The sequence below is a fragment of the Gymnoscopelus microlampas genome (genome assembly GCF_963454915.1).
Source record: "Gymnoscopelus microlampas genome assembly, chromosome: 24".
Lineage (NCBI taxonomy): Eukaryota > Metazoa > Chordata > Actinopteri > Myctophiformes > Myctophidae > Gymnoscopelus > Gymnoscopelus microlampas.
The window spans coordinates 4,424,426-4,488,371 of NC_139961.1; the positions used below are offsets into that span (position 1 = coordinate 4,424,426).

At 41.5% G+C, this 63,946-nt stretch overlaps 2 protein-coding genes across 3 annotated transcripts; both read right to left on the bottom strand.

The window, feature by feature from the left end:
• Window positions 1–21,906: 21,906 nt before the first annotated feature.
• Window positions 21,907–36,528, bottom strand: chst10 (carbohydrate sulfotransferase 10). Of its 2 annotated transcripts, none has more exons than XM_084051314.1 (6): window positions 36,368–36,528; window positions 32,578–32,704; window positions 31,645–31,763; window positions 29,067–29,304; window positions 26,036–26,141; window positions 21,907–22,517 (listed from the first exon to the last, which is right to left on the bottom strand). In XM_084051314.1, the coding sequence occupies exons 2-6, from the start codon at window positions 32,681–32,683 to the stop codon at window positions 21,917–21,919; spliced, it is 1,170 nt and encodes a 389-aa protein (XP_083907440.1). In that variant the 5' UTR covers window positions 32,684–32,704; window positions 36,368–36,528; the 3' UTR covers window positions 21,907–21,916. The 2 variants fall into 2 exon arrangements, with proteins under 2 accessions (XP_083907440.1, XP_083907439.1); XM_084051313.1 differs by having other exon boundaries at window positions 31,648–31,763; window positions 36,368–36,488.
• Window positions 36,529–38,987: 2,459 nt separating this feature from the next.
• rpl31 (ribosomal protein L31) lies at window positions 38,988–45,148 on the bottom strand. Its single transcript, XM_084051315.1, has 5 exons — window positions 45,097–45,148; window positions 43,115–43,218; window positions 41,322–41,447; window positions 40,230–40,342; window positions 38,988–39,173 (listed from the first exon to the last, which is right to left on the bottom strand). Exons 2-5 carry the CDS (start codon window positions 43,216–43,218, stop codon window positions 39,142–39,144), a joined length of 375 nt encoding a protein of 124 aa, XP_083907441.1. The 5' UTR covers window positions 45,097–45,148; the 3' UTR covers window positions 38,988–39,141.
• Between the last annotated feature and the right edge of the window lie 18,798 nt (window positions 45,149–63,946).

Sequence of the window (63,946 nt, forward strand, 5' to 3'; positions counted from 1 at the left end):
GTTATTTGGAGGGGTGCCCTGAGCCAAAGAGGTTTGAGAACTCTGTGGACAATATTATAACACTAAAACCCCTTCCCTCAACTGCTAAGTGTCCTATGTGTTTATTGTGACAAGTTCAAACAAAGGCTGTTTGTTAAACAAATGTCCAAGACCACAGTTATGATGACATTTGATGATCAGGATGGACCGGTTAGACCAGTTGAGAGAAGCTACCCTGCCCTCTATAGCACACACACGCACGCACGCACGCACGCACACACACACACACACACACACACACACACACACACACACACACACACACACACACAGCCGAAACATAGCAGCTCTACAAGCTCACAAAGTGTCACACTGCTTTGTGAGCTTGTAGATGGGCTATTTTCCTGTGTGTGACATCGCAGCATGACTAAGTTTCAAATAGCGAAAACTCTAACCCTAACCCCGATCTGTAGTCAGTAAGAATACTTTGAGGGTTCTAACCGGGGCCCTCATCCTAGGTTACTTCGACTATGCATGCACCTCATGGTACCACAACACTATAGCCTGGCATTGGCCAGACTGATAACGTGGATTCACTCTCACGTTCCTCCCCGGTATCAGTCTAGAGACCAGTGGTTCTCAAACTTTTTCATGTCAAGGACCCCCAAATTGACACTTATTAGCCCGCGGACCCCCATTTGAAAAGATATGCCAGGGACCCCCATAAGAGAAGATTTTGTACCGCTCTAGCAGTGATTCTCAACCATTTTAATTTCACAGGACCCCCATTTTGACATGCATTAGGGCTACAGACCCCCATTTAATGGCATTTCTATCACTTGGACCGCAATTTATATTGTAAAATCTATGTCAATTTAACTCTGAGAGTGTACAAATGGAACCAAATGGACCCGTTAGGGTCCATTTGGTTCCATTTGTACACTCTCAGAGTTCCATGTGTACACTCTCAGAGTTACTCTGAGAGTGTACACTCTCAGAACCAAATGGACCCGTTAGGGTCCATTTGGTTCCATTTGTACACTCTCAGAGTTCCATTTGTACACTCTCAGAGTTACAGACCCATAAGGGTCCATTTGGTGCCTAATCTATCATTTAGCTGGGGACCCCCTGGAACTCCCTCAAGGACCCCTGGGGGTCCCCGGACCCCACTTTGAGAACCAATGGTCTAGACTTCAGCACATAGCGAGTATGAGAAATCAGAAAATGATCGGGCCAATCAGTGACTGCGTTTCAACTTCTGTCCGTACAAACAGTGAAAACCATCAAAATCATTTTCTGATTTCTCATACTCGCTCCCTATGGGCCGAAGTCCAGACTGATACCGGGGGAGGACCGTGAGAGTGAATCCACATTATCAGTCTGGCCAATGCCAGGCTACCACAACACCACTAAGGCCTTAAAAACAAGGCACCAGACGTCCCCAAAACAAACTGGTACGGCTACTTCTTGGCCTTACCACTCATCTAACCCTTGCTCACTTTGCTTGGGTGGGATGGCTCAGGGTTGAGGACAGAGCACAGCAACTTGATATGGGCCTGGTCTACAAGATACACCACAACGTTAAGATACCCATGTACCTGTCAAACTACTTCAACAACATAAATGAAGTCCACGATCACAACACCAGAGGCAGCTCCACTGATCACGTCCAACCCAGACACAGGCACGCACACACACACACACACACACACACACACACACACACACACACACACACACACACACACCAGGGACGTGCTGGCCACTGGGAAATGTGGGACAATTCCAGAAAAGCTTCTCCATTCCAGGCCGACCAGGCCGGCCGTTTAAAAACAAACGGCCGAAATTAAGTAAAAAACGGCCGAAATTAAGTAAAAAATGCCCTTACAGGCCTCTCTATCTGAGATTCCCAGGCTGAATTAGGGGCCCAGCACGTCCCTGACACACACACACACACACACACACACACACACACACACACACACACACACACACACACACACACACACACACACACACACACACACACACACACACACACACACACACACACACAATCTAATCTGATTTAGAACACTTAACTAATACTTAAGACACTTATCTGAAGCTTAAACCCCAATAAAAGTCTTAAAACGCCACCTAACCGTAGGCTATCCGGCGAAAATAGCTGATCTACAAGCTCTACTATAGCTCGGCTATATGTCGGCGAAGGGATTTGGTGTAGATGGGGAAAAAGGAGTGGGCCAAGACTGGAGCCCTGGGCGTCACCAGTCAACTGAGTACATAGGGTTTATTAAGTGCACTCCACAATAAATGGAGGCTTCACAGTTGATGCTGTTCAGTTGAATCCTGTTCCACCCAACCCTGGAGATGTTTGTCATCAGCTTATGGAGATCAGTGGTGGAAAAAGGTACTCAGTACAATGTTTTACTTAAGTAAAAGTATCACTTCTGCAATGTAGATCCAGGGCCCTATCTTGCTCGCCACCTTACCCCTTATCCCTAAACCTATGAGCCATATTTAAACTGTTTTTAAAAACATGTTTAAATAGTTTAGCAGGCCGCGATCTACATCAAAACGTTGTGAGCTTGTAGATCGGCTATTTGAACTATTTTAAAATGTTTTTCAAAATAGTAAAAAAATGGGATATACGTAGAAGTCCTGTATTCAAAACTTACTTGAGTAAAAGTACAAAAGTATTGGTATCAAAATTTACTTAAAGTACCAAAAGTAGAAAGTGCTCATTATGCAGCAGGTCCCATTTCACAAGTTTTCAAATGTATAAAAATCTTTTGAAAATAGCCGATCTACAAACTCACAAATATATATATATGGCTGAAGTGGTTAATGTATGTTTTGTAATAATAATCAAAATCTACAAAGTAACTAGTTACTAAAGTTTTCAAATAATTGTAGTGGAGTAAAAGTATAATATTTGCCTCTGAGATGTAGTGGAGTAGAAAATGTTGTACTGAAAAATGGAAATAGTCCAGGAAAGTAAAAATGCCAAAAACATATACTGAAGTACAGTACTTGTACTTAGTTACTTTACACCACTGATGGAGATTGAGAGTAGGATGTACTTTTAACCTGCTGTTTTCGATGCTCTACTGCCCCCCAGTGGAAATACTGTATAATATACACATTTCTATCCATCCATCTTCAACTGCTTAGAACCAGGTCGAGGAGTTAACAGACTTCCCTTTCCAGATTCCAACATTAGCAACTTCCTCCTGGGGGGTCCCGAGGAGGTTCCAAGGCCAGTGTGGAGATGTAACCCCCCATCATCTGGTCCTTGGTCTGCCCCGGGGTCTCTTCCCAGTGGGACGTGCAGCAAGACTCGGGGGGCATCCGTACTTAGATGACCAAACCACCTAAGCTTTCCATGACAAGGAGCAGCGGTTCTACTCTGAAACGTTGTGAGCTTGTAGATCGGCTATTTGAACTATTTTAAAATGTTTTTCAAAATAGTAAAACATGGCCAATGTTAGCAGAGGTAAAAGTGCAACGTCTCTGCATGAGAACTCAGATACACAACAGACAACACAATAATAACACTGAACTGTGGGGGGGAATAAATAAGTAAATTCGGAGACACGACACAGCTGAGCTTACTTCATACATCAGTAGAATACACGCCCAACACAGGTGCCATCGTTCAATCAATCAGTCAATAATCAAATCAAATCATACAGGATAAAGAAAATTGGTCAACATTAAGTTTGCCTCTTAATTAAACATAAATTACAATATGAGCGCATCACTCAACAGCCAAAATAAATGTTTAGGCATAAGAGGTAAGGAGCACAAGATAGGGCCCACCCTCTGTTACACATAAAGTCCTGTATGCAAAATTGACTTGAGTAAAAGTACAAAAGTATTGGTATCAAAATGTACTTAAAGTACCAAAAGTAGAAAGTGCTCATTATGCAGCAGGTCCCCTTTCACAAGTTTTCAAATGTGTACAAATCTTTTGAAAATAGCCGATCTACAAGCTCACAAATGTATATATGGGTTGAAGTGGTTAATGTATGTTTTGTAATAATAATCAACATCTACAAAGTAACTAGTTACTAAAGTTTTCAAATAATTGTAGTGGAGTAAAAGTATAATATTTGCCTCTTGAGATGTAGTGGAGTAGAAAATGTTGTAGTAAAAGTACTGAAAAATGGAAATACTCCAGGAAAGTCTCTCACAGATGACTGAACCTCTCCCCCCATCTCTAAAGGAGAGGCTGGCCACCCGTCTGAGAAAACTCACATACATACAAATGTATCGTCCCCCAAAATATCCATGTTCTCTCAACTCACACCACACACATCACACACACACACACACACACACACACACACACACACACACACACACACACACACACACACACACACACACACACACACACACACACACACACACACACACACACACACACACACACACACACACACACACACACACACACGCGCGCACACACAAAGCATTATGTTTGGGTGAAATCTCTCTAATCAAAAGTGAAATCTATTATCCTGTCATATGAACAAACTATCTAAGAACGCATCACATATGATATCACATTATGCATTATTTATGTTCTCCAAAACACTGGAGGAACTGTGTTTTGGATGGTCCTGCAACAGTCAAATTAAACTAGAATTAAAGCGGCAATCAGTAACTTTTATTTCCTTTTTAATAAAATGTTATCTTAACTAACCTGTATAGAGTATGAAAGGACACCTACTAGTTGACGAAGAGGTATTGCAAGAAATTCAAAGGGCCTTTCTAAACAAGATCTTCGTTATACGTGCTTTCTGTGCCTAAGGCTAAAATTAAACTTGGGGAAGCAGCATTTAGTTTCTATGAGCCACATATCTGTAACAAACGGCAGGTCCACTGCCACTCTTATTTCTTTTAAAACACAAATAAAGACCTCTCTGTGTGCTGCTGCCTTATTCACACTGTAATTTTGTACTTGTGTATAGTGACTAACTTTTTTTTTTGACGCGTTTAATAATCAAATGTCCAAACTTCAACTGCTGTCGGGTGAAGTTCCCATTTATTAAGATAACAATTAATCACAGCATCATTTGTCGATGCATATAAAATGTGAGGGTAAAAACCCGTACAATCTCCCCAGCGTGCCCATACCATGCCATTCACTACCTGGCCTGTTGCACCTGTGTCCCTTACTGCATTGGTTCTCAAAGTGGGGTCCGGGGACCCCCAGGGGTACTTGAGGGGGCTCCAGGGGGTAACCAGCAAAATGTGTTAATATAGCATCACACTAATTATGACCTATTATACTTTGGCTATTCAAAAATAGCAGATATACAAGCTGTGAGCTTGTAGATCTGCTATTTCTGAAAAATCGTGAAAATTTGTGCAAACCCTTGAATATATATATATATTTTTGTTAAGATACTTTCTGGGGGCTTTTTCTGCCTTTGATGATAGGATAGTAGGCTGACAAGAAATGGGGAGAGAGATGGGGGGGATGACATACAGCAAAGGTCGCCGGGATCAGGAGTCGAACCCACAACACGCTATCAAGCTGGATTACCAGCATATATGGTTTGTGCCTGGACCGCTAGGCCAGCGGACGCCCGAATATATATATATTTTAAGCGAACATTTGTTGCTCAAATCTTTGCTTCTGGGGGTCCCTGGAACAAAATATTTTGAGATGGGGGTCCGTGGCCAGATACATATCATTTTGGCGGTCCTTGACACGTGGCACACACACCACCAACCATGGTGAACCCGCCCATAACTAACATAGGCACACAGGCACACAGGTAGAATTGTCTCCTTCACAGAAAATATGGCCCCTCATGCTCTGTGTATGAGCCGCAGCCCAGGGGCCTCATCATACTAAGGTTCACCAGATCCCTATAAGTCCGCCCCTGCTGGACGAAGTGGTCTTCGGGTTCTACCTGAAAACCAGGTGAATACGTTAGTTTATTGCATGGGCAATGAAACCAAGGTGTGGGTGGCAGTGGCTCAGGGGTAGAGTGGCCGGATGTGGAACCGTGAGGTTCCCAGGTCGATTCCCGGGCTCCCCCAGAGTTAGTGTGGAAGTGTCCATGAGCAAGACCTGAACCACTAATTACTCCTGATGAGCAGGTTGGTGCCTTGCATGGTTTCCTCCTCCATCGGTGTATGAATGTGTGTGTGAATGTGTGAATGTAATGCACAACCTATGTAAAGCGCTTTGGATAAAAGCGCTATATAAATGCACCATTTACCATGTGCTTAGAGGGCCAATTCACCTAGTTGTCATCCAACATGGTTTTAAAGATGAACTTTGTCTAAACATTTGTACACTCTCAGAGTAAAACTAACACTCAGGATGTAACTGTGTACTAATGTCTACTATCTGTGCATGTGCCTCAGATCTATTTTGTCCTTCCGACCTGAGAAAAACACTGCTGAGCCCGGAGAAAGCGCCGGTGGACATCTCTCCCACGTGGCTGTCTCTTCATCGTATCGCTCGATGCCACTGAGAAACATACATGAAGAGAGACCAGGGGCGTCCACTGGCCTAGCGGTCCAGGCGTATATCACATACGCTGGTAATCCGGCTTGACAGCGTGTCGCGGGTTCGACTCCGATCCAGATGACCTTTGCTGTGTGTCACACCCCCCATCTCTCTCCCCGTTTCCTGTCAAGCATACTGTCCTGTTAAATAAAGGCATAAAAGCCCCAAAAATATATCTTTAAAAAAGATTATGAAGAGAGACCAATAGCCATGAGATAAATGTCTGGTGTGAGCAAGCAACAGATTTTTTCCAGGCTTTTATAATATTTGCTTTAGATCAGGGGTCTTCAACGTTTTCAGGCCAAGGACCCCTTAGCTGAGAGAGAGATGAAGTAGGGACCCCCACTACATTAAAAATGTGCTGCAGATTAAAATTCCTCATAGATTTCATAGCTAGTATATGAAGCTCATAGCTTCATATACTTGTATTTTCAGACATTTAACCACTTAAACCGTCAATACTTAGCAAACTTGACCTTCGGCTCTATACTTGCTCTGCTCTTTTCCCCCCTCTACACCAAACCTCTTGGCCGAGAATAGCCGATCTACAAGCTCAGAACGCCTCGCAGTGCGAGGCGTTGTGAGCTTGTAGATCTGCTATTTTCGGTGAATGTTCCCCTCAGAACCGGGATTCTGGGGTTCAAGTTGTTCATGTAAAAAAGAAGCTCCTATCACACAGAGATTTGGCGGACCCCCTGTAGTAACTCTGAGGACCCCCTAGGGGTCCCGGACCCCCTGTTGAAGACCCCTGCTTTGGATATTCGTTTAAAAATACAGGAAAAAGACAAGTAGTCTAGGACCTGGCTAAGATATGTATTCACTTAATTTAGGAGAGAATGTCTCAACTGTTCTAGGCTAATACGACCCCAGAGAACAACTTAGGAACTGTGACTAATCCTCTATCCGGGACGAAATACCCCAAAATGACCACGCCCTTTTTAAAAAGACCATAACCGGTGCACTACTTCCAACATGATGGCTCTATCTGCTAAACCGTTGGAGCTACAGATTTACTGAGGTGCTCAAAATGTTCAGTATACCTATGCTTATAGGGAAACATAGAAGAGCGTAATACTTCTAATTGTGTTGTATAACAGTATTACTTAACACCACTGCTCCACACGCGGATTTTGAATTGAATGGGATTTGACAGCAATCTAAACAGGTCCTCAGACACATGATCAGTTCCTGTGCACCTTGGGATGAGATTGGTTAAATGTTCAGATTTCTAATATAAAGTGCTTACCCCATGATTTTTTTCTTTTTTCTTTTTATTTAACAATACGGAAGATACGGGTACTTCTGAGGGCCCGTACATAATTGTAACATCTGTGGCCATGAGGTAAGCACTTAATATTAGAAATCTGAACGTTTATGTAGGTGTACGAACCAAAGAGGGAGAAAGTGCAAACACCAGGTTGAATGGATTTTGTTATACATTGGTTATACAGACATTTGTTATAATTAAGAATACATTAAGAATAATACTATAAGAATATATAACCTATTTTATCGGACATTAATGTGTTTTATGTAGCTATTTATCTAATATTTCTTATGATGGAAACACATGATATACAGAGTATTTCTATATTGCAGTATTGATACTTTTACTTAAGTAAAGAATTTGAGTACTTTTTCCACCACTGCACCAATGCAAAGCCCTATTGAAATGTATGTTTATTCTTGGTAGGCACAAATGAATCGTGTTTTTGAGGGCCTAAACATACTCAAAAAGTTGCGCAACTTTGCACACACATCACACCTGGCAAAAAAATATGTATTTTAATGGTCTCAAAAGGGGGCGTGGCCTAATGGTTCAATAGCGCCCCCTACAAAATGTCAACGTTGAAGCCCCACAATACGGTTTCACCTACATGTTTGAAAATGTGTACACACCTGTATCATGTCCCCACCTACAAAAAAAGTCTCCTGGCGCCATGACCTAAACCAAACAGTAAGTCAGCCATTTTGAATTTATTGTGGCGTTTTAGCACACTTCATGCCATTTTCACGGGATGTACTTTAACAAACCACCGGCTTCGAATGCTATCAATGCATTGAATGGGAGATTATCACGTTTTATCAGACCATTGAATGGGCGAGTAGGTGAGGAGTAGGCGATACACGGACCTACCCGCGATTTGTCAGACCATTCATTGGGCGTAATCAGGAGCTACTGACCTACTTTGGAGGCGGAGCAGTCCCCACAACAATATTTACGATTCTGTGCCTATCGGTACATAACTCCAACGGCGCTGAGTAGGCTCAGGCGAGCGTCGCACCGCTCAGGACGGCAACTCGGTCGCTTTAGCTCCCTCGGTGGTCCTTCGCGGGGCTCTAGCTCGCCTGAGACTGCACGCCTCCGTCATGGTCCGAAACCAAAACAACCAAAACCAAAACCGAAACTGAACTATTTAAGTCATCTCCGTTGGTAGGTCAGTATGTCTTGATAACACCCAATGAATGGTCTGATAAATCGCGGGTAGGTAAGTAGGTCGCCTACTTCGCCCATTCAATGGTCTAATAAAAGGTGATAATGTCCCATTCAATGCATTGATAGCATCCGAATCAGGTGCACCGAACAAACTGGATGGTCAGAATCACCTCAAACTCGCTCAGCCTACACAAGAGACCTTAACGATGAAAAGTTATCAAAAGTGTGAGTTGTCATAAAACGGCGTGACCGTGGCGAAGTGTCAGACTTCCTTGTTTCACCGCCAAACAGTAAGTGAAAATAGCTGATCTACAAGGTCAAGTCTTTCCTTTTTCCTATGTCATTTTGGAGCAGATCGTCATATGGACATGAGGGTGGTGTCATTGGAATCTGATCAGAGTCCTTGTCTTTCATTCGTTTAACTTGGCTCCACCCCCTTTTCTGATAGGTCGATATATATAAACACCTATATTTTGCCATAACTTTTGACCTGCTTGTTGTAGCCACTTGTGAGTCACCTCATTGGATTTGGTTTAAAGTCCTTGTCCTTCAGTGGAGTTACTTAGCGCCGCCCCCTCTTCTGATTGGTCGATATTTCATTGTTTCTAACTTTTGCCATAACTTTTGAACAGTTTCTCGTAAAGACTTGTGAGTCACGTCACTTGATTCGGTTGAGTCCTTGTCCTTCATTAGTTACTTAGCCACACCCCCTATTCTGATTGGTCGATATTTCATTGTTTCTATCTTTTGCCATAACTTTTGAACAGTTTCTCGTACAGAGTCATGAGTCACCTCACTGGATTCGGTTGAAAATACTTGTCCTTCATTAGAGTTGCTTAACTGTGCTCCGTGTTCCAATTGGTTGATATTTTCCCCTAATGTGGACAGAGGTGCGAGGGCCCGGTCATCGCTGCTTGCAGCTTTAATTTACAATTGCAATACAAACTAGAAACACAATTTCTAAGACATTTTAAAAGTGCCTGCCTGCCTTTTCACAAGGTGTTTTAACTCCCTTTGAACTTGTACTCAAATACAGTACATTAAAGTACAAAACTGCATCTGAAGCAGCAACAGAATAAATATAAAATATTTTTACTCAATGTATTTTAGAACTTGTAGCATTTAAAAGTGAGTTGTGAGCCCCCCTGTTTTTCATTATTCTATTTTTTCACATTTGACTCAGCACCCAAAAAACTGAGGATGTGCGTTATTTCTTCTTTGAACATTTCTCTCCAGTGTGGACAAGCCTGTGTTTTCCCAGGCCAGCTAGCTGACTGAAGCTCCTGTCACAGTCAGTACAACGGAAAGGTTTTTCTCCAGTGTGGATGCGCTGGTGTGCCTTCAGGTGGCCTAGCTGACTGAAGCTCTTGTTACACTGTTTACAGTGGAAGGGTTTCTCCCCGTTGTGGACACGCTGGTGTCTCTTCAGGTAGCCCAGCTCACTGAAACTCTTGTTGCAATGTGTACAATGGAAAGGTTTCTCCCCAGTGTGGAGGCGCTGGTGTCTGCTCAGGCCACCTAGCTGACTGAAGCTCTTGTCGCAGTGTGTGCAATGGAAAGGTTTTTCCCCGTCATGGACACGCTGGTGTGCCTTCAGGTGGCTCATCTCGCTGAAACTCTTGACGCACTGTGTGCATTGGAAAGGTTTCTCCCCGGTGTGAATACGCTGGTGTCTTTTCAGGTCACTTAGCCGGCCGAAATGTTTGTCACATTGTTTGCAGTGGAAAGGTTTTTCTCTGTCGTGGACAGGCTGGCATGTCTTCGGGTGCTCTAAACGACTGAAATGCTTGTCGCGCTGTTTAGAGGTTTGGGTTTTCTTTCCTGCGAAAGTCAGATGATACGTCTTTTGTTCTCGTTGAGATAACGTCTCATCCTTAGCATCGATGCGGTCATAGTTGTTTCTCTTCATGGAGTAATCTCTCTCTACAGCTTCCTTTCTCCCACCAGGAAGCTCGTAGTCTTCACGGTAAAACACTCCTGGTCTTGCATCGGGAACAACCGACTGACTCGTCTCAAATGTGGGAGGAAGGGTGTTGCTGTTGGCCCTGTGACTCTCTTCTCCAGCTACATGACTGTCAGCCATGAACGCAGGAGGTTCGTGCTCCTCACACTCCTCTAAATAGAACTGATTACACAGATCACAGACGCTGTGGTCGCCCTCTGGAGCTTCCCGTTCCGTGTGCGTCGGAAAGGGCGCTTTCCTCGTTGCGCCGTCGTCACCTCTCGCCATAAACTCCGGAGGCACGGACCTCAGACCTATGGAGAGCTTGGATAAATGGTTTCCCATGATCTCACGACACATCTCTCTGTCACTGTCGGCCAACTGGTTCCACTCCGCGATAGAGAAATAAGTCCTCAGGTCTTCGAAGACGCCCGTTTCGCCGGAATAACTCATTTTAACTGGTTTGCACACCACGTCTTGTCCTCTCAACCCCTTCATTAATTTGGTTTGGTGCCAGAGAAGAGCTCTCTATTCTGTGTCTCTGTCACTTGATCCCGATCTACCTCTGACAGCTCTGATGGACCGCGGGGGGGAATAGACGCCTCCAACGGGCCTCTTCAACACCTTGTATAGACTGAGCAGAGCTCTAGTCTGACATAACACACAACACAAACCATTGCCATGCATGCCTAACAACGCCGATTTGCAGTGGTGGAAAAGGTACTCAAGTTCTTTACTTAAGTAAAAGTACCAATACTGCAGTATAGAAATACTCTGCTACAAGTAAAAGTCGAGAAATAAAAAAAATACTTGAGTAAAAGTACAAAAGTATTGGCATCAAAATGTACTTAAAGTACCAAAAGTAAAAGCACTAAAATGTTTGAAAATAGCAGATCTACAAGCTCACAACGCGTCGCGATGCGACGCGTTGTGAGCTTGTAGATCTGCTATTTTCAAATAGCCTAGGTATAAAATAGGGCTAAAGTGGTTAATGTATGTTTTATAATAATGTAATAATTTATATCTGAAAATAAACTAGTAACTAAAGTTTTCAAATAATTGTAGTGGAGTAAAAGTACAATATTTGCCTCTGAGATGTAGTGGAGTAGAAGTAAAAGTATTGGAAATTGACTTAAGTACGGTACTTAAGTAAATGTAGTTAGTTACTTTCCACCACTGCCGATTTGTGCAGCCCCACCCGTGCTGTTCGTGTAATGCAGTGATGCTCAACCTGTGGGCAGGGGCTCACTGGTGGGCCGTGAGGATATTGCAAGCGGGCCCCCAAATAATTGGCAAAATACTAGGATTTCATAAACATTGATATAAAACAAATCTATATACAATTGAGAAAAGTCATCACTTCCTGTCCCCCGCCGAAGCCACCCCTATCTATATGTACAAACCCCCCTGGACAGGAAGTGAGGTCAGACAACACACTCCATATTTGGGCATAGCTCCATTGGGAACATCTCCTATTATGGCTTTATATATAGAGACCAACAAACACAAAGCACCGCGCAGCGAAATGTCAGTATTTCTGGACGGTGTAGCCGCCCCTATATGTGAGGTTGGGACATTGACATTTGCTGCACTGTGATTGGCCACCCATTGTGCCCCCCTAACCCTGCACTGTGATTGGCCACCCATTATACTTTTCTTTAAGTGAGCTTCCATCACTGTGATGACCACTAGCTGCACTGTGATTGGCTGACTCTATTCAGCACTGTGATTGGCTAGTGCATAGTCCTATAAATAGGACTATGCACTTAAAAAAAACACATTTATATATTTTTTTGGGGCGGTGTAGCCGCCCCCTATAAGTGAGTTTTGGACACCGACCAAAACATTTGTGTACCCCCTAACCCTTCCATTGTTAATGCAAATCGATGCTTTTTTCATATCAGCCAATCACATTACAGCTAGTGTCATCACCACTAACTGTAATGTGATTGGCTGACTTTGCAAATTCAGGACTGTGATTGGCTAGCGAAACACATGACACATGTGCAGCCCTATGAATAGCAGTATGGACAAAAAAAAAAGTAATTTATCCTTTTTTTAAGTGAGTCATGTTGTGATGACCACACACCGCCCACTTCACACTGGGTGTGATTTTTTTCTTTAAAACCTTGAAAAATGTATTGTGATACCGATGAATAGGAACAGTATACTATGTTAGTTCCATTGATACAAGCCAAAACACAATCGATCGCAAAAAATACGGAGAAAATGGCCTCAGATCGTATTAAAATGCTTTTAATGCAGAATGGAGCAACAGTAAGTTGCTCTAATGATCTGCTAACTAACTTTTAGTGTGGAATGGAGCAACAGTGTGCCTGTGGCCCCCCCAGCCTGTTGCTCCATTTCGCACCAAACTTGCCACAAACACTGTTCAGGGGGTCTGCCATGACGATAGTCACACCAGGGGCCACGTCAGGGACCAGTTGCACCACCTCACACCAGGGACCTATAAGTCTAAATTGCACACATATGGGGCGTTACAGCAGTGTTGCAGCAGTGTTTAACATTTCAAATGGCCATATCTCAGTGACCATTGCATTGATCAGTACAACATAGGACTGGATGTGAAGGCCACGTGGCGACCTTGAAAGCTACAGTACAAATAAAAATTGCCTATATAGCTCTGGGTTTAAATCCTGGGGAGGTTCATGAAAGTTACGGATGGCAGTTCTAAGCCAAACTAACAGGAAAAAAAAAGCAACACGTCACATGCACGCTGTCCATCAACACCTCTTGATGTGAATAAAGAACGGTAGAAAAAAAAGCAATTGTTTTACACAGTCCTTTATTATCTCCTGCTCTGTCCTTGTATGACGAGGAGCGACCTGGAGGGAGCAGTGTGTTCTTATAGTAAACATGGTGAGTGACGTTATGAACCTTTACAAAATAGATCCCTGATCATGAGGATAAAAACAGGACCTTTTCAGTGCTCGGTTCGTCTGGTGAAGCCATTAGACTCATTTATACTTTGTCGGCCGCAGCAGAGTGTCTTAAAAAGGTCCTTACACACCAGGCGTGTGTTTGAATAGATTTCAATATTTATTTTTATACTGTGGCGTACGTGTGCCATGAGTACATCCACCCACAACGCAAATATTAGGATACAAGAGTGGGCACTGAGGAAGAGTGGGCACCTAGATTCTTTTTGTGCTATTTTGTCCAACAATAAAAAAAGAAATATTAGAAAAATGGTGACTGATATTGTCCTTCTAATACGTGAGGAGACCGTGTTTTTTCAATTACTTTTTTCATTTATTTTTTATATTTTATTTTTGGAAAATTAAAAAAAATAAATTAAAAAAAAAAAAGTAATCGAAAAAACACGGCCCCCTCACGTGTTAGGAGGGCAAGATGAGTCATCAGAACCAAGGACGGCTGTTGAATCTAACATGTTAAAAATGGAGTTTGAAGTTACAATGGGTTTGTATAGGAAGGGGTCGTGTCTGATAAAATGAATATCAAATATCTAAATACTGAATCAAGCAACTTAAAAACTGTCTGGGGGGGGGGGGGGGGGGCTAGGCTCACAAAAGCCTGAGTAGACAATGAAATGACCCAACATTTTTTTTAAAGTGAAATATCCCATTAAGACCTGGAACGCATCTGTCACTTAAGATTTCTTTGGCTATTCAAAAATCGTGAATTTTTTTTTTTTATATTTTTTTCCAAAAAACTGTTGCGGCCTCAGGTCCTAATGGGTTAAGTAATGTAAAGAATGCATGATTTGAACACGCACAACACATCATTATCAGACTTAAATGTATACCCTGACTTGGCACCTGGCTGTCAGCGGGGAGTGTTGGGCGGGGGGAGTAGGATGAAGGCTCTATGTCTTCCCGGTGGGGGCTCCTCACTGGTCGGTGAGACAGTAGGATACAACAGCAGTGACAACAGGGTACAAATTATATTACATTTTTTAAAATTTTGGACCAAATAGCCAGTGGCGTGCACAGACATTTTGAGGGGCAGGTGCTCAAGTAAATTATAATTTTTTTTTGTTTAATTGGTCTGCTCTTTTTTCCCTCTACACCTATACCTCTTTGCCAAAAATAGCCGATCTACAAGCCCACAACACCTGCTAGATCTGCTATTTTTGGCTAAAGTTCTCCTCAGAAAAGGGATGCTAGGTTTCGAGTGGTTATGGTAAAAAGAAAAATCATATCACATGAAGATGTGGTGGACCCCCTGTAGTAACTCTGAGGACCCCCTAGGGGTCCCGGACCCCCTGTTGAAGACCACTGCTGTAAACTGAAAAAAGGGCAGGTGCTCTAGCGCCACCTAGAGTCTATCTGTGCACGTCCCTGCAAATAGCCAATTCTGCATGGAGGTGCCCACCCGTCCTGTTAGAAAATACTATGAGGTGATGAAGTGACACAGTTTGTGTTTGGAACGAGGCCATTTCTCACGCCGTATGAAAGCCTCAGCCGGTATGAGAACTAATGGGTTCTTCATTGCGCCGTCGGTGTGGAAAGACCTTTAATTACTACGCAGCATGAATTAGGCTTTAACACCATTAAGGCCCGGGAACGCATCTTGTGTCATTTTAAGATTTCTTTGGCTATTCAAAAATAGCAGATCTACAAGCTCATTAACCTGACGCTACCAGATCCAAACAGCTTGCTCCACACATTGTTTCACAGCTTATTTGTCTTGAGGAACCTGGTTACTCAATACCGCCACCTCTGGCAGGGTCAGGTTACAAGCTCATAGCGCGGCACTCGAGCTTGAAGATCAGCTCTCTTTGAAAAATCGTGAAAATCTTGGAATATATATATATATATATATATATATATATATATATTAAAGTGAACATTTTTTACTTTAATTTGCTTCTGGGGGAGGGGGGTCCCTGGCTGGAACAAAATATTTTGGCGGTCAAATACGTTGATTTTGGGGGTCCTTGACATGAAAAAGGTTTGAGAACCACTGATATATATAGCAAAATACGTTTTTTTCAAAAAACTGTTAGGATTTAGAAGACATTTGTAGAATCCCCCAGAAGCAAACATTTGAGTTAAAAAGGTTCGCTTTAAAAAACATATACATTCAAAGATTTGCACAAATGTCCGCGATGAAAAATAAATAAATAGCAGATCTACAAGCTCATAGCGCGGCACTCGGTGCCGCGCTATGAGCTTGTATATCTGCTATTTTTGAATAGCCAAATAGATCTAAAAATGACACACAGATGCTTTCCCCGCTCTTAATGGGTTAAAGATCAGGACTGCCCCAAACTTGGACCTGCGGCCAAATCTTTTCCCTTTCCCAAATCACGTTGGGGATTTCAAAAACGTCCCCCGAGTATTGTATATGGCGGCATTTCATGCAAATTGTCATATTCTCATAGTTATTATTATTACGAGATCTAATTTACTTATTAAACACATTATAAAAAATGGCAACGTTGAGATCCAATAAGATGCGGTCTTACTCGTTACATCAGAGGCGAATGATGGCTAGGTGTCATTGTTTTCTTTCAACATGTTAGCTAAGTGCAGTGGTTCTCAAAGTGGGGTCTGGCAAACAGATAAATGAGTTAATACAGCATCAAAATCAGTTTAACCACTTCAACCCCATGTACAGCTATTTGAAAAAAAGAAGATCTACAAGATCACAAAGTGTGTCACGATGTAATGAGCTTGTAGATAGCTCGGATATTTTCAAAATGTCTCGGCAATAATGTGAAAAATGGGGAATTTTCTTTGAAACATTCTAACCACATAAATCTTGTCTTGGGGGGGAGGGGGGGGGGGGGGGGCACAACATATTTTCTGATGGGGGGGGTCTGCGGTCAAATACACTTATGGGGGTCCCTGACATGAAACAGTTTGAGAACCACTAGCTAACAGTAAGCTAACTGTTAGCTGCCTAACGGTTAGTTAATGTCATCATGTTTGGTCCGTCATCATGGTGATGTGTTTGATTGGCCGTCAGAGTCAGCTGGTCTGGGTCACCGTGATGCTGAGGAGCAGTGATGGACAAACAGGGCAGAAACCTCTCATCTCCATATATGTAACTCTTTGTAAATAGCATCAAAAGAAGAAGCAGAGCGGTTTCCATCCGAACAAGAGGCGATTATACTCAAGTATTCAGAAGTACAATTTACCAAGCACATGTTGTTGTATTGCAATCCAAAATGATTGAGGGGAAAAACAATTATAATAGTGAAAATAGCAGATCTATAATAGCTCACAATAGCTCTGCTTTTGAACACTTGCGCATTCAAAACGTACAATCTACCAAGGACATTTTGTATCGACATTTTGAACATTAAAAAAAAAAAATATATAGTGATAAATGAAATAAATATAATAGTGAAAATAGCCGCTCTACAAGCTTGTAGATAGGCTATTTTAGCTGTATTTGAAATAGGCGTATATATACTGTATTTTTGTAGGTTTGGGTCTCAAGGGTCCCTTCCTAGAAATGTAGTGGAGTGGGTCTGAAGTACAATATTTCTATTTGAAATGTAGTGAGCTTTCATGAGCTTGAAAACAAAAAATGAAAGAAAAAAAAACTCCAAAAATGTACTTAAAGCGGCACTATTATAACTTTGTTTAAATGAATAAAATGTAAATCTGTCCAATCTGTATGGTAGAGTATGTTAATACATTATAACTTATACAATTGAGGGTGGTTGACTTTCTGTCTCCCCGCTCTTCTATTGAGACATTTAGATCGTGTCAAAGGTCATGTCTCACCCAGACACATGGATCTGACGTGGGATTCAATTTATCCCCCCTGAGCAAGCAGGCAGGCTCTATCAGCTCCATGGTAAAACATTTCAGCACTCGAGCAGGAAAACAAGGTTCAAATCCGGGGTTAGGAGAAGGAAAGTTACGTAGTGCAGCTTTAAGTACTAGTACTCGAGTACACGTGCTTAGTTACTGTCCACCACTGCAGCTGAGGGTCTTCTAATGACCTCTATATAGTCTTGACTGCTAGAGGCACAGATGAGACAACACACGCACAGCCACACAAACGTCCTGTTGATCCTTCCGGACAGTAGCCTGGCATCGGGCCAGACTGATAACGTGGATTCACTCTCGCGTCCCTCCCCCCCGGTATCAGTCTGGACTTGGGCCCATAGGGAGCGAGTATGAGAAATCAGAAAATAGGGATGGGCAATATTATCAATTTTGCGATATATCTCGATATTTTATTTAGCGATACTGTATCGATACTCCAGGCCGTCATATCGCAATTAAAAAATAAAAATAAAGTTTTTTTTTGCCTTTTCAGATACAGGCTTTATGAAAAAACATTCGAAAAACCTGTCACTGATCTGCAGCTACTCAATATGTAGTGTATATATATATACAATATGTAGTTGTGATATATGTATATATCGCAATATATCTTGATATCGCAATATATCGCAATAATATCGTAATATATGGCAATATGTATCGTAACGCAATATATCGTGTATCGTGACCCAAGTATCGTGATACGTATCGTATCGTGAGATTCTTGCCAATACCCATCCCTATCAGAAAATGATGGGGTCAATCAGTGACAAATCAGTGAAAAGCATCAAAATCATTTTCTGATTTCTCATACTCGCTCCCTATGGCGTTGGTTCTCAAAGTGGGGTCCGGGGACCCCCAGGGGTACTTGAGGGGGTTCCAGGGGGTACCCAGCTAAATGATGGACAGGAACCAAATGGACCCTTATGGGTCTGTAACTCTGAGAGTGTACAAATGGAACCAAATGGACCCTAACGGGTCCATTTGGTTCCATTTGTACACTCTCAGAGTTAGATTAACATTGATTTTACAATATGAATTGGGGTCCCAGAGATAGAAATGCCATTAAATGGGGGTCAGTAGCCCTAATGCATGTCAAACTGGGGGTCCTTGAAATTAAAATGGTTGAGAATCACTGCTATAGAGCCGTAAAAATCTTCTCTTATGAGGGTCCCTGGCATATCTATTCAAATGGGGGTCCGCGGGCTAATAAGTGTCAATATGGGGGTCCTTGACATGAAAAAGTTGGAGAACCACTGCCCTATAGGGCCAAGTCCAGACTGATACCGGGGGGAAGAACGTGAGAGTGAATCCACGTTATCAGTCTGGCCCGATGCCAGGCTATCCGGACAGTGCAATACAGCTGCTACATAACAACTACAGTACAGGGTTAACAATAATGCATCCGTATTCGTTTAATTACCGACAGTACCTCTCTTCTTCCATCCCTGCTGAAAAAAAAACAGCTTAGACCAGCATTTACAAGCAACTATACAGAAAAATATAATAACATTGGGTATGGTACACACTCACTCTCGCAACTGCCATCTAGTGGATGAATAACTGTATTACGCTTGTACACTTTAAAATAAATAAAATAATCCCTAAATAATGTGAGCGACCATGCATGTGTCCGTAAAGAACGGACGGAATCCATCACCCCCTGACGCACGTTTCAGACCCATCTAGGGACTTTGAACGGGCCTTAAGCTGGTTTTCGCTGGGTTTATTTTCAGCAGGGATACTGGGATAATTCAAGAATCATGAACCAATATTACAAGCACGTTTTATCCTCCATTTAAATGGGGTGTACGTGATTTTCTTAGTGTTAAATAGTGTTAAATAAGGGTTAACTTAAATAAGTGTTAAATAGCTCTACATTGAGACAGTGTAGCTCATTGCTATATATAGAGTGTTTGTTCGGTAACAGGATTCTCCATGTCTCCCCCAGCTCTTCAGTAAACGGAAAATCATTTTGTAAAAAAAGGTCGGGATATCAGTTTTATCCAATGAGGAGAGAGAACTCATACTGGATAAACACGTGGAATTGGAAGTGATGAGGCAAAAACAACAACAAAAAAAAACGCATCACTTACATCCTCTTTTAACTGACACGATCTCATTACAGCTTAACCCAGTCAGACCAGGAACGCATCTGTGTAACCACTTTAACCATTATTTGTAAACTTTGGCTATTCAAAAATAGCAGATATACAAGCTCGTAGCGCGGCACTCGTAGATCTGCTATTTTTGAATAGCCCAAATAAATATAAAATGACACAGATGCGTTCCCGGTCTTAAAGGGTTAAAAGAATTACAGCAGTGGGTCCCAACTTTTTTCTTTAGACCCCCGCCCCCACCCCCACACACAAACACGCGTGCACAAACACGCAAACACACTCTTTAAGCAGGCATGCAAACAGCCCCGAGGTGAAAAAGGTGACATGTTGTTTTCTTTTGGGTCAGGTGTCACACAATTGACCTATTTGGGTTCAAAAAGGTGACTGTAGCTGAAAAGTGACACTTTTGCATGTCTGTTTAAGTCTTTCACACATATTCGACCGCTTAAGGCTTATCATAGGCTTCTTCCCGTACGATGAACAGCGAAAACAGCCGATCTACAAACAGATCGGCTGTTTTCGCTAGGTTTTGAAACTTGTTGGACAATGTAATGTAGACTACTTTAGACAATGTAATGTAGCCTACTTTAGACAATGTAATGTAGACTACTTTAGACAATGTAATGTAGCCTACTTTAGACAATGTAATGTAGCCTACTTTAGACAATGTAATGTAGACTACTTTAGACAATGTAATGTAGACTACTTTAGACAATGTAATGTAGACTACTTTAGACAATGTAATGTAGCCTACTTTAGACAATGTAATGACCCCAAAAACACATGTTATAATTGTGTGCAACACGTTTAAAATGTTGTACTACCTCACAAAACAGACATAGTAGTGATCTCTGGTGCTCGCAGCCGGAAAAGTTTGGGAACCCTTGAAATAATGTAGAAAGAAACCATCCCTTGCTCTGTAGGTGTCCAGGCACAGCAGAAAGACTTACTTCCTGTTAAATACATGTACAAAAAAAAAATACTGTAATAATGAAATGTTAAATAACCCTATTGTGCAACACTCCATCCATCATCATATACAGTACCAACCAATCACGTGCTTCCAACACCCAGAGGCTGAACACAATAACACAATAAACCGCTTGGTGCAGGGGGGGGGGGGGGGTTCACTGGGTGAGAGCACACACACACACACACACACCACATAAATAAGGCTCTATAGTATCCACCCCCCCCCCCCCCCAACAACCGACCGGCCCCGGGTTCAAACCCGACCCGAGGCGCTTCATGTCATCCCCCCTCTCTCTCTCTCTCTCTCTCTCTCTCTCTCTCTCTCTCTCAGAGGAGTGTATAAATCAGGCTTTTAGTCGACTAATACTGCACTGCTTCATCTGAGTGAACGGAACACTGACTGATGTAAGAGGTATGTTAAACGCACTGGACTTGAGATGGGAGTGTTTGACTGTAGGTGGCTGTAGTTTACATTATTATTATTATTATTATTCACTCCTTCCTTAGGGTTAGGGTTGGCATCCTTTAGGATTTTAACCATTCCGGTTCCTTCAACGATTCACTCTCTTAAAAAGGGATAGTTCACCCCCAAAATGACTTTTTTTCTCTATGGATTAGTCACCCCATGGAGAACCGCTGCCTACCGGTCCACTGGTCATCAAATCATTGTTTTAGGATTGAGACAAAAACAGAAAAATATCCATGAATTCAAGTCTCCATGGGGTGACTAATCCATAGAAAAAAAAATGTTTTTTTTTTGGGTGAACTATCCCTTTAACGGCCCCATTCCAAAAACGGTTTCCATTAACAATTCCTGTAGGGGGGGGGGGGTTTCCAAATGGACCCTTAGAGGTCTGTAACTCTGAGAGTGTAACAAATGGAACCAAACGGACCCGTACGGGTCCGTTTGGTTCCATTTGTTACACTCTCAGAGTTAATGGAGGTACAAAGTTTGAGAACCACTCAACCAGCTCTGACGGTGTGCAGATAGAACCCGGTTCCGGAAAAACGCGGTTTCAAAACGTGACGGAACCGATTCCTTGGTTTCCTCAATGTTGGAATCCGGGTTTTCCTCCTTCCGGTTCCTCCGGATCCCCAACCCCCCCCTACCCCCCTACCCCCCCCCCCCCCCCCCTATAATCCTCGGGGTCAGTCAGTCAGTCAGTCCAGCAGGAAGTCGGGGCTCGGGTAGCCGAACAGGTTAAAGTCGCCCCGGTAGCGGGCGTAGAGGCGCCGCGCGTCCCGCCGGCTCACGCCGGCGAAGTAGCGCTCCACCTTGGTCCGGTTGTAGCGCGTGATGCCCGGCGGGATGGCCGGGTAGGACACCAGGCCCTCGATGCCCGCCGCCGCCAGGATGTAGGGCGCGTCGCGCTCCAGCGTCTCGTGGTGGCCCACCACGCTGTAGCGGATCTCGCAGGGCGCGCACAGCTCGGCGTACGTCACCCAGTGGATGACGTGCTCGCCGAACTGCCGGTCCATGCGCTGCCGGCCCTCGGCCGCGTCGCCCAGGTAGCGCACGAAGTCCTCGAACCGCAGGCCGGGGCCGGGGCCCGGGCCGTCCCCGCCGTCGTGATTGGAGGAGGAGGAGGCGGCGGCGAGGTCGCGGTGCTTGGCCTTGCGGTACTTGCGGATGATGGACGGGGCGATGTCGTGCTTGTACCACGGCTCGAAGCGCGGGTTCTTCACGAACTTGTCCTTGAAGGCGGAGATGAGGCGCTCGAAGGGGTCCCGCACGATGAAGAACTTGAAGTAGGTGTGCAGTCTGTAAGGGCGAGGCGGGGGGGGGGGGGGGGGGGGGGGGCACACAGAGAGGGGGTTGTGAGACTCAGTTAATGCATGGGGGGGGAGGTAAAGCTCAATCAGCCCGTAGCACTAGACCTAGCCTTGACGACCTTGACTAAGGCTAAAATGTAACTTAGATAGCATGTTATATAGACAGACAGATGGTCATTGTTGACCTGGCATCCTATAGTGTGTATAGAGCGTCGCAGTTCCCGCCCACTTCCTGGTGCCGGAAGTAAATACTCAATGCATTTTTCCCATTGACTTTTACAAAGATATTTATATAAATTAATTTAAGCCTAGAATCAAGCTATCCAGGATCCTGGTGAATCATGACCATAAAACGTTTGATTCTGTGAAAAAACGTTTTTGAAAACGGCAAAACAAAGGGTATTTATTAAATAGTATATCATATCATTAAATATAAAATAAAAAAAAATCACAGAAAAAAAGGTTTTATGGTCATGATTCACCAGGATCCTGGATGGCTTGATTCTAGGCTTAAATTGATTGATATAAATATTTTTGTAAAAGTCAATGGGAAAAATGCATCGAGTATTTACTTCCGGCACCAGGAAGTGGGCGGGAACTGCGACGCTCTATAGTTTCAATGTACAGGCTGATGATTGGTTCTTGGTTTACGTATGTATTACTTTATTATCAGATTACTATTTCTATGCATTTGATGTATTATGATGTATTATCTTGTGTCCTTGCTTACTGTAAGTCGCTCTGGATTAAGAGCGTCTGCTAAATGCCTAAACTGTAAACTGTAATCAGTAAGTAGATTAATTAGTAGTAATTAGTGCTTTATAGCAGTGGTTCTCAACCTGTGACGCAGGTGACAGTAAAGTGACCATTTAATGACCCAAAGAAAGAAGAAGAAATTAAATGAAAAAAAGGCCATTACTGCATCGAAAGTAATCAACAAACTATACTATAAAACTTGGTCAAACATTGGCCAAATTGTCAAATAATAATCGTGAAAATAGCAGATCTACAAGCTCACAACGGCTCGCAGCGCGAGGCGTTGTGAGCTTGTAGATCTGCTATTTTCACAATATTTATCTGTGGAACTGGAGTCAAACTAAATGTAATGCCTCAACTCGAACAATTCCAAGTGCTTATCAGGGTGGGGGGGTCCCCAGTTCAAATATGATTATTTTGGGGGGGTCGCGGCCAGAAAAGGTTGAGAAACAATGCTTTGCAGTAACTCTGACAATAAGATTAAGAATCATCATCATCAGGATTTTTAAATGGCTTTTTCAGGTAATAAGATTAATAGGATTATTAAAGGAGCATTTCACCAATCTTCAACCTATCCATCTTCATATAACTGGTACCATTTCATTTCGGTCTACTTGGTCTGTGTCTCAGATTAATAGTATAGTAGTGTATAGTTCAGAAACCTGCCAGTGACATTATCTATATTTTGTCACTTCAAACCAGATTTAAAACATGACTTTTTATCAATGCAAGAGCAATGGCTTCCAATTACATGAAGATAAGGTTGAAAGTGGATGAAGTGTTCCTTTAAGAAGAAGAATCATCATCAGGATTTATAAGGTAATAAAATGAATCATCATCAGGATTTATAAGGTAATAAAATGAATAAGATGTTTTTAGTATAATCATCATCTTCATCAGTATTTATAAAGGTAATAAAATTGAGAATAATCATCATCTTCATTAGGATGTTGAAGAGGTTTTCAGGTTAACGTACTGTACTGTACTGTACAACAAGCACATGGAAGACGTTCCATTCCACAGCCCAGAAGCCATCCATCCTAAAATACACTGAACAGTTTATCAACTAGATGAGTCAATGTAAAATACACTGAACAGTTTATCAACTAGATGAGTCAATGTAAAATACACTGAACAGTTCATCAACTAGATGAGTCAATGTAAAATACACTGATCGGTTTATCAACTAGATGAGTCAATGTAAAATACACTGAACAGTTCATCAACTAGATGAGTCAATGTAAAATACACTGAACAGTTTATCAACTAGATGAGTCAATGTAAAATACACTGAACAGTTTATCAACTAGATGAGTCAATGTAAAATACACTGAACAGTTTATCAACTAGATGAGTCAATGTAAAATACACTGAACAGTTCATCAACTAGATGAGTCAATGTAAAATGCACTGAACAGTTCATCAACTAGATGAGTCAAGACAGGGTTAAGCAAATATCACTGGGATCGGTATTTAACCCATTAAGACCGGGAACGCATCTGTGTCACTTTAAGATTCCTTTGGCTATACAAAAATAGCAGATCTACAAGCTCTTTGCAAAGATCTTTGAATATAAATGGTCCGCGGACAAACACATATCATTTTGGGGGTCCTTGACATAAAAAAAGTTTGAGAACCACTGATATAATAGCATCATAAGTTTAAAAAAAAACTGACATTTGTAGAATCCCCCAGAAGCAAAGATTTGAGTTACAAATGTTTGCTTTATAAAATATACATATTCAAAGATGTGCACCGATTTTCACGATTTTTTCAAAAACAACAGATCTACCCATGAGCTTGTATATCTGCTATTTTTTTTATAGGCAAAGAAATCTAAAATGACACAGATGCGTTCCCGGTGTTAATGGGTTAAGATAGTCAAAGAGACGGTGCCCTCAATACCCTCATACCTGACTAACTACTTCTGTAAAGTGAGTGACACTCACAGCCACACCAGTAGAGGGAGCATGATCTGTTAACACCCATCTATAGAACAAACATGGGAACGTTCTCATTCTACTACTCTGACACCAACATGTTGAATGTCTTGACATCATCCATTAAAGCATTGGTTCTCAAAGTGGGGTCCGGGGACCCCCAGGGGTCCGTGGGGGCGTTCCAGGGGGTCCCCAGCAAAATGTGTTAATATAGCATCACAATAATTTTAACCACTTTAACCTTTTATACTTTGGGCTATTCAAAAATAGCAGATATACAAGCTCATGGCGCGGCACCGAGTGCCGCGCCATGAGCTTGTAGATCCGCTATCTTTGAAAAAATCATGAAGACGTGTGCAAATCTTTGAATATATATATTTTTTAAAGCGAACATTTGAAACTCAAATCTTTGCTTCTGGGGGACCTTGGAACGAAATATTTGAGATGGGGGTCCACGGCCAAATACATGTCATTTTGGGGGTCCTTGACATGAGAAAGTTTGAGAACCGGTGCATTAAAGGATGTGTAACACTGGTTTCTTTCACAATTGGCCTGAAAAATAATCTACCAGGAGACCATAAGGGGAGGTATATGTAATTTCCCCCCATCTCTTCTGTACATCTCTTCTGTTTATCTCTTCTGTACAAAATAGTGTTTTGTATTTGTATGTATTTGTGTGTAAAGGTGTTATGTTACTGAATTGAATACATAGGACCACAATGGAAAGAAGTATCCATGACTTTTTTGTGTTTCCTTTTAGCCTTAATGTTAATGGGGTGGGGTGGGGTGGGGTGGGGTCTCAGAACCAGACCTTTCAGTGATGTCCTGGGGGCTGAAGGACGAGAGGCGAGGCAGGCCGTTCTTGTCGTGGTCGTGGACCAGGTTCTCTGGGATCTCCTCCACCGTGGAGTACTCTCCTGGTGGCACAGTGGTCAACAGTGATCAGGTTATTATAATAACTCTCCTGGTGGCACAGTGGTCAACAGTGATCAGGTTATTATTATAATAACTCTCCTGGTGGCACAGTGGTCAACAGTTATTAGGCTATTGTCATTTATTTCTATCTTCTCCGCAAAAAAAAAAAGGTTTGGCACCTAACTACTACTAATGCTTTAACGTTTGAACAAAAACATTTAGTTTAAATCAAGTAATCACTTATAGCACGTTTAAGTCAAATCACTGATATTACTGGATCAAGGCAGTGAATAGACGCCTTTATGTGAGAACCTGTTTGAGCAGGTATGTGTGGTCTGTTTGCCATTGCTCAGGGCTGTTTGCAACCCTTTCCTCAATAAACACACATTTGTCTTTAAACACATAATATGTGTGTAAAGAAAAATGTGTGTTTATTGAGGAAAGGGTGTTTGTGTGTGTGTGTACATAATATGTACACACATGATAAAAACAAATAAAACCACTCTGGGCTGTCACCATTAGAATAAATACATAAAGCCATCAAACTACACAAATGACCCTGTATTTTTCTGTATTTTGCTGGATGATGTAATTACCTCAACAACATACTCTAGATTCAAACCTGTTAGGTACCATGGCTGTTTTTTGGGGATCTTCTGTTTGACATAGATCTTTATCTCACAATCTTCAAATGTCCAAATTAAGTAACACACTGAAGCTACTAAGACTGCACACCCATCTCATTTTCAAGTTTGCACCATACACCATCGCACCATTCATACACTATATCAGGGGTCTTCAACAGGGGGTCCGGGACCCCTAGGGGGTCCTCAGAGTTACTTCAGGGGGTCCGCATAATCTTTGTGATAGGATATATATTCTTTACATTAACCACTTGAACCCTAGCATCTCTATTCTGATGAACATTAGCCGAAAATAGCAGATCTACAAGCTCACAACACCTCGCGCTGCGAGGCGTTGTGAGCTTGTAGATCGGCTATTTTCGGCAAAGAGGTTTGGTGTCGAGGGCAACGGAAGCAAATCAAGTACCAAGTATTTAATGTTTAAGTGGTTAAATGTCTGAAATGAACAAAATATATTCATTTACACAGCACTGATGATAGTCAATGAAGCTATCTATGAAATCTATGAAAAAGTTGAATCTGCAACACAATTGTATGCAATGTATGGGGGTCCCTGCTTCGTCTCTCTCTCAGCTAGGGGGTCCTTGGGCTGAGAACGTTGAAGACCCCTGCACTACATCAACCAAACCAGTCAATCAGTCGGTCTGACTTTTAACTGACTGTTGGTACAGTTCCTTGTGCAGTTAACAAAGTCTCACAATATTTAAAAAAGAAACCTATATAATTCAAGTAATAGCAAAAGGAAAGTTAAAGGTAGGGTAATAATTTGCGTTGGTTAAAATAAGTGTTAAATAGCTCTATATTGTGATAGTACTCATTGCTATAGAGTGTTTGTTCAGTAAAAGGAGTCTCCTTGTCTCTCCAGTTCTTTATTAAACAGAAAATGCATTTTCGTTTCAGTTTCAGTTTCATTTCCAATTGTATCCAACCAGGACAGAGAACTCAATCAGGATATAGATTAAACAAGTGAAATTGGAAGTGATGACACTAAGAAATGAGCAGACAAAGCTTAAAAATGGGTACTTTCTCCTGATTGGCTGAGATTTTGACACCTACCGAAAAATGTATTTTCTGTTTATTAAAGATCTGGAGAGACGGGGAGACATCTGTTACTGAACAAACACTCTATAGCAATGATTACAATCAGAATATAGCATTTTAACAAAATACTTTTTGTTTTAACCAAAAAATATCACTTACCCTACCTTTAAATAAATATAAAGTTAAATGCTACTGTATTTAACCACTTATAACCTGGCAGCCCTATTTTGCTCATGTCAATGTATAGGTCAACATTTTCAAAAGAGTTTCCAAAACGTTCCCAAAAGTAGCTACATTAGCCGATATATATATCATCACATACATCATATCATACTTTAAAGAATGGTATAGTATACTACATGCACGTTAAGAGCGGAAACATGACGTGAACACATTTTGAAACATGTGCTGTAGTTTAATATCGTCCAACAACATAATGGTCATGTTTGTGTAAGGCTGTATTGTATGTATTTATTCTAATGCTCATGTGACAGCCCGAATGGTTTTATTTGCACCTGTTAATGTATGTATTTCTGTTTCAAGACATAATGTGTTTATGTAGGCCAGGGGAAAGGGTTGCAAATAGACATTTATGTTCAGGCATTCCGGGCTATTTGACTCTCTAACTAACAGAGTATTTCTACATTGCAGTATCGATACTTTTACTTAAAGATGGAGTGCCATGATATTTTTCAACCCTAAAACCTGATCATAAGGTATTATTATTATGTAAGGATTTTTTTCAAAAAAAAAAAGTGTACAGAAATTGTTAAAAAAAAATGTTTTTATGTGGACACGCCTCCAGTTCATTAAGTATGCCTGGTTCTCACCTTAGCACCTCCTCCACCACCTTAGCACCACCCACCTGTCCTAGTCCCTCCTCCTCCTCATGCCCACACCTGTTGTGCTGATAATGAGGGGGAGGGTATGTTTTTTGGCGGCTCTGTGATGTCACTATGCCCCTGTTTTTGGATTGGCACGTTTGACTCTCAAGGTTTCAGCCTCCAGGAAAAAACTCCAAATAGTCAGAGAAGACATGAAACACCATAAAACCACCAGCGGGGGCCTTAATGAAGTTCTATCAACCTCATAGACACAAGAAAAACAGAAAAAGTGCAAAAACATGGCACCACCTCTTTAAGTAAAAAAAAAAGTGAGTAGTACTTTTTCCACCACTCTCACTATAGTGTGGTGGCCCGTGTGAAACGCAGCGCTGAGGTCTGTAGTGACGGGGACACTCACCGTTGAGCACGATGAGGACCTTCTTCCACTGGGTGTTCCCCACCTTGGGCGTCTGGCAGAAGAGGATCTTGTGTTTGTCGGACACAAAGATGCGGTCCAGGACGAACCGGCTGATGGAGACGTGCGTGAGGTTCCTGAGCGTGGCGTTCTCCTGGCACACGGCCGCGAGCAGCTCCATCCGCCGCTCCGTCACCCACTGCCAGTCTGAGGGCGTCGGTGCCGCCGCCGCGGGCGGAAGCTAAGCACGCACACGCACGCACACACAGACACACACACACACACACACACACACACACACACACACACACACACACACACACACACACACACACACACACACACACACACACACACGCACACAGACACACACAGACACACACACAGTAAATGTGACATGTGTGACTTTTAAAGATGCTCTAGAACAGTGGTTCTCAAACCTTTCAGGCCTTGAACCCCCAAAATAATCGTATTTGAACCGAGGACCGCCTTTAACTCATCTAGTGCCACAATCCGTCAAATCCGTCACGTGGCCTGACGCCCCGTGCGCCACAATCCGTCAAATCCGTCATTAAAAAAAAATATTTTAAGTCAATTTTTTTTTGAAAAACATGTTCAGAACCCAAGATATGATGATTTGAAGATTTGCTGCTCCATCCACTCCTTGTTTAACCTATAACTTAAAAAGGCTGTATCTCGCTTCCTAAGCACTTTTTTTTTTACAATGAATTTTGGCTGTGGCACTCAGAGCCAAAATTCCATAAATAAGCTTGGCACTGAATGAGTTAATAGTATAGCTTGTTGATTACTTTTGACTCTTTTTTTTTTCGTTTTAAAAAGGTCTTAAAAGTCCATAAATTGTCACTTTATAAATGCACAGATACCCTGTATACACTTATACTGTATGTTGGTTTGTTTACTGTTGAGTGAGAAAACAATGTTGCACATTAAGCTAATCATCTGGGGACCCCCAAACTCATTTGTGGACCCGCCTGGGGGGTCAAGACCCAAAGTTTGGACCCCCACTTTACTATGCATTAGGCCACAGACCCCCACAACTCTGAGAGTGTACAAATGGACACTCCATCTGAACCAATTGGACCCGTAAAAAAGGGCGTATTTTGGTTCCATTCGTTCACCCTCAGAGTTAGCAGTAATTTAGCCGAGGACCCCCTGGAACGCTCCTCAAGGACCCCCTTTTAAAAGCTGGATGTATTATTTTGATTCTTCATCTACTGTACATATAAATGTTATCACAGAATGTAATAGTTTATTTTCTCTCTTGATTGATTGTATCAACCAAACTAATCCTGGTCTCCCTATTCTAATGCGTGTCATTAAATGTCTCAATGTAAATGAATGAATGTATGAATAGAAATTGTGATAATAGCAGATCTACACGCTAACGCTGTGACGTGTTACAGCAGCTTGTAGATCGGCTATTTTGTCTCTTTGGTGTACGGTGAAGTATACTATATACTATGTGTAACCTCGGTCCCAGCCTCACTTATCTGCGAAAAGAAGAGCCTGGTCACGACCTAAGGCAGCGAGTGTCTAGGAAGTCCTGAGTGGACAAGTTTCCGTTTCCCCCGGAAACAATATTTTTTGACCAATCACAACACTCGTTTCATTCACGGAGAATGTTAACAGATTTGTAAAGCATTAACGTCATTTCCTTGGGCGGTACTTCCGCCAAATCCAACCATTTCCGGTTGTCAACTTCCTAGACAACCAACAGCCCAGGTCTTGCCCAGGGTGTACTATGTGTGGTTTTAGCCCATTAAGACCTGAGGCCGATTCTACAATGCTTTCTAATTCAGTAGTTCTCAAACGTTTTTGTGCCAAGGACCCCCAAAATGATACGGATTTGGCCGCGGCGCCGACCCCCCTATTTGAAAAGGTTTTGTGCCAGGGAAGATTTGTTCAAACTTCGTTTAAAAATTCCAAAATTATTCCCAAAAAACAATCTAGATTTCAATACACTTTAAAAAATAGCAGATGTACGCAGCGCATATATATGTATATTGCTATACATATATATATATCCTAATATACAATAGAGAGTCGCGCGCATGCGTGGCTGTTTGTGCGTCTGCCTCTCCAAGCTATTTGTCTGTCTATCGGGGTCTCCAACAAGTTAGGTTGGGAACCCGAGTGGAGCCGACCGAAACGGGACGGCCGCCATTGAAATTCTGTCCGCTGTTTTCGTCTCTCTTTTAAAACTTCAAAACGCTCTCAAACTTATTTTTTGAGGCACATCATTTACTTTTAAGATATCGATCGGATATAATTTAGTTGTTTAACTTCATATATGTGGTCAATTAATCATGACAGAGCCTATTTAAAAATAAAAATTCAGAGAACCGGCAGGGGCGGGCAGTGACACGCATTGTATCAGAATAAAGCAACCTATTTTCGGCATGGCCCTTTCAAAAGTCCCCTTGCGTCACATTGCTCTGACACGGAGGGACCAACAAACACAAAGCCCCCGCGCAGCGGATAGAACGGCCCTGAACCTCTAGTATAGCTACAATCTAAAATGACACAGATGCTTTCCCAGTTTGAATGGGTTCATTCATACCACACGTGAAGGCTTGGGGTCCGGCCTGTCCGGCCGGGCCGGCTCGTCCACAGCCTCAGACCGGGCTCCCTGAGCGCCTGGCTCTGTCCAGCTGTGGGCGTCCGTCTTCTCTCCATAGTCTGGAAGGAAAACAACACGTTTTAGGAGCGAGCGGTCATCTTTACCCCGGCAGATGTCAAAGGGTCACGTTTAGGGGTGCAACAGTTACAACAAGGAGAGATCCAGTCATATTAGGTGTTTTCTTTGATGTGTCGCCAATCACTCACCAACATACCAGGGGCAGTTGACTTTTTTCAAAGAAGCCCCGGTTGTCCATTGTGGAGACCCCTTCCACTGGCATACTGGAGTACTGTGTAACGACGAAAATCGCCTATTTTAGCAGCTCCAAAGTTCGTTTTATTATGCAGTGTCAGGACACTGCATAATGTGAATTAGTGGGGGAAAAAAAGAACTTTGCTAAAATAGGCGATTTTCGTTAGTACTCCATTATGCCAGTGGAAGGGGTCTCCAGAAAATCATTCATCATTAAAAGAAAATCATTCATTTTTATAAAACAGGTGATTTTTAAAAACAGCCCATCTACAAGCTCACAAAGTGTCATGCTTTGGCTATTGTCACCGTTCTACAACTTAGTATAAAATGGGGATCAAGCTGTCAAACTAATAAATTCAGTCGATTATAACCGACTACCGTAGATCAATGTCAATACGTTCATGTAAAAAATATAAATACATTATTTCTCGATCTTAATTATTTGTTTAAGTGAAAAAGTCATCCATAGAACAATCTTTAAGAAGAGAGATGCAGGAGGTCAGCTAACTTACTATCTGCTGCTCTGAAGTTGATGAACTTGACTTACTATCTGCTGCTCTGAAGTTGATGAACGAACGTGACTTACTATCTGCTGCTCTGAAGTTGATGAACGTGACTTACTATCTGCTGCTCTGAAGTTGATGAACTTGCTGGCGAACATGAGGATGAGCAGCACCCATCCACAAGCCCCCAACAGCAGCCAGTGGTGCCGCATGGTACTGCACATCAGCCTGCTGCCATGGAAACCCTGCAACATAAACATAAACAAACATAAACACAAACATAGTGGTGCACATCAGCCTGATGCCATGGAAACCCTGCAACATAAACATAAACAAACATAAACACAAACATAGTGGTGCACATCAGCCTGCTGCCATGGAACATACTGCCTAGTAGCTCTGGTCCATAGCCTAGAAGGAGTTCTCCTTAAGGCTATGGGAAAACTTCCATTGACTGTATCTGTAGGTGGCGCAGCGGAGTAACTAAATAATGTTTTCTTTCCGGTGAAATATTTTACATTTTTGCCAAATAGTGTATTTTAGACGTGAGGTGGGGGGCTCAGAGTGTTAACACTTAGTAGAGTTGGCTTTCAACTCCATAAAACCCTCTTTGTTTTGGTGAGTAGCTAAAGAATATTTTTTATTTTTTACTGCAGACGAGAGGCTGTGCAGCCTGTGGTGCGCGCGCAAAGAATCCAAAGTCCCATAGCCTTAAAGGACGACTTCACCCATTTTCAACCTATGTTCATATAATTGGTCCTCACTAATACTCATGATAAAATGGTACCATTTTTTTCTACTCGGTCTGTGGACAGTCCAGAAACCCGTCTACCAGTGACATCATCATTAGGAAGGATTGTTTTTTCCAACAAGATTTCACTTTTTTTTGTAGATTAGATTTGTATTTAACGCGAGAACAATGGCTTCTATTAGCTTGGATTCCCCATCAATGATGTCACCGGTAGACTGGACTCTGAACTGTCCACAGCCCTCCTCTGAGACACAGACCAAGTAGATTTTTTTAAACCATTTTATCATGAGCATTAGTGAGGACCAACTACAGTATATGAAGATAGGTTGAAAATGGGGAGAACTTCTTCTAGGCTATGGACCAGAGCTAAGTGCCTAGTAACATACAAATATATAACCGCCTAGTAACATAGAAACATAATAAGCAACCACCTAGTAACAGAAATATATACAACCACCTAGTAACATAGTAACAAATAACCACCTAGTAACATATAGAGCTATAGCAACCACTAAACCACCTAGGAAGCAGATAGCTTGAGCTACAGAAAGCACGAGGAGTTGAGTATCAACCTGTTTACATTAATAGTTAGTCAGTTAGTTGTCGTTCTTTTTTTGTGACCAACCTTTTATTTGATCTTTTTTAAAACAGACATCTTTTTTCAGAGGTAAGAAAGAGACATGACATCACATCACTGTGTGGGCAAGCAGTTCATACACATTCCCACGGTGACAAACAAAAGTGTCTTTTCAGTACATAGATCGTCCGTCAGTATAGTCTGCCCGTTGGCAGCAGTTGTGACAGTCTCTTCCTCTGATCTGGCGGTCCTCTGGCTCTCTAACCCCCCTACCAGACCCCCGGGTTCGTAGACATTATAGCAGGGGTCTTCAACAGGGGGTCCGGGACCCCTAGGGGGTCCTCAGAGCTACTATAGGGGGTCCGCCAAATGTTTGTGTGATAGGATTTCGTTTTTTTTACATTAACCACTTGAACCCTAGATTTCCTTTTCTGAGGGGAACATTAGCTGAAAATAGCAGATCTACAAGCTCTCAACGCCTCGCGCTGCGAGGTGTTGAGAGCTTGTAGATCGGCTATTTTTGGCAAAGAGGCGTAGAGGGAAAAAAGAGCAGGCTAAGTAAAAAAAAAAAACGTAATATGAAACACAATTGTATGCAATATAGAGTAGGGGGTCCCTGGTTCATCTTTCTCTCAGCTAGGGGGTCCTTGGCCTGAAAACGTTGAAGACCCCTGCATTATAGGAAAGGTAAAACTATGATGTATACAATGCAAGTATATAATGCAATATTTTTTTAAGATAATGCAATGAAATGAAAAACAATAAAACAATAAAAAATAATTGTGTTTGTTAGATACCCTCTAATCTTGTTACAAAGTAAAAGGGGAAAAAACAACAAAAAACAACAACAGAGAAAACAGAAAAACAACATTATTTTTGTCTCAGATGTCAGTACAAGTGTTCAAACCTAGTGGAGTACTGATTTAACCTTCTGGGCCACAGTTAGTAATATTTGAATGGATTCTGTCCTTGCGCCCTGTGCTCTAGCACTGGATGCTTCTAATCTCAAGACTTAGAAGGACAGCTTCCAACGGTGAATATTGAGATTATGAGGTGGTTTCCATCTCATTACAAGCATTTTCTTTGCTGCCGTTAAACCGTCCAGAAACACCCTCTTTTTGTGAGGTGTTAATTTTAGAGATGAATCATCATTTAATAACAAAATGTGTGGCAAATAAGGTATATGTTTATCTCCGTTATATCAGTGAGAAATAATGCAACCTTGGCTCAAAAAGCTAGTGCTCCTGGACATTCCCACATCATATGTACATATGTTCCCATGGCTCTTTGCGGACATAGAGATAGAAGGAATCTTACAAGTACACAAAGCACACTTTTGAGGATTTTTTTTTACTTTACTGGAGTATTTCCATATTATTTCCCATTTTCAGTACTTTTACTTCTACTCCACTACATCTCAGGGGCAAATATGGTACTTTTACTCTACTACAATTATTTCAAAACTTTAGTTACTAGTTACTTTTCAGATATAAATTATTACATTATAAAACATACATCAACCTCATTAACCCTATTTTATACCTAGGCTATTTGAAAATAGCAGATCTACAAGCTCATAGCGAGTCACATTTCATGCCACGCTATGAGCTTGTTGATCAGCAATTTATGTATTTTTATCGTATGTTTTAAAGCTCGTATTTTTTTAACTCAAATCTTTGCTTCTGGGGGTCCCTGGAACAACATATTTTTTAGATGAAAAAGTACTCAACATTCTTTACTTAAGTAAAAGTATCATCAATACTGCAATGCAGAAACACTGTTACAAGTAAAAGTCTGGTAATCAAAATTTACTGGAGTAAAAGTAAAAGAACTCATTGTACAGAATGTCCCCTTTCACAAGTTATCATAATTATGTCTAAAATGTATTAAAAACATTTTATTTTAAATAGCAGATCTACAAGCTCACAGTGAGCTTGTAGATCTGCTATTTTCAGTTTAAGCTGAAGTGGTTAATGCATGTTTTATAATCAAAATCAAAATCTACTAAGTAACTAAAGTGTTCAAATAATTGTAGTGGAGTAAAAGTATACAATATTTGCCTCTGAGATGTAGTGGAGTAGAAGTAAAAGTACTGAAAACTGGAAATACTCCAGTCAAGTAAAAGATACCTCAAAACTGTACTAAATTAAATACAGTACTTGAGTAAATGTACTTAGTTACTTTCCACCACTGCCTACATAACATAAACATAGAGGGTTTCAGTGTTAGTTAGCTAATAGCTAGATGAAGCTGTGTGGTTGGTTAGGGTTAGGATCACTTTTACTGACATATAATAACTCATATAGTGGGGGGGTCCAGGGACCCCCTGGGTCCTTGGAAGGGGGTCCATAGATGGAGCCCTATGGTCTGTAACTCTGAGAGTGTGACAACGAATGGACAATAAAAAATAAAAGTTTGATGTTAAAACACACACACACACACACACACACACACACACACACACACACACACACACAGAATACATTTCTACACTGTTAGCTAGCCACACCTCTGTGTGTGTGTGTGTGTGTGTGTGTGTGTGTGTGTGTGTGTGTGTGTGTGTGTGTGTGTGTAACTCACCTCCTCATGTAGACTCAGAGCTGTGAAGTAAATGATGAAGAAGAAGAAGATGATGAAGAAGATGATGATGATGATGATGATGATGATGATGAAGATGAAGGGCTCAGCATCATGTCTGTTGTTAGCCTCTGTTAGCCTGTTAGCTGCTAGCCTGCGATCAGAGTTGCCAGATTCTGGGAGAGAGTCAAGCAAACCAGGGTCTCTATGAAAACAAGCCCTTCAAAAGGGTGTTGTTGCCAGATTGTGAGAGAGAAATAAGCGACCAGGAAATCTATGAAAACAAGTCCAAAAGGGTGTTGCCAGATTGTGTGAATAAGTAACCAGGACATCTAGGAAAACAAGCCCAAAAGAAGCAACTATATATAGGCCTAGGCCACATGAGCATTTTAAATATCATCGGCTAATTGAAAATAGCAGATCTCCACGTTGAGCTTGTAGATTGGCTATTTTCAAAATAATCTTGAAATAAAATGTGGAATATTTGAAATATATATTTTTTAAACATTCTAACAACACAAATGCTCCCCTGTGGCACAAAACATGTTCATGAAAATATTAGAGAACCACTGGTTTAAAATAATTATTTAAAAAATTGGAAACAAGCCCAAATAAACAACTACACTTTAGAAACAAACAAGTAAAAAAAAAACGCAACCATCAATATTTACAAGCAACTTTATAGAAAATGAAGCCCAAAGTCGCTCATAATATGCCGACATGGCAACCCTGTCTGTGATCAGCATCATGGTGTGTACTTTTACTACCAAATCAAACCACCGGCGCCCCCTAGCGTCCGACCATGGTGCCTACACGTACTGTATACAATGGAGCATGTGTGTAATATAATTATGACTGAATGTCAGTGTTGGAAAAAGTACTCAAATTTCTTACTTAAAGTACTCTGTTTAAGTACAAGTCCAGAATTCAAAATGTACTTGAATAAAAGAGCAAAATTATCGGCATCAAAATGTAGACTACTTTAAAAAACAAAAGTAGAAAGTAGTCATTATGCAGAATGTCCCAATTCACAAGTTCAAAATGTATAAAACATCTTTTGAAAATAGCAGATCTACAAGCTCACAACGTGTCGCACCGCGACACGTTGTGAGCTTGTAGATCTGCTATTTTCAAATGACCAAAATGTGTATAGGGCTGAAGTGTGTTAGATATTGCAATACAATAAAGCTTGTTCTTTTTTTTCCTCTTTCAATGATGGCTGCCATTTGTTAATTTAATGTTCAGTTATATATCTGTATCTTCTCACACTCACCACTGATTGTTCCACTTCTCAAACATTTTCACATCAATGACTCCTGGCAGAAAAAAAGACTTGTGCTCTAAATATACTTTTAAGGAAGATTCCTTATAGACTAAAATACGTTTTTCTTTTCATTTGAACATGCTCATAAGGTGCAAAAAAGTAGCAAATGTTTCGGTCAAAGGACCATCGTCAGTGCTATATCAAGGACCCCAAGATTGATTACATATTAGGCATCAGACCCCCATTTGAAAAGATGTAGTTTCAGGGACCCCATAAGGATTTTCTTTTCTTCTTTCTTTTGAACAGAACTTTACAACTGTTTAGGCTACTGTAGGTGGAGAGTGAAATCTAGGATCGGATACTGAATAGTCATTATACATTCATTCTAATGAAATTATTTTTCTCGTTTTGCCGGGGACCCCTAGAACCCTCTCAAGGGCCCCTGGGGGTCCTTGGACCCCACTTTGAGAACCACTGGAGAGACAGTGTGTCACACATTAAAATGCTGATTTCATGTAACAGAGTTACACATGTCCTACTGTACTCACACATGATGGCACCGTGGAATAAAGAATCGTCTGTTCCGCGTTGACACATGTTAATCGTGGGACAAATTACACATGCAGCACTTCAGATAACGTTGCCGTCAGGCGGAAACACAGTTCAAAACCCAGTTTTTCAAACAAATAGTGAAAATAGCCGATCTACAAGCACACTTGTAGATCTATTTACACAGCTTTGGTCTGACACTCCTGATGAAGTAGGCCGTTCATTTATGAAAAATCATAAAAAGTTGAGATGTGAGGTTTCTGCCCAACAGCGTTGATATTCGATAAGCATGCGACAGTGACTGTAGACAGGCTATTTTAAGAGGATCTGTGGGGTTAGGACAGCATCCCAACACTCACACAAAACTATATTCATTGTGTCATAAACTGTCTGTGCATAATTTGCGTTTTAATGCTTAGGGGACGGCCCCACCGCACTTTTGTTTTACCTCTGGGGCGGAATCTGCCAATGCTTTGTCAATGTAAATGCGTGGATTCTTGGTCTTGCAGATTTTTTCCAAGAATCCACACATTTGCATTGACAAAGCATTGGCAGATTCCGCCCCAGAGGTAAAATTTAAGTGCGGTGGGGCCATGCCCTTAAACTGGAAGACACAAATGCTGTCAAGAGAAAGAGCAACACAGAGTTGAAAAGAATACATTATAACATTTAAGACGATTTCTTGTGCTAGATTACATTCAAAGGCGGTTATTTCCATCTCTGCTGGTTAACTCACATCCTGGGGAGTGAGGAGGTATTATTCATCATGTGGTGGTGGAGACAGGTCAGAAGTAACAAGTGACAAACAGATCCTTTCAAAAGTTTTATTCCACTTGCTGAGAACTCACATAACACAAAAGATCCTATTAAAGGTTGTAATCAACATGCAGAGTGGATAACAAACATTGAACTGCTCCTTTTGAAAAGTTATTTTTTTTCCCCTCAACTTGCAGGGTGGAGAATTCTAGTTCTCATCAACGTTGACTGTCTGGAGACCTGTTGAGGAAAAGGAGAAACTTATTAAAATCTGAAGTCTTAAGCACATGAACCTTAGCGTCCCTATTCTGTGCATGTTATAGTAGGGGAATATTTGGTGAAAATAGCTGATCTACCAGCTCATAGTGTGTTGCAATACGTCATGTTGCGAGCTTGTAGATTAGTTATTTGGCATACAAAGTATATAGGGTTTAACAAATAACCAAAAATAGACAATCTACAAGATTACAACGCCTTGTAAGCTTGTAGATTGTCTATTTCTGGTGCGTGCTTTGATATGATATTAGACATTGCTGACTTCTATGTAATCCAAATGACTGAAACCAGTCATTTGACTGAGAACTTTATTCCATGCATACACAAAGCAGACTCTACTGGGGTCCAGGCGGATATAAACGCTAGAATAAGAGGGACCTCGGCACCTCTGTCTGTACTTAGCATTCACAACTGCACTGAAACTAGATTTGGGCAAAAACACAGCCAGCTTTGGGTGATTTTAACTTGCAACTTGCCCAAAAATAGGACAAAACATTGCCAAGTAATGTGAGGGCACAGTTGCGTGTCCCGACAATGAATCCATTGCATTTGACAACAATCTATGGAAAATAGTGCTTTTACAAAATGGCCAATGTTAGAAATGAATCAAGACTGTTCAGACTGGACTGTACAGCCATATAATGGCTCGACTATGAAAACAAATGCCTGTAGACTGTCCACACAGCTCAGGTATCCTTGTATAATAATAATTGATGGGGTGTTTTTCTACAGTACATTTGCATGATACGTGAACTTCTTCCTCTGCATTTACCCAATCCTCACTCTTAGAAGCAGTGGGCGCAGTTAACACAGCACCCAGGGAGCAGTTAGGTCTTAAGTGTCTTGCTCAGGGACACATAGTCTTCCAACACATAGCCTGGGTGAGTCGAGGGTCAAACCTGGCAACCTCCTGATTCCCAGACGGCCTCTCTCTAGACTACCCGCTCAGCTACGGCCGCCCATAAACTCTTAAGACAGTGTGTCCAGTTGTAAAGGGGATGTTAAAAATGTGCTGCTAACCTTTGCATGTTGTGACGGGAACGTATGTGACCAGGGTGTACAGTTTGTTGGGGGAATCCTCGTCCTCATTACGCTTCCTGGAAAGCCGCACGCGGATCCTGTACGGCACGTTCCTGTAGAAACGACAAAGAAAACGTTGAGCGTTAAACAGCTTCATTCAATGTAGTTGGAATGACAAGCTGGGCGGCCTTGTTTTTAGCCAGGCAGACGATCAAGAGATGTCCGCCTATTGATAAGTCTGGTGACATCTACATTCAATGCATGGGCTAAAACTGGGCAGGAATAATTTGGAAATTTAGAAAATAACAGCATCACAGAGGTGATGCCAAGACTTCATACTGGGAGGAATTGGTTTTCAAAGCAGTAGGCTGGACGTAGGTTTGTTAGAGCTGGTTTTATCCGTCCAAGCCCTTAGATTGAATTTAAGATTTCTCCAGACGTGTGGTGATGTGAGACTAACAAGCTGACAGCATTGTGACTTCATAGTGGCTACGCAAAACTCCCAAGTTAATTTGTTCCAAGTTGGCCAAGAAGGCACAAAGACACTTGGTAGAGTCTTGGGTTGTGTAGATGCCTTGATTAAACTCTTAATATTGGTGAGATAGCTTCAATAGTTGCTTTGTTGATTAGAAATTAATTGATACTCCAAATAATAGTCTCCTCTTTGACTTATGTTGCATGGTGAAACAGCTCTCAAATACTCTTTTAAACACAAAGTAGGCAGAGTTAGGTTTAGAAATGAGATAGATAAATAGATAGATAGATAGATATGTGCAAAATCCACAGTGCATTTGTTTGTGTGCTAAGAGTGGCTTTGAGACCTGTTTTACTGTACACTGCAAGTCAATGACAGGACTATTTTGGAACGGAAAGAAAAGACACATAATATTGAAGATATCTCGCCAATATTTCGGGTAACATCATGGCCAGATAACTACACAACCAAAAACTCTACCAAAGCACATTCACAAACAGGCCGTTCACACTGAAATAATCTTACACCAACCATTACATTTGACACATATACCGTTATTTTAGTCTTTGGACATATTATTGCACAATAGACCAACGTGTGGTCCCCCATCTCCTCACCTGACGCCTTTGCTCCACACCGCCTTGTTGAGACGAGTGTCGATGCGGACATCGGGCGTTCCCATCTCCTTCACGGCGAAGTTGCGGATCTCCTTGATGGCGCGGGGGGCTCGCCTCTTGAAGCTCCTGTACGGAGGAGACACAGGACGATGGGGGGAAAGACATGATATGATCAGACTCTGGAGTTCATCTGCAACCATTAGGAAACTGTGGACATCCTACAAATACTGTCTGGCTAAATGTGATCCAAGTATATCCCTAGTTGAACACTAATTATGTTATGCTTGTAGTTTACAATGGTGACTCACACCAAAATGATATAAACGTCCCTCACAACTGATGGCTATTATTATATGAATACTGTATAATCATTATCTAGACCAGGAGTCTTCAGCAGGGGGTCCGGGACCCCTAGGGGCTCCTCAAGAGCAACTATAGGGGGTCCTCAAGGGCAACTATAGGGGGTCCGCCAAATCTTTGTGTGATGGGATTCTTTTTTTTTTACATTAGCCACTTCAACCCTAACATCCCTTTTCTGAGAACTTTAGCCAAAAATAGCAGATCTACAAGCTCACAACGCCTCGCGCTGCGAGGCGTTGTGAGCTTGTAGATCGGCTATTTTTGGCAAAGAGGTATAGGTGTAAAGGGAAAAAAGAGCAGACCAAGTTGGGAAAAAAACTTTGAATCTGAAACACATTTTTTTACAATATAGAGGGGGTCCCTTCTTCATCTCTCTCTCTCAGCCAAGGGGTCCTTGGCCTGAAAACGTTGAAGAGCCCTGATCTAGACACATTTATCTTCCAGGCAACCAATGACTTCCATCTTACAGAAGCTGTTTTAAACCTCTAATACTACAGATTCAGCACTTGAGACATTTCTATCAGTATCAATGTGGAAAAATCAATGTTACTTTCCCACCCAGTGTATTCACCCGTTTCACTTCCTGTCGATTTCATTGGATATCATTGGTCATCTGACCAGTTTCATTGGATTTCATTGGATCAAATCGACAGGAAGTGAAACACACACACACACGTAGCCTAGGAAACAGGTGAATATAAATGCATCCTAATGCAGCCCCTATACTCCATCAAAACAGACGTTTTGCTAAATATGGAATTGTGTTAACATATCACAAGGTTTACTTAAAAAACGGCCAATAGTCAGACATGGTGGTAAGCAGCATTCAGTCACAATATCCCACATACAGCGAGAACAGCAGAGCTACAAGCTCACTCAAGCTGCTGTGAGCTTGTAGGTCGGCTATTGTCGGGTGCACGAGTATCAGATCTAACTCTGTGTGGATTCATTTATTTCAGTTTTAAGTATCAAACTTCATCCATACAACCACTACTACGGCATGACCACTGGCCATCCTACTCTTTGTTCTGTGTATTGATTCTCAAAGTGGGGTCCCTGGGACCCCCAGGGGTGACCCTTGGGGAATACCAGGGTGATCCCCAGCCAAATTAGTTAAAGCGTCACAATCATTTTAACCCCGTTATCCATACTTTGGCTATTCAAAAATAGCAGATCTACAAGCTCATAGCGCGGCACCGAGTGCCGCGCTATGAGCTTGTAGATCTGCTATTTTTGAAAAATCTTGAAAATGTGTGCAAATGTTTAAATCTTTTTTTTTTTTTTTTTTTTACATTTTTAACTCAAATCTGTTTTCTTCTGGGGGTTCCCTGGAACAACATATTTTCCGGTGGGGGTCGGCGGCCACATACATATACATTTGGGGGTCCTTGGCACGAAAAGGTTTGAGAAGCACAGGTGTAAAAGGTACTCACACTCCATGGATGCGCTTGTGGACATTGATGGTGTATTCCCTGGTCACCACCTCATTGATGGCGGAACGACCCTTCTTCTTCTCTCCTTTCTTAGTTGGGGCCATCTGGAAACACACACACACACACACTTAACATGAGTACAGTCTACAAGGTCAGGGACACATCAAACCACATGAACCCTACCTAGCAGGCCTGTTCTGGGGGAGACGGTTGAGTGAAAATAGCCTATCTACAAGCTCATAACTTGTCGCAGCGCAATGCGTTCTGAGCTTGTAGAACAGCAATTCCCCGTTGAGATATTTAGTAGTAGAGAACGTACACAAAAAGCCTATTTTGATCAGAGTTTTGCCGTTATCTCTACACATACTGGTACATACAGTAAAGGAATTCTGGACCAAATCATTTAACTATAAACATGTTCTTAGATTGTGGGCCCAGTAACGTAAAAAAGAAAATAAAGAAAAAGATCTCATCAAACGGGGGTCTGTAGTAACTCTAGTTCATAACAAATTGCGGGTCATTCAAATTAAAATCATTTGAGAATCACTGCCCTACATCATGTCATTAAAACCTTCATCTTAGGAACTCAACTACAGACTGATTGCAATGTTTTTAATAAAAGACTCGAATTACAGCTAATTGAACAATTTACCCCATTATTAAAGTCTCCTGTTGGAGATGTTACAGCAGGTGTTCAGAATTACACTGATTTGGCCAATTTAATGTACACTTTTTATCATACATTCTACTCCACTACATCTCAGAAGATGCACTTGATAGCTGTTGTAACTTCGCAGATTTAGGTTAAATAATACATGACACACATTAAATTGAGTACATTAATGCATTACTAAAACTAATGGACCATCCTGCATTAAGGATACCCATTACATGTGATACTCAAAAGTTGACGACAATACGTTTGCACTTTTACCCCAGCAAAACTGAAAAAATCAGATAATGTTTTACATGTTAACCGTGTATTTTTTTTAATCAAATATCTGATCCTAACTACACCAGAGCACTTCTTTCTCCGCTTATCATCACTTTGCATTCGTGTAGAATAGATGCTAACAAACAAGCTAGCCAAAAGCTAGCGTTGCCAGGTTTACTGAGAGAAGTAAGCAACCAGGGGCCTATGAAAACAAGCCCAAAAGCAGAAACTATAGGCCACATGAGCAGTTTAAACCTACAGTGTATACACTACATAATTGGATATTTCAAAAATAGTAGATCTACAAGCTCACAACGCGTCGCAAGCTTGTAGATCTGCCATTTTCAAAAAAGATTGGAAAAAAGGTGCTATTTGGAATATTCTTTGAAACATGCCAACACAAATCTGGTACAGAGGGGCTTCCTGGCACAAAATATTTACAGATGGGGTCAAATGCATGTTAATTTGGGGGTCCATGAGATGGAAACATTTGAGGAACCACTGGTTTAACACATCATTTAGAAACAAGCCCAAACAAGCAACTACACTTTAGAAACAAGCCACCAAAAAACCACAACCACCAATATTTACAAACTACTATACAGGGGAAAAAAGCCAGCAAGTCGCTTATAATAAGCAGGACATGGCAACCCTGCAAGCTAGCCTTACAGCTTTGACATAATCACCACAGCGAGTTTTTAACTGACAAACAGCCAGAAATGGCGATAGTTCTGACGAATCAAAGTACTTGTTAGTACCACGCTTTCTACATCAATACATTATATTGGGTTTAACGCCACTTAAGGCTGTGGTTATCCTTGGTTGTGTGTGTGACTGCTTTCTACGCTGTTTCAGCATGATAACCCTGAGGAGGATTCATCGTCCATTCTGAGTATTAAAAACATCCATAACGGGGTCCATACCCACACAGGGAGCTGAACTAAACCCCCATGAAGGATATTATTTAATATAAGTGTTGTTTTAGGGTCTAATAGTGACAGGATGACATTAGATTAAACAGATCAAACATCGGCTGAATTCTACTCACCGCGACTCAGAGCAGAGGCGGAAGTTCGAAAGGACTGTCAATGGGCGTTGCATTGTGGGTAAAGGATGTGAGTCCGGCTCCATATGTAGTCCGGGTGGGAACGAAGGCAGCGGTGGGGGAAAAAAGTACTCAGATATTTTTCACTTGAGTAAAAGTATCAATACCGCAAGATAAAAAAAATACTCTGTTTTACAAGTAATAAGTCCTGTGTTCAAAATGCTACTTGAGTATAAGTACAAAAGCATTGGCATCAAAATATACTTAATGTACAAGTAAAAGTACTGAAGTGTTTGAAAATGGCAGATCTACAAGCTTGCGACGCGTTGTGAGCTTGTAGATCGACTATTTTCAAATAGCCTATTTATAAAATAAGGCTAACGTGGTTAATGTATGTTTTATAATATAATAATTTATATCTACAGAGTTTTAGTAACTTAAGTTTTAAAATATTTTTTTGTGGAGTAAAAGTACAATATTTGACTCTGATGTTGGGGAGTAGAAGTAAAAAAAAAAGACCTCAAAATTATACTAAAGTACAGTACTTGAGTACATGTACTTAGTTACTTTACACCACTGGAACGAAGGCAGCATGGATCACACGTGACGATCGTCATGGATGAACTTCAACCTGGTGTTTGCACTTTCTCCCTTTACAGACCGTATATCTACATAAAGGTTCACATTTCAAATATAAAGTGTTTAACTCATGGCCACAAATGTTACAATAATTTACGGGCCTTCATAAGTACCCGTATATTCCGTATTGTTCAATAAAAAGCATTTTAATCCGATTGGTGGCCATCTTCGAATTTTCTATGCTTTCAACCACGCGACCTTATCGGTTGGAAGGTGTACTGCACTCTGATACATTAAAACTCTATGAGGAAAATGGCCACCAATCAGATTAAAATGATTTTTATTGAACAATACGGGAGATACGGGTACTTATCGTGGTCCGGCTCAACTTGTAACATCCATGGCACGGGGGTCAGCACTTTATATTTGAAATCTGAACTTTTATGTCATTGGTTCTCAAAGTGGGGTCCGGGGACCCCCAGGGGTGCTTGAGGGAGTTCGAGGGGGTCCCCAGCTACATGATAGATCAGGCAGCAAATGGACCCTTATGACCAATTATTTGTTTACTAACATTGAGACTGGACGCACAGGTGATTGTTTCACGAAATCAATTCCCAACATGTTGTTTCGGGGTGCGCTGGTTTCAGCACACCCCAACCCCCTCTTGTGTGTTGGCTAGTGAGGCGCGTCCTAGCGAGACCTGACAGAATGGGTTTCATTGCACGCATACTGGTTGCACGCATACTGGTTCTTATCAGTGTGACGTCGTCTGTTAAGGGGTCTCTACGAGCTCGGCTATTTTCGCCATGCGTCACCGTCGTACGGCTGAAATATAAAACGACCTTTGAGAGGACTGAGCATGCGCAGTTTGCGCTAGCCTTAGCCATTGTTAACTAAGTAATATATAATAATAATAACATATAACACTTCCCTTTGTTGAGCCAAAAAAGGGTTGGACCCTATTGCATTTTGTGACTAGGTACTGCGGCTGCGCCGTCGCCGAAAATAGCCGATCTAAGAGCTCTCAACATCGGCTCTTTTCGGCGCGCGTTACCGCCGTACGGCTGACATACAAACCGACCTTTGTGAGGCCTGAGCATGCCCACCAGAGGGCGCTATTATCCACTTTTTAACCCATTTTGTGTCACAATGCGACTCAAGGCTCAGAGTGTGGAGGCAACGATGAACCACAGGAAGGCGACACTGAGCCGTTTGTCCTTTCTGAGTGTGGACAGAAGAGACGCCTGGAAGCGAGCTTTCTGATGAAAACAATAGCAGATCTACAAGCACACGACCCGTCGCGTCCGCAACGCGTCGTGGGCTTGTAGATCTGCTATTTTGGGCGCTCGACACCGTTTTTACCGGTTTTTACAAAAATGACTTGAGTAAAAGTACAAAAGTATTGAAAACAAAATGTAGTACTTCAACTAAAGTACCAAAAGTATAAAGTACTCATCATTATGCTGAATGTCCTCATTTCACAAGTTCAATATATACAAATCTTTTGAAAATAGCCGATCTACGAGCTCACAACGCACTTTGCGGTGTGAGCTTGTAGATCTGCTATTTTCAAATAAATAGTTGAATAAACAAATTGTTTATTCTATATGAAATGATAATTATGAATAATACATTTGACTTAATGTAGTGAATGAATACTACAGCCACTACTAATAATAATGATAATAATAATAATAATATAGCACCAATCATACATAATATGAAAATTGTGGCCATTGATTTACATAGCACTAAAAAACACACACACACACACACACACACACACACACACACACACACACACACACACACACACACACACACACACACACACACACACACAGTTAAAATTATTGTGACGCTATATTCACAAATTTTTTAACCCCAATGGCTTAAAGTGTCATTGGAGGTCAGTCGACAGTCCTTAAGGTACATCTTTTATTCTGTGACAGATGACACGGTACATTATAGCATAAAATGACATAATAAAATAAAAAATAAAAATGTCAGACCTACAAGCTCACAATGCATCACAAAGCAACACTCAAAGTGGAGTCTGGGGACACGTTGGGGAGGGCTGCAGCTGCCCCCAGCAATATTAGTGTTTTGCTGTTCTTGTAGTTTGGCTATTTTCGCCATTCAGTGTGGCTGAATATACAGGAATTAAGTGATTCTTTTTAAGTAAAAATAAATCATCGTGGCCCGGACGGTTGGCGTAACCGCGTGGGCACCTAGGCCTGACAGCGTGTCGCCGGTTCGACTCCCGATCCCGACGACCGATCCCGACGACCGTTGCTGCGTGTCACCCCCCTCCCCCTATCTCTCCCCCCATTTCCTGTCAGTCTACTCAACTGTTCCTATCAATAAAGGCAGAAAAGGCCCGAAAACATATCTTTAAAAATAAAATAAATCATCGCCTACTAGCCTTCTCTCTCTCTCTCTCTCTCTCTCTCTCTCTCTCTCTCTCTCTCTCTCTCTCTCTCTCTCTCTCTCTCTCTCTCTCTCTCTCTCTCTCCCCCTTCCCCTTAGCAGTTTGCAAAAAAAAGGCACAATACAAGGTCTGCTAAGAGGAATTGGCAGAACAGAAGACATGAGAAAAAAAGCAATTCACCACAGAACAGATATCCTTTGCAATTGCTTTATGGATGGTGGTTTTATTCCAGCATAGCCCATTATCCAGTTGTGGGAAAATTACACTTGAACTTCCCTTTTCAATAGGCTAAACTAAAGGACAAATCTATATTTTAACCCAGCGTAATTGCCTTGCTCAATGGCACTTACATGTCTTTAATGATGCACATTGCAGAATGATCATTGAATTTGGCAAATCATTGATTTGGATGGGAATTTATAAGCATCCAAGATCCAACTATATCTTTAGGATGCTGTATTAGAAGTCCCTGACAGTGGTACATGCAATGGTGTAAAGTAACTAAGTGCATTTACACTTTTGAGGTATTTGTACTTTACTTGAGTATTTACAATTTCCAATACTTTTACTTCTACTCCACCACATCTCGGCTCATCACGGCCACAACGCACTTTTATTTGACCTCTGGGGCGGAATCTGCCAATGCTTTGTCAATGTAAATGCGTGGATTCTTGGAAAAAAAAGTCAAATAAAAGTGCGGTAGGGCCAAGCCCTAACAAAGTATTTCTACTTTGCAGTATTGATACTTTTTAGCTTTCATGACATTCAGTTTTACAACACATTAAAAGTCTTTGTCATGGTCCTTCAAACGTGGATAAAAAGTTTTAACTGAAAATTCCGCTCTAGTGAGCCATTGCAGGTGTTTTTCTCTCACATTTCTAAAGCCTTTTCAAACCCCCCCCCCCCCCCCCCCCCAGACCACAGAAAATCCACTGAATGTTCAAAGTTCAGTTTTTTTGGGGTATAATTGAGGTCATAGAACCCCCCAAAAACATTTAAAAAAAAGTGAAAATGAATGTCATAGAACCTTTAAAGTAAAACATTTGAGTACTTTTTTCCACCACTGGTTCACATTGCTGACATGTCCTCTTCCTGTAGCGGGGCCTGCCAGGTGTTGGCGGCGGAGATGGACAAGACGTGGGTCTCCAGGTCCACCTTCTGCTGGAGGACCCCCGTCAGGATGAACTCGGCGGTGACAGTGGGGAGAGAGGCCGAGACGGCCGGGCCGCACAGGGCCCAGTCCTCCTCACACGACACCACCACTGTGTGGGCCTGAGATATTAGACGGAGAGAAAGACATCTATAGTCACCATGATTATTTCAGGAGAGGCCAGTTTAACCACATCATGAACCCCAGCGTGCGTCCCCCATTCTGGGGCCAACATTTTGTCAAGAATAGCATTGTAAAAGAGTTCCTTTTGATGAGGGCTAGGTGAACACAATAGACAAACCAATGATATTGCATGATCAGGTCAAAACAGTGGTGATGTCGGTGATGCTGGTGTCAATAAGCCATTATTCATACCCAGCTGTGTCTGATATAAATGGTAAATGGTGCATTTATATAGTGCTTTTCTCCAAAGTGCTTTACATAGATTTTGCATTTACATTCACCCATTCACACACACATTCACACACCGATGGAGGAGGAAACCATGCAAGGCACCAACCTGCTCATCGGGAGCAATTAGGGTTCAGTGTCTTGCTCAAGGACACTTCTACACTAACTCTGGGGGAGGCCGGGATCGAACTGGGCCGGCTGCTCGACCCCTGAGCCACTGCCGCCCACTGATATCAAAATGGTTCTTTACGTTACAGTTGTTCTGGCTGACCAGCCACCTGAGCCCGAGGGCCAATCAGCTGCGTCTAGCTAGGGTGGTCAGCAGGCATAGCTTTGATTAAGAAGCAGTTCTAACACATTCGCCAGAACAGATGATTTCTCAGTAAATACTTACAGGTTAATTATTAAATGTATGTCTGCTTTATCGTCATTTCCCCCTCTTTAATCCCCAATCAAGCATAAGATTTGATTAGGTAATGTTTGTCAGCTGTTTCCATTGCATTCGCTAATGGACTGGTCAATTTATAGGCTATAAACTTTTAGAGTTGCGTTCGGGTACGCCAGCCTACTGCAGCAAAAAACTGATGTGTAAATTAAATAGGTTCATAAAGAAAAGTGGCACGCCGATGGTCGTAGCGGCTGTGCCGATGGTGTGAGCGGCACGCCAGTTTTATCTATACAGGGTTTAAGTTAAGTGTACACCTATAATAACATGTTTAATCAAGTTTACAAAGACACTGATGAAAGAAGAAATGTTATAAACACAAATGAAACAAGATGAATAAAATATAGAAATATAGGAAATACATTTGAGATGAGAACGGCAAAGAAAAACAAGGTACTTATGAACTTATCTCAACTCCAAAACTCCTGTTCTGGAACTAATTGTTCCACTCCTGTTTAGTTGAAGCTAATGAGAGGTCAGCGGAGTAAATGCTCTCAGGTCAAATGGTACCTTGTGTTTAAAGGGCATCTTAGGCAGATATTTAGCTCCACTGCACAAAATGATGTCTTTCATATAGACTGGCTCTGGCTGCACCGACTTTGTGACGTGGATTTCATAACCCTGAGCGAGAGAGAAGGAAGAGAGTTATAGTCAGTGGTGGAAAAAGTACTCTTTTTTAAAAACTTCTTCTTATTTGAAAAATTGCCGGATACAGCAGATATTGGCCCCACAGCACACCACAATCATCCCATTCCTTTGTCCCTTCCCCCCACCCCACTGACAAACAAAACCAAATAAAAACATAACAGTAATAATAAAGAAAAAAATAATAAACAATAATAACAACAACCTCAGCAAATGGACAGCAATCATCATATACACCTTGTTTCAAAAAAGCAGACCGATAGTGGGCATTTAGTCTGTCCACACACCATCATTAGCCACATCAATCAGCAGTCCCACTGCTTAGTTGGGAAATCAATGGATACCAGAGGTCTTGGAACATCTGTTCCTGGCCCTGTTTTTCAAAGGTCAATTTCTCTAGTGGAAGAAGTTGAGATATCTGATCCTGAAACATCTTAAAAGTGGGTGAAGCCTCATTTTTCCATAATAGATTTCTTGGCATTATGTTGTGTTATTATGTTATGCCAAAACATGTGTAAAAATGTTCCTTCGTTAGTTTTACATCTAGGACAGTTTAAGAGTTATCTCTAGAAATGTTATGCATTTTTATTGGAGTTAGATACAATTTATGAATACATTTAAAATTAGCTTCCTTGGTTTTGTTACTTGTAAATGGGAAATGTATTCTATCACAAATATTTAGCCAGGTGTTTTCATCAAATTTCATTGTTAAATCTGTCTCCCAAATCCTCAACAAAGATAAAAAAGATGAGGGACATTCTTTAGAAAAGATGTCATACAATTCACTGATTTTACCTTTAATTGTGGTCGATGACATTAGTGTTTCTTCTATCATACTATAATTCTAGTAACCTCTGTTTGTCTGTCTGTCTGTCTGTTTGTAGTGGTAGCAGGGGCGTCAATTGGGTATGGCAGGCTATTGCAGCTGCCATACCCTGGCTCCAGGGGAGAAAAAAAAGAAGTACTTTTTTGATAATAAAATCAGGCAAAAATAAGTATTAAATAACATAATCCTAACCTAACCCGAATCCTAACCCTAAAACCGAAATAAAGTAACCAAAAACTGGAAAAAAAGCGAACCCAACCCGCCCAGAACCGCGTGCATGCTGCCATACCCTAGCTTTTGCTGAACTGACGCCACTGAGTGGTAGGTGTTTGTAGTGGTATAGGTGAAGCTACCCGGTTCTCCTCAGTGGCTGGACCAATTGCTCTGATTTTGCACACAGCCATTGACCATTACCATCTGAACTTAACTGTGAAGCCCGTTTTTCGATTTCATCAAATCTCAGCTTCTTATTAGCGTTTTTGTGTAAAACACTGTCGCCATGGTTACGGGGCTGCCCAGCTATGGGACGAACTGCCTCCCGGGTTGCCAGATCATGTGCGCATATCCCCCCACGGATGCGTCGACCGGGTATGGTCTAGTTGCATATAATTCTAGTCTTCATTTATTTTCTCTTCTAAGTGAATGTATAATATTTCGCATTTGTAAGTATTTAAACATTTGGTCATGGGTACAATTTTTACTTAAGTAAAGGTATCATTACTGCAATGTAGAAATACATTTTTGTTTGCCAACAGTTTTTAATGCTAATAGTTTTAGTTTGTTTTTATTAGTTTTAGTGTTTGTTGTTTTATACGTTGGGTTAGTGTCAAATCATTCATATCATCCCAAAAATCTTAAATAAATAAACAAAAACTAAGGACGTTTTGTCTATAATTTCAGTTAGTTGTTAGTGGATACCTGGAGGAGAGGCTGATTACTGGCCGTCCTCAGGGATTCCTGGAGACAGAAATTAAACTTCTGCTCTTGTTCTGTGTCCTTCACCATGAATCCACTAGGGGGCAGGCAGCTCCTCACTTTACCACACTGAAAGAGAGAGAGAGAGAGAGAGAGAGAGAGAGAGAGAGAGAGAGAGAGAGAGAGAGAGAGAGATGATTATTAAATTATTAGAGGGCATTTTGCCTATAATTTCAGTTTGTTTCAGTTAGTTTTCTAAACACACAATACAGTTTCAAGTTAGTTATCGTTTTCTTTTTTTATTGTAGTTTTTATGTAGTTCAGTTAATGAAAACGTTTTTTTCAATTTTAGTTTCCGTTAACTATAATAATCTTGCTCTGGACTCACTCATAATAATCTTGCTCTGGAATATATAGTAATTGTGTACATATAGTGAGCATTATAGTGATTGATGCGCGTTGATATCGTCTTAGGAACGAGACAAAAACAAAACAATATCCATGAATTCAAGTCTCCATGGAGTGACTAATAATCCATAGAAAAAAACATTTTGTTTTGGGTGAACTATCCCTTTAACTGTCAACTAACCGTCTGTAGCCATTGGGTGTTCACGATGGGGATTCCTCTGGCCATGGCACACAGGAACTTGACCGTCCGGCGCACCCTGTCCGTCACCAGGTAGGTCATGTCCCACACGTCCCGGGCCAAGCCGCCTCCCAGGCGGGACCACACCTTCCCCTCCGTCTCAGCCGCCACCCCTGTGAACAACACCTGAGACAGATATATATATTTATATATGTTTTTAGTTTGTCTTATTTTCTTTATCATACGTTTTTATATGTTTTTGAGCGGTGTAGCCACTTCTATAAGTGGGGTTGGGACACCTCATAATAGCACACCCCTCTACATTAGTACACCCCTAGCTGTACTGTGATTGGCTGACTCTATTCAGCACTGTGATTGGCTAGCGAGACACATGATGAAATTAATAACCTATAAAGGTTAGGGCTATGCACTTTTTAAAAAAAAAACTTTTTAAAAAAAGTGATCTTCCATCACTGTGATGACCACACCGCTCACTTCACACTGGGTGTGATTTTTTTGTATAATAAAACACAATGAAAATTGTGATCCTTGTTATTAATCATGATTATTAGTGTTGATTTGGATTTTAAAACAAGTTAGCATTAGCAGTATCATCCAAATGAGCTTTAATGTTTTTAATGTAGCTGATATATGACAATATTCTGTAATTATTAACTGTACACATAAGCACGGACAGCGACCTTGCAGGCCTGGTTAGCAGCTCTCCCAGATAAGCGAGGACTCTTTCTCATGGTAGAGGATTCCATTGGAGCCGCTCGCTTCCTGGAGACGTTAGGGGTATCTGGCACCTAACAAGGAAAGGCAAGTAAAAAAACAACAACAACAGAGAAACAATCATTAAAGAAATACATTGTATAAAACAAATTATGAAAACATTAAGAGATGGACGTTTTTATCTTCATTTCACTCCCTCGTTTTGCCAAAGGAACCTTTTGAAACCTTTCACGCCATGACACTCATGGGTGGCAAACCTCGCACCGGAAGTTCGATGAAATGCATTGCAGTGGATGAGAGCAGGCTGGACCAGCTCATGAACAAACATTATTTCTGAACGATTGTGACCGTTGTCACATAATTGGTTCAGGAATATAAAAGAAGACATACTGTATCACAGGTTGTTTTCTAAATCACTTGCTTTTCGATGTGCACAGTACATCATTTTATCGAGGCGTCTAAACAGCAGCAGGTATCGTTTTCTGTCTCGGAGGTATCGCAAGATTTGGTTGCCAGACAGGAAATGGGGGACAGTCTCGCGATACTATATATATGGCCGTTCAGAAACATACTTTGTGCTCTTTAGATACCTCCTATAAAATGATACAGTGTACACATCGAAAAGCAACACAGCAGAAAACAATGTGCGATATGTCTTCTTTTTATTTTCCTGGGCCGAGTATTTTTTATAAAGGTCTCAATGGTTCAGAAATAGTGTTTGTTCATAGGCTGTCCAGCCGGCTCTCATAGACTCCAATGTTATTTCAGTGAACTTCCGGTGTGAGTCTGTCACCCAGGGCGACCAATCTGCCGGCTGGATTTGCAGGATAGGAGAAAATGGCGTCGGCGTCTCTTCCTTTTAAAATAAAATCCTTGGTTTAGCCTACTCTCCCCCCGTCTCTTAATCATTGCCTGTGTATTCATCTGCTTTACTGTATGTATCTTGACGTTTCCAGTCATGACGTGTTCTCTCCCGGCGGTCGGCCGGCCGGTCTCCGCCGTGCCTCGTCTCTGGCCTCCCTCCTTGCTGTCGATGCTGGAAAACGATGATGTCTCAGAGCCGACAGAGTTGAACCAGTCGGAGCGAGACCTGGTTCTGTAGGACGGGCCATCTGCGCCGGTTGAGTCACTGGGCTCGGGTCCCGGTACCTCTGCAGACATGGTGGTTGTTCGGGTCGCCCTTCGACCCCTCGTGGGAGTTTTGGAGCACCCTGGCTTGTTGCTCTGCTCGTTTCTCCACAGCCTCTTTTTGTAAGCGTTCTTCTTCTTCTTTCTTCTTCCTCCTCTTCCTTCTTCCTTCTCTTCCCTTTCAAGTATTTCTCGCTCTCTCTCTCTTGCACCTGTATCTGTTCTTTTTCTTCTCGTTTCTTTCTTTCCGTTTCTGTTCTTTCTCTTTCCTCTCTTTCTGAATTCTACCACTCCAGCTTCTCGTATCTTAGACATGGAGATTCAGACTCTGAGAGAAAAAGGGAGAAACGTATGAAAACATGTTGTCTTGTCCAATTAGAAACTGGCCCCTGTAAAAGTCAAAGCCTAGCCAACACCTCCCCCCCTCCTCGAACTGTTTACCGTACATATTTTTGTTTATATGACGTTTTGCATAGTAGTGTATATTTGTCGGGTGCAGTACGTTAGTCCGACAGCGCATTCCTCCGACAGCGCAGCGCTCCGACGTTTCCAATACTAAACCCGAACCAAACCCGCACCCTAACCGCACGCGGATGCCACATAGTCGTAGAAAAGGTCTGTCGGATTAACGCATGCCTCCCATATTTGTCTGTCAATAAATGTTTCTATGAATTGAGTACAAAGGACCCCAATGGAAACAAGCCATAGGCTTTCTTGGGTTTTAAATCCTCTTAGCAGACCTTGTATTGAACTGTACTTTCCTGTGCTTTTGTTTTTCAAACTGCTAATAAAGTATTCAATCAATCAATCAATCAATCCACTAATTGATATCCAAGACCCAACATTCTAGTCAGGGCCGGCATGGGACTATAAATTCCAATACACCCTTCCAGGCCACCCTACCCACATACTACATGAACACACATGAACGTGCCCGCACTCACACACATGCCTTGCGCATGCACACACACACACACACACACACACACACACACACACGACAGCCTGACAGTGCTTCAGACCATAACACTAGTAAATGTTGTCCGATACGTTTCCTGTAAAAAAAAAACGAAAAAAACAACATATACGACACACTGTTGGCCTACAGTAGTCACTATAACACACAAGTAATCACCGAAAATCATTATTCCATATACTGTATAGTAACAGTCACATATCCAGTCCTGTGCTTCTATTCCCTACATACAACATACCATCACATGTTCTCAACACAATGTTTCCCTCAATACAACAGTCACAACAGGACTCCTAAAATAATGCTATACTATGGCATTTTGAAAACCTGATCGTCTTATTTTGTTATCAAATTAGCTTACCAATAGTCAATATAATATAATAATATCAATATTCAACAAGAGTAGAACAACAGTAAGAATAGTAAACATATACAGTAGTATGTCAAAAGCAACTTTCAACGTGTGTGATGTTATTTCAGTAACGTTAAAAGTTGACAAAGTCAACTCACTCAACTATAAGAGACTAGTAGGTTTTATGTTTGTGATGAGAGACATAATAGCTACCACAACAAACCACATCTACAAGCACTAAATGGAATAAGCTTTGACAGTAACAATAATGCCAAGGTTATTTTTTTACAGCTAAACATTCAGCCATATAGAACAGCCTACCAACTTATGTCATGTTATGAGCTAAATGTTTACAGCTTGTTACAGGCTGGTGAGAGTACAATGCTTAGTAACGTAATCCCTCGGAATATACAAATAACTCAATATTATACCAGTTATGTCCAACTGTGTGGACTGTTTGTTGTGGCATCTAGGTCTGTGATTCTCAACTGACATTTGAAGGAACCACAGCTGCAGTGCATGATGTATTGATTAGAGCAAGGACCTGAGAGCTGCTAAATGATTAACTGTTAACCCATTTAGACCTGGGAAAGAATCTGTGTCATTTTTACATTTCTTTGGCTATTCAAAAATAGCAGATCTACAAGCTCATAGTGCGGCGCCGAGTGCCGTGCTACGAGCTTGTAGATCTGCTATTTTTGAAAAATCTTGAAAATGTGTGCAAATCTTTGAATATATATTTTTTTAAAGCAAACATTTGTAACTCTGTGCCTCTGGGGCCCTGGGGGATTCTACAAATGTCTTCTAAATCCTATCAGTTTTCTTAAAAACGTATGTTGCTATAATATCAGAGGTGCTCAAACCTTTTCATGTCAAGGACCCCCAAAATGATATGTATTTGGCCACGGACCCCCATCTAAAAAAGATTTTGTCCCAGGGACCCCCATGAAGCAAATAAACTCTTATATTGTACTTCTACTACTTGTGTTTGGGGGTTTAAAGCAGCATGCTATGTAAAGTAAAAAAAAACACTTGTGGACACAAATCCTAATTCATGTGCCCACTCGCCCAGGTGCCCAGTTATCTCCACCCCTAAGTGCCCACTCGTCCAGGTGCCCACATGGGGCGGCTGTGGTTCAGGGGTGGAGTGGCCGGTACAGCAGCCGGATGGCAACCCTGAGGTTCCCAGTTCGATCCCGGATTCCCACAGAGTTAGTGTGGAAGTGTCCTTGAGCAAGACACTGAACCCCTAATTGCTCCCGATGAGCAGGTTGGTGCCTTGCATGGTTTCCTCCGCCATCGGTGTGTGAATGTGTGTGTGTGTGTGTGTGTGTGTGTGTGTGTGTGTGTGTGTGAATGGGTGAATGTAATGCACAATCTATGTAAAGTGCTTTGGATAAAAGCGCTATATAAATGCACCATTTACCATTTATTTACCATATGTCCCTAGTGCCCAGATGGTTATACATGCATCCATGTGATGTTTTTTATTTATAGTTATTCTATGTATAGTGGCTCATAGCCTAGGAATAGACTGTGTGACAACCAGGAATAGTTTGGTGACCACTGGAGAGACGGGTGACAGCCGGAATGTAGACGGCGCCCGGGAGCAGTATGGGTTGGCGCCCCAGCCTGTGTCTTCCGTGAGGAGGAAGCCCAACAAACCCACGGTGAGGCCTTTCAGGAGGGCCTTTCAGGCAAGCCGCAAGTGGAGCCTGCAGTACCACCACGGCCCACGACACCATCACACCGGAGTGAAATGTTTGGAGCTGTGTGTGTGTGTTTGTGTGTGTGTGTGTGTGTGTGTGTGTGTGTGTGTGTGTGTGTGTGTGTGTGTCTGCTTGCTTTACAGCAGATCAGCCCATTCCCAGAAATGGCCTCCAGAACAACAGAAAGTGAAAGGTGAAAGTAGGCTATGCAGCTGTCCGCCTTGAGAGGGACTATTACATGACTCAATGTTCAATGTTCAGTGAGTACACAAGCTCACTGAGTCAAAGTACAGGCTAGATAATATACACCTGGTCAAAGGCGACTCCTCTACAAGTAAAAGTTGCTCAGTCAAATTATTACTGGAGTTAAATTACTTGCTTTTAAAATCACTTCTATTCAAAAAGTACATGTTCTTTCAATACCGTGTGATTTTCACAATGCATTTACAGAACCTTGTGTGTGCATTATCTCTGCCTCTGGCCTGTATATATATATATATATATATATATATATATATATATATATATATATAGCCTACACACAAAACGCCAGCTGTTTTTGTCTCCGCAAGGCTGAAGGCACGGAGGTTAACTTAGGGCAGAACCTCAGCAAAACACATTTTCTAATATTTACTCCGTACAGTATCTCTATAGTCATGTGATCAAGACGGATTTTTCATATTCCATTGTTATTGGCTAAGATTTGCTTCCAAAGTTTGCGGGAGTGGCCTGTTTTGTACAAAATGCCTCAAAACATGAATGCAGCGTAAGATTGCCGTGAAATGTTGCACACATATCCCCACTAGAACAAGGAAGAGATGCAGGGAAAAAAAACGCTATACCGATAGAAACACTCATCTTTTAATTATTATCATTACAAACTAATGAAAGAACCCTTGTTGTAAAAAAAAAAGAAAGTTGTCCTTTAACAAAATCTCATGAGCGTGGGAACCCATACCGTGTGATTTTCACAATGCATTCACGAACCGCAGTTAAACAAAACAACATGACAGTGTTCTGATAAAGGCTGTGTGTGTGTGTGTGTGTGTGTGTGTGTGTGTGTGTGTGTGTGTGTGTGTGTGTGTGTGTGTGTGTGTGTGTGGAGCACTCTTTTCCAATAGCATCATATATTATGCAAACATGCATTAACCACTTAAGCCCTATTAAGTAGTTTGGCTATTAAAAAAAAAGCAGATCTAGTGTACTGCTATTTACGAAAATGTGAAATAGTCCGTTCGTATCCATAATGAATACTTTTACTTTGGAAATGTAAGTATATTTTTATGCCAACACATTTGTACTTTTACTCAAGTAAAATGTTGAATACAGGCCTCGTATACCTGTGACAGAGTACTTCCATATTGTGGTGTTGATACTTTTACTAAAGTAAAAACTCTGAGTATTTCTTCCACCTCTGTAAGGCGGGCTCTATCGACCGGATAAGTTCAGAACAAAAAAGAAACTAAACTCCACTAACAACTGTGTTGTTGAGAAGGAGACATCGTATGAGCAACCATTATATTCTAATATATTCACCCTTTTCAGGTGAGTTACACGTTTCTGTCAAATATATTTAAAATATTAAATAAAATGTATATATGTAGTTATTGTTTAGCTCACACGCTCTTGTTAATCATTTTCAGACATACTTAACCTCTTTCACTTTCACGTAAAAACTAATCTACGATGACTAAAACTGAGACTAAATATGTTGACAATTTTGTCAACAAATAAAACCTAGACTACAATGTCAGTGAGGGATCTAGTGGAGAAGAGATCCAGTAGAACTAAAAGACAAGTCATTTTATGTTTGGTTGCGCTCGGGTGTTGCGCTCTGAAAATAGCAGATTATGAGCTTGCAGATCTGCTATTTTCAGAACGCAACCAAGTGTAAAATCAGCCATTACGACGCCATCAAGGCACCGCCAAAATACATTTTAGTCGACTAAATCAACTGTAGATATAACGGACTATAATCTTATGATATTTAGTCAACTAAAACTAGACTAACAAGTAAAACATTTCAGATGACTAAAATATGACTAAAACTAAATGGAATTTTATTCAAAAGACTATGACTAAAACTACATCAAAATTTGCTGTCAAAACCGGTGTTCACTCTCCATTCCGACATCTCACCACTCCGACTAGTGGCTTCCGCGTGCGGTTAGGGTTAGGGTTAGGGTTAGGTATAGGGTTCGTCAGCGTCGGAAAGGCGACATGTCGGAAAGGAGAAATGCACCCGTCAAAACCAACACAACACTGTAGCATGACAAAGTAGGGAATGAATTTATTAAACCTAACTAAATATGTTGAAATCTGCCCAACAGCAAAGATATTTGGGGTATTATATGAATTATGTTTTGGGCTGTAAATTGTAAACACAGCCCAAAACATAACAGCCTCTTCATGCATTAAAAGGACAGTATCAGTCACCATAACCAGGGACATCTAACATGGAGTGTGTAGCTCAGTGGCTTTATATAGGAGAGTGGCGTGTCTGATAAAAAACTAATATATAAGCCACTTAAAGATTGTCTGGGGTGCTGTACAAAATCCCAAGTAAACGTTAAAGAAGTGTTTTTTAAAGTGAAATACTGCAAAGTGCTCACATGTGTAATATGGTCAGCACATAAGCACCTATATTGCTTTATAGCCATATAGCTCGCATAGTTTTCCTCCTGTCTAATGATTAACAGGATATTATACTGTTAATCATTAGCTCAGCTTCCATGAGGTATACTGTATACTCCACACACACACACACACACACACACACACACACACACACACACACACACACACACACACACACACACACACACACACACACACACACACACACACACACACACACACACACACACACACACACACACACACACACACTTCTTGGAAATGGGCTGATCTGCTGTAAAGCAAGCAGGCACACACGCACCATGCACCAGGGACGTGCACAGATAGACTCTAGGTGGTGCTAGAGCAGCTGCCCTTTGCCCTCTTGACCAGAAGGCACAGCAGGGGTCTTCAACAGGGGGTCTGGGACCCCTAGGGGGTCCTCAGAGTTACTACAGGGGGTCCGCCAAATCTTTATGTGATATGATTTTTCTTTTCACCATAACCACTCGAAACCTAGCATCCCTTTTCTGAGGAGAACTTTAGCCAAAAAGTTTTTTAGCAAAAAAATATTTTTGGCAAAGAGGTATAGGTGTAGAGGGAAAAAAGAGCAGACCAAGTAAACAAAAAAAAGTATAATTTACTTGAGCACCTGCCCCTCAAAATGTCTGTGCACACCACTGCCATGCACCACGCATGCCGGACGCTCCCAATTTAACAGGTTTCATTACTCTCTTCGGTTCACTGTGTCTGGGCCGGACCAGCATTCTGGTCGATGAGGAGTGATTCGCATTTTGCTGTAGTTTCATTCTTTATCAAAACTGGTAAGAGTGAGAGAGCCATATCCTACAGCCCCCCTCCTAAGACAACATTTTGGCTGCATGTTACAGCTTACATGTTAAAGGAGTAATTCACCCCAAAATGACTTTTTTTTCTCTATCTATTAGTCACCCCATGAAGCCTTGAATTCATGGAGATTTTTTTTTTTTTGTCGCATTCCTAAGGCAATAATTTGATGACCGCGTGTATTTCCGGTAGGAGACACAAAGAGTATCCTTTGTGTCTCCTACCGGATACATTAGCCTGTAGGAGACGGTAATCAAATTATTAGCTTAGGAATGCGACAATAAGTAATTTTTTGGGTGAAGTACTCCTTTAACTAGACACTGTAAAAACTGTCAGAGGAATGAAGCTGAGATGTTAACATCCTCTGTTCGTACCAGGAATCAACCATGAAGCAAACTATCTTCAACACTCTGGAGGACCTGGGCGACGACGACTTCGACACTTTCAAGTGGTTTCTGCAAGATCTCCAGCCAGGAATCCCAAAGAGCCACCTGGAGAACGCTGGGAGGACTCGGAGGGGAACCACCGACCTGATCATGCAGTTCTACCCTGGTAAGGAGGCTCAGATCATGGTGGACGTCCTGAAGAAGATCAACAAGAACGATCTCCTGGGAAGGTTTACCAACATATCCAAAGGTAGGTGAAGAGAGGGTGTGTGTATGTGTGTGTGTGTGTCTGGCACACACCTGTGACTGGCACACACCTGCCAGCAAATGTTACCAGGACTGACACCAAATAATACGTAATCTGCGTAATGGAATACCAGCTACACCTGCTCTATTGCACAGGCCTTATCCTGAAGGGACAGATGGGGCATCTTTCCATGGGGGCAGTGTTGCTGCTTGGAGCATCAACACTAACTCAATAAAGTTGCAAGACCCATACTCAGGTGCCAGCCGCTGGCAGGTGCTGGCAGGTCGCTCAAAACAAGAGCGATTACCAACAGAAGCATATTGGGGGATTTTGGCAACTTTTTGTACCTCGTTGTGAAGGTGACTAATCAACGATAAAAATGATATAAAACACAATACCAATTGATATTATTGAAGGGGAGATATAATCGACCAAGTTAAGTTTCCAAACTTTTTGTGGGCACTTTATATATATATATAAACACACACACACACACACACACACACACACACACACACACATTTAACATCTTTATTTGCGTTCACATTTTAACAATAAATTCTTGAACACAAACAATGGTAGATGCACAAACTTGGGAAAAACTCAATGACAAGTATTTCAGAATACAGATCACGAGTACAGGAAGCATCGCCTCCTCCATATATGGCGACTGCCAATTATCACAGACATTGAACAGAATTTTGCCAATGCCTTAGCTTTTGGCTTGGGCAATCTGCAGGCCTCTCACAACTGATTTATGGACATTACCAAGGCTTCCAAATAACAAACAATAACACACACACACACACACACACGCACAGTATATATAAAATATACTTCTTTCAACAGGGCTGTCCAGAAATGTAATGCCACGTAGTCCCTCACAGCAACAGGTAAAACTATTTTTTGGCACTTTACAATGGCTCAGCATCTCGACAGCCAATCAAGATTCATATTGCATCATACCAAATCTTTTTCTTTTTTTTTTGACCGTCCAGCAATATGGGACGTTATAAAATAAACATGATTGGAACTTAGACATGGTTCCATATGGCATCATGAAGATTCACTATTATTTAACCTTTCATAATAGCCTTATCAACGTTGTTTTCTCACTCAACAGTAAACAAACCAATATACCGTACAGTATACGTGTATACAGGGTATATGCACATTTCTGAAGTTACAACTTAAGGACTTTTAAGACCTTTTTAATACTAAATAGGCCAGATTGACAAATATTACATTAAGAAAGACGCAAACATAGGCGTTGTGAGCTTGTAGATCGTCTATTTCCACAATATTTATCTGTGGAACTGAGTCAAACTAAATGTGATGCAGACAATTCCAAGTGCTTGTAAGGGTCGGGGGTCCCCAGTTCAAATATGATTATATTGGGGGGTCCCCAGTTCAAATACGATTATTTTTCAGCCTGAAAAGTCTGAGAACCCTTGCTCAACAGCACAAGGTGACATGAAACACAGGTGATGAGACACATTGATTAAAAGCCATATGATTGACATTAAGAGTGTTTCCTGTGTTTATTAACTGGCTGAGCAACAAGGATAACAGTTGTGATCAATAATGTACTAATGTATTTATTGATCAATGTACTAATGTATGTATTGATCAATGATCAATGTACTAATGCATTTGATCTCTACTGGTCACTGTACTAATCTATTGATCTGTACTGGTCTATGTCTCTCTCCAGAGCCTCCAGTCTCCCTCCACTTCCAGTGGATCTGCAGGTGAGATGAATATCTGAATGTCTTATTGTTCAGTCATCATGGTAAACCATGGGTTGGGAGAGGCAGAGAACACCAGGACACTGTTTTGGATATTTGAAATAGATTAGGCCGGTGGTTGG

Bases quoted from the DNA above. Each gene is read 5' to 3' on its own strand.
- chst10 (XM_084051314.1), bottom strand. From the start codon at position 32,683: ATGTGCAGTACCATGCGGCACCACTGGCTGCTGTTGGGGGCTTGTGGA. The intron at 29,305-31,644 runs GTATGAATGAAC...GTGCGTGCTTAG, and splicing joins ACCCCAAGCCTTCACGTGTG to CTTCCGCCCGCGGCGGCGGC. The intron at 26,142-29,066 runs GTGAGTGTCCCC...CTGTGCCACCAG, and splicing joins GGTCCTCATCGTGCTCAACG to GAGAGTACTCCACGGTGGAG.
- rpl31 (XM_084051315.1), bottom strand. From the start codon at position 43,218: ATGGCCCCAACTAAGAAAGGAGAGAAGAAGAAGGGTCGTTCCGCCATC. The intron at 41,448-43,114 runs GTGAGTACCTTT...TCCTCCGTACAG, and splicing joins CACAAGCGCATCCATGGAGT to GAGCTTCAAGAGGCGAGCCC. The intron at 39,174-40,229 runs GTTAGCAGCACA...TTTCCTCAACAG, and splicing joins TCCCGTCACAACATGCAAAG to GTCTCCAGACAGTCAACGTT.